The sequence below is a fragment of the Salvelinus namaycush genome, chromosome 14 (assembly GCF_016432855.1).
Source record: "Salvelinus namaycush isolate Seneca chromosome 14, SaNama_1.0, whole genome shotgun sequence".
NCBI lineage: Eukaryota > Metazoa > Chordata > Actinopteri > Salmoniformes > Salmonidae > Salvelinus > Salvelinus namaycush.
The window spans coordinates 10,317,694-10,376,453 of record NC_052320.1 but is presented as its reverse complement, the minus strand read 5'-3'; the positions used below and the strand labels follow the sequence as shown (position 1 = coordinate 10,376,453).

General features: G+C 46.3%; 2 protein-coding genes across 5 annotated transcripts; both read right to left on the bottom strand.

The window, feature by feature from the left end:
- Positions 1–5,326: 5,326 nt before the first annotated feature.
- On the bottom strand, positions 5,327–10,678 carry LOC120058824 (indian hedgehog protein-like). Its single transcript, XM_039007556.1, has 3 exons — positions 10,367–10,678; positions 6,802–7,063; positions 5,327–6,587 (listed from the first exon to the last, which is right to left on the bottom strand). Exons 1-3 carry the CDS (start codon positions 10,676–10,678, stop codon positions 5,743–5,745), a joined length of 1,419 nt encoding a protein of 472 aa, XP_038863484.1. The 3' UTR covers positions 5,327–5,742.
- Positions 10,679–20,675: 9,997 nt separating this feature from the next.
- LOC120059117 (limb region 1 homolog-like protein) lies at positions 20,676–50,680 on the bottom strand. 4 transcript variants are annotated; one of them, XM_039007927.1, is made up of 13 exons: positions 50,403–50,680; positions 39,857–39,944; positions 36,347–36,380; positions 35,556–36,010; positions 34,571–34,795; positions 34,324–34,392; positions 34,006–34,070; positions 33,835–33,907; positions 33,632–33,718; positions 33,228–33,382; positions 31,554–31,785; positions 31,096–31,257; positions 20,676–23,061 (listed from the first exon to the last, which is right to left on the bottom strand). In XM_039007927.1, the coding sequence occupies exons 1-13, from the start codon at positions 50,463–50,465 to the stop codon at positions 22,976–22,978; spliced, it is 1,794 nt and encodes a 597-aa protein (XP_038863855.1). In that variant the 5' UTR covers positions 50,466–50,680; the 3' UTR covers positions 20,676–22,975. The 4 variants fall into 4 exon arrangements, with proteins under 4 accessions (XP_038863855.1, XP_038863856.1, XP_038863857.1 ...); XM_039007928.1 differs by having other exon boundaries at positions 35,556–35,957; XM_039007929.1 differs by having other exon boundaries at positions 35,556–35,695.
- Between the last annotated feature and the right edge of the window lie 8,080 nt (positions 50,681–58,760).

Genomic DNA, 58,760 nt, shown 5'->3' with positions numbered 1-58,760 from the left:
ATAGTTAGCTAGTTAGGTCGCCTGCCAACTATGGCACTCACAAAGTTGGCTAGCTACGCAGTTTAAATAATAAGGGTGTTCAGTTTAGCTAAACATGTAGCTTACATTTAAGTTAGCTAATGTAATTTGAGTGAATTCTTATATGAATTCGTTAGCTAAATCCATAGCCAGTCGGAGTAGCTAGTTAACTTAGTGTCGTTAGCTAGCTAGACGTTAGCCATCCAGATCAACTAACTTAACGTTAGCTAGCTACAACCTAGCTAGCCTTAAAGGTCAGAGAAATTGATTCGTCAAATAAGTTCGTTAGTGATGTTATTCAACCAAACGACTCACCTTACAATGAGATGGTTGTGTCCTCATACATCCAAACAATCCATATTTGTAGCAGTCTACACAGTTAAATGGTTGATGCTTGCCTCATTTTACTTAGCGGGCTTGCCGGCTGGAGAATGAGGTGAGTGGGGGAAGTGCACGGAGTGTGGCAGGCTGGATAACTAGCGTAGCTAGCTAGCCAGCCACGGAGCTCGAAAGACAAGAGTTGATGGCCAGTTGCTAACACGCCGTGAAAATTGTTAAACAAAAAGCAATGGTCGACGAGTATAAAATTATAGCCAATCTTCCATAAAAATGCACGATCGATAGCCCAATGTTCCGAAACATAGGGGAATGTTTAGTAGTTGATGGTAACTAAATTAGATAGATAACGTTAGCTAACTAACGGCACAAGTTAACTAGCTTCTCTGCATTTTACTGGTTCGGAGTTGTATTAAGTTGGCATCCGATATTCGACCCAAAATTGGGTAATATCTCAATTTATTAACATTAAACTTTCAGGCATTATCTGAAACAATGTTTTCGACACCTAACGTCTTAACTTTAGCGAGCTATTCCTGTCCGGATCACCACCACGAGTGTGTCGGTGTGTATGTTCCGTCAAGTCGCTAAAACAACAACATTTCTCATGTCTGCAAGGGAGCATTTTGTACGCGCCTCTCCAAGTTGTTAGCTAACTAGTTCAGCTCAAAGCCAATAAGCTATCTTAACTTTTTCAGGGTTATAATATTTTAGTGGATAGCATATTCTGATTTTGAACTTTACACCATATGTCAGATCATCAGACTGAGCCCAATGCAAATTCATAAACAAGGCAAAACTGTGACTCGTCAATGTCCATGCACGTTGTGTATAGAAGAGCGCATGAAACAATAATGGAATATGATTGGATTTGGATGCCTCTATTGTATGTTAGATTTTAGGAGGATACATTGGCTATCGTGTGACATTCGAGAGGTTATGGTATTCATTGCTATAATTGCCTCTTTCTCTCACACATGCCCAGATTCAGTCCTACTCCTGTTGAACCGGTAGGCTTCTTGCCTTGAATGACCCCTTCACCCTTCCCAGAGTCCTAGTATGTTACTTTCTTATTCTATAGCACTGGCCCATAATGGCCTGCAGCTCCATGGTGACTCCTGTCTCCTGGCTATGCACTACCATGCCCTTATCTGAGAACATGGCAGCATGTCCCGCTGATCTTGCATGTTTTTCAGAGGAATCAATCAACCTCATTCTGCCCACATCCTCCTAGTTACTAGTACAGTTGAGTTCCTAGTAGGATCAGGTGCTCTCTCACTTTGGTCTACACCACTGCAACTCCCTTTTGACTATCATTTACATGCTTGGACCAATAATGTATTTTCCCTATCCAGAATGCTTCTTCTGGCAATTTAGTTATTGTTGTACTTAGGCCTAATTCTAGGTAGGATATTAGGCATCTCTGATTCCTCTTTTCTGGATGTGTGCATTAATGCTTGGATCAAATTCAAGGCCCTGATGCTATATTTTGATTGAGACACACTCATACGGGACACTTCATACGCTGGATACGTACCTATGCTGGATATCTGTGGGTAAGAGTATCCATTGGTTGAGCAAAAATTATGCATATTCAACAATGCAATGTTGCACAATGTTTTGCAACATTGTACACAATAAACATGTCTCAACATTCACTCCTGAGTCCTGACTTTGTCACATCCAGGACCAAAACATGTACGTGTCTCACAACCGTTCACCATACTGAATTTGACCCCAATTTTTAATTGATGAAAACATGTCTGTCCATCTGTCTGTCCACATTGAATCAAGATTTATGAGGCCTACACCGGTACAGACTGTTCAACTTTCTATTCAAAGATCTGCTCTCAGAGATCTCTCCCAGATCAGAAGAAGAGTTTTTCTGGCTATGAACTAACTAACCATAAATGGTTGGTTGTGCTGGTTTGGTTTTCATAACGAAATAGGCGATTAAGATACTGGTTGCCCTGACAGGATTACCCAACTCCCACTCAATTTTAGCAGGATTGAATTGGATTTTTGAGGGCAGGGAATGGTCGGGATTCTCTGACAATCTGACACTGCTGTGATTGGTCAAAGATGGTAAAAGGTGGGTGGTATTATGTTGTTGGGCTTCTCCCATTGGTCTGACTTGATGAGTGTGTGCATTCCAATCTGCCCCTTCTATCTCAAGGATAATCTCCTGGATGGAATACCTCCACAGCTGTGAGCTGTCTACTACACAATGCTAACTGGAACAATGACATTCAGTTTGTTTCCTTTTTATTTTAATGTTTTATGTATTTGATTTTGTACGCATTTCAAGTCCCCCACCCACTGCTATTATTCTGCTCTTCTCCAATGTGCCTGATGATCCTATTCTGCACACAACACTGGTCAGGTTCAATGTAATCTTTGAATGATTTCCAAAATATGGAGCTGATAGAATATAGTATCGTCTCCCTCTCTCAACAATCAGGCTATTCCTTCTTCTACGACCTATTGAGTATCCAGAATGAAGGTACTATGGGAAGATGGAACACTTACCTGGACTGGATAACTCATTACTATGCATTCAATTACTACATTTGTATATACATTTCTATGTTAATAATAGCATCAATAAAGTGTTGTTAGTTACTATTGTTTACTGCAATAATTACTGCATTATTACACAGGAGCAATAGCTGCAAAGACCCAAACGTAGATATAATCCACAAGTATGATGTCAGGTACTCCACAAGGGGGTGTATAACCTTGTATTACACGTCACAGGATGTACACACTGGGTAAATCTGAGGATAAAGGAGCTGAGAGGAGAACGTTTCAAGATAAATAAATGTGACAAAACAGAGACAACAAGGCATTGTTCGTTTAGGTTAATAACAGAAAGGAAGTGTCAATGACAGTACAGGTCACCATTAACAAGCTATGTTGCAAATACACTTGTGAAATACTTGGAGAATCAGAGCATAGACATTCCATTACTCAGGAGCCGGGATGGAGAACATGATTAAGATAAACACAGAGAGATAGGGCAGCAAGGGAGAATATTAAGTCTGGGTATCTTATTAACTACTGTAGACTGGGCCACCAGTTCTGCTGGATGTCTGAGTTTTAACCTTTTCTGCTACAGTACACATGCACCAAGAAGACAGCTCCCACTGTAATTCGGAGGCTCCAGATATGACTATAGGCCGTGGTCAGATTTCTCAAGTTTTTCATGTAGTCTTTTTGGTATTTTATTAGGATCCCCATTAGCTGTTGTGAAAGCAGCTGCTACTCTTCTTGGGGTCCACATGAAACATGACATAATACAGGACATTAATAGACAAGAACAGTTCAAGGACAGAACTACATCCATTAAACATCTTCTGTTCTGTAAATGTCATTTGCAAACCCAAACCCTAGGAGAGACAGAACGATTTAACAGCGAGAATCTACATGTAAAACAGGAACACAAGCAGGGTTTACCTTACACAATAATGCATTATTATTTGTTTAATTACACTTTTAAAAGACAACATAACAAATGAGGCCATAGTTATAATAATTACAATAAATTGCTACATTTATATATTATGATTCAGAAGGTACAAAAATAAAGCTTTTATTTGTTCTGGCACATACTCATATTTCCTCATTGTTTTAGAATAATAAAGCATATAGGAAACCCACATTTTATGTTGGCTTATACTGTAGATGTTATCTAAATAAGATACATATACAATGGATTCTTGACAATACACATGTACAATGGATTCTTGACAATACACATACAATAGAGTCTTGACAATACACATGTACAATGGATTCTTGACAATACACATGTACAATGGATTCTTGACAATACACATATACAATGGATTCTTGACAATACACATATACAATGGATTCTTGACAATACACATGTACAATGGATTCTTGACAATACACATGTACAATGGATTCTTGACAATACACATGTACAATGGATTCTTGACAATACACATGTACAATGGATTCTTGACAATACACATGTACAATGGATTCTTGACAATACACATGCAATAGATTCTTGACAATACACATGATGATTCCGTTATTATGGCGTCCATTTCTCTCAGGAATGAACTTGTATAAAAGCCTTCTAGAACGCATTATCTTTGAAGACATAGTCCGATTCTACATGCACCCAAACCAACCATCAACACATTTACTGAAAGTAAAAGAGGAAATACAATATTAATACATAAATACATTACAATGCAATTACCGGTGAGTAAAATGCAAATATACTCTTTCGGGGTGCATAAGGTTGAACATTTTAGTAAAAGACAGGGCAGTAGAAAAAATAGGAGCATAAGTGGAAATGTAACAGTACAATAGCAATTATCTGTAGGACACTGTGGAAATGTAACAGTACAATAACAATTATCTGTAGGACACTGTGGAAATGTAACAGTACAATAGCAATTATCTGTAGGACACTGTGGAAATGTAACAGTACAATAGCAATTATCTATAGGACACTGGAAATGTAACAGTACAATAGCAATTATCTGTAGGACACTGTGGAAATGTAACAGTACAATAGAAATGATCTATAGGACACTGTGGAAATGTAACAGTACAATAGCAATTATCTATAGGACACTGTGGAAATGTAACAGTACAATAGCAATTATCTGTAGTACACTGTGGAATTGGTACAGTACAATAGCAATTATCTATAGGACACTGTGGAAATGTAACAGTACAATAGCAATTATCTGTAGGACACTGTGGAAATGTTACAGTACAGTAGCAATTATCTGTAGGACACCGTGGAAGTGTAACAGAAGCAATTTTTTTATTTTTTTATTTAACCTTAATTTAACTAGGCAAGTCAGTAAAGAACAAATTCTTATTTACAATTACGGCCTAGAAACAGTGGGTTAACTGCCTTGTTCAGTGGCAGAACGGCAGATTCTTGTCAGCTCGGGGATACAATCTAGCAACTTTTCGGTTACTGGCCCAACTCCCTAACCACTAGGCTACCTGCCGCCCCCTATCTATAGGACACTGTGGAAATGTAACAGTACAGTAGCAATTATCTGTAGGACACTGTGGAAATGTTACAGTAGCAATTATCTGTAGGACACTGTGGAAATGTTACAGTACAGTAGCAATTATCAGTAGGACACTGTGGAAATGTAACAGTACAGTAGCAATTATCTGTAGGACACTGTGGAAATGTTACATTACAGTAGCAATTATCAGTAGGACACTGTGGAAATGTAACAGTACAGTAGCAATTATCTATAGGACACTGTGGAAATGTAACAGTACAGTAGCAATTATCAGTAGGACACTGGAAATGTAACAGTACAGTAGCAATTATCAGTAGTATACAGGCACCAGAGTTGAACCTATAGTGCCTTTAACCTAATGATGAAATGTCTTTGGGTCTAGAAAGAACTGTCCAAGCCTGTGTAGCAGCCTAGCATACCAGTGCACACTCAAAACCTTTTCTCGCACAGAGTCACAGTGTCCCCCCTCAATGTCTCTGTTTATGGGTACAGCAGCCCAACTGCTTTGTCTGTCTGAAGTGTTTGTATTCACATACACGCCTGGGCTGCTGAGTGTCTGATTCACACAAATGTGTTGAGTGTTGCAGTGAGTGGGCTTCTTCGTGTGCTCTCTCTCTGCCTCTGTGACCTGCGCTCCCAGTGTGCCCTCCCCCCTAACCAGCTGGGTGAATGACAGCAGCAGTCTCAGAGGCCCAAACGCCCAGTGTGCCAGTCTATGGTCCTCTATAAGTGCATAGCTGGATGCCAGCACCCCATCCACAAACAGAGTGCCGTGTTCTGTCAAGGGTGCGTATACACCCATCCCTTCCTCCTGCGATACAGATGTGATCCTGGATGGTTGTACTCGGCCGTCCGCTCCATGGACGAGTACATAGTCCCCCGGTTTGGCTCTACTGGCAAACTGAGCCTTGTACTCACTGTAGTGGAGTTTGTGATGGGGTGCGAGGAAGACCAGGTGGTGGGGAGTGAGGGCTAGGCGGCGGCCATCTTTTGTGGCCAGGACCAGGAAAGTGGACCTGCTCTCATGGTCTTGGTGTAGGAATAGAAGGACGCGGCTGAGGACGATGTGTCCTGACCCAGACAGGGCCAACACTCTGTCTCCAGGCCCCAGGGAGGCCAGGGTCTTCTGTCCCCCTCCGGCCAAGGTCACCCGGGCCCAGCCTGGGAAACAGCCCCCCTTCTCCACCGCCACAGAGTGATCTGAGGGGGGAATCAATAGAGAAGGACCTACTGTAAGATGACTAAAACACTATATTTTGTTAATAACATTGATATGGTATAATATGACATAAGATATGCATGAATGTATGAAAATAATGACAGGAATAAATGTAAAATACATCCAAAGGCAAATCACTGGAAATAATGTATTTGTCATGTATTAAATATACCAGTTAATATCCACTTGACTTACCAGCTTTGACAGAGCAGTGCACATGGTACTTGGACTCATAGTACACAAAGTCAAAGCCAGCCTCCACAGCCAGCTGGGCAAGCATGCCGTACTTGTCTGGGATGCGGTCTGACGTGGTGATGTCCACAGCCCGTCCCTCATAATGAAGAGAGTCAGGGGGGTGATGGCCGTCCTCATCCCAGGCCTCTGTCACCCTCAGCTTCGTCCCAGGCCAGTGGTTCATCACCGCTATGGCTAGTTTGTTGAGGCAGTCTTTACAGCGCTGAGGGACATGGAGAGGGGTGGAGAGATTTCATTCATACAATATGATATGATACCATTCAATTGAACTATGCTGTCATAATGTATCTACTATGCCAATAGAGTCATTCATTTGCTCTCAATTAAATTAGCCCTCATATTCTCGTGAGAATTATTAGGCAATTGGCAAGTATTGTCACCATTATAGGCGGGTCTGTCGATAGCAACTCCAGGACTATTGACGTGTATGAACCCCCTTAGAGAGAGGGGAGGTACCAGAGACTGTTTTAATCATTAATTAACGAGGGAAAAGGAACCGCTTGAGACAGAGAGTATATATGAGCCTGTTGTCTACCTCACCCACAATGACCATATATTCATTCACTCACAGTCTCATTCAACCCCTTGTAACTCAATACCTAAAACCACAACACTACTGCAACTAACTGTATTCCTCCTATTATCCCCGCTAGGTTATTTGTCTCTAGCCTGGTCCCCCAACATTTTTTGCTATCTTGCCACCTTGCAACAAAAACTGATCTGGAACCAGGCTAATTTGTCTCTTCATTGACATCATCAGATTTAAATTGTCTGTATTCAGAGCTACTAAAGGCCATTGCCACCCTCTCCAACCTTTCTCAAACAATCAGAACATAAGAACACAAAGCTACTGTAGCCATTCTAGAACATTCCTTGGCCTTTTCTGCTGGGTGAGGGAATAATTAAGGCCATTCAGTGAGTCAGTGGCACCTCTGAGACATTTGATCAGAAATGTGAACACCAGATATACACCCACTACTGGGCTGCAATGATACATACTGTATTATGTTTGAATGTCACAGGTAGGTAGGTAGGTAGCGGCAGGTAGCCTAGCAGATAAGAGCGTTGGGCCAGTAACTGAAAGGTCGCTGAAAGGTCACTGTGCCGACTAGGTGAAAAATCTGTCTGCCCTTGAGCAAGGCACTTAACCATAATTTTTCCTGTAAGTCGCCATGGATAAGAGTGTCTGCTAAATGACTAAAATGTAAATGTAAAATGTAATATCACACAATAGCAGTTTACAATATGTCGTGTCAGAGCCTAAATCTCTGTACTCTGGTTAATACAACATAACACTCTCACAGGTAGTAGGTTAACTGTACAGACCATCAAACTGAGGCAAACTTTTAAGAGGCTCTTAAGCATTGCCTCCTGAAAGTCCCAATTCCCAAGGAATTGGAACCATAGAGATGTATAGAGATCATTGAAAGACTCCAGCACTGCACGGGGCGGTAAGTCACCAATATTAGCTTGACACTTTTTTTAAACATCAAAAGAAGAAGAAAATTGTACTACGTTAAAATGGATGATGTCACAGATGCCACAATGGCACAGATACAACGTTGCAATCTCTATACATCTCTGTGGTTGGAACAGAGTTTGTTAACCATATTTCAGAGAGAGAGAGACTTGGCAAGAGAGACGCAGAGCAGCTAAGAGGCCAGGTCCAGGCTAAGTGAGAGGGCAGAGATACAGATGGGAGGAATGCATGGGCATGCACTCAGCCAGAGTGAGAAAAGAACTAGGGATACAAAACAAACTGCCTACATTTTTCTCGCCATGCCATTGAAGAGAGGCGTTTCATTGTCATTGAACTACAATAGTCGGTTTTTCCGACGGTGCCATTACTTCAGCAGGCGAGAATTTTGTATAGGCGACCCCTTGGAGTGTCCAAACCCTACACAAAGAACGTCTTTCACATCTGGCCAGAGAGAGGGGCACATGCACACATACTGTACACACACACACACACTGGTACATGCACGCATATACACACTGGTCCTCAGACTGGGAATCAAAAGGGCATACACACACTCAACCACAGATTTCCATCACATACTGTACACTCCTTCAAAAAAAAGAAAGAACACAGACTGAACTCCAAGCATCACCACATGAGTAGCCTGCATTTACAGAAGAAATGTTGTTATGCTCAATTGTGAAGGATAGTCTTGATGTTACTAATGATGGTGAATTTTAAGAATCTGACAATTAGTTTGAAGATTACAGTAGGCCTACTGTATGTCTTAAATATCCCATGTCCAAGATGACATGCCTCTTGTATATGGATCGATTCTCCCTTGACATCAGAAGTTGAGAATACCAGCCATTTGAGAGAAATAACAATACGTTTATTGTTCCACGGCCTCAACTCAAAATGCTAACATCACACTGTGGCTTCCTTGATATTCTAAAGAGGTCAGATGTGACATATGAGAGAGGTCTGTGTTCCTGTGCTGCTGTGCCTGTGTCGTAACTCCTCAATTCCTGATCATATTTGAATGGTCATATGTAGGGTTTAAAAATCCTGGGAACTTTCAATCAATTCCCTGATTTTCCCTAAATCCGTTTGGAGGATTCCCGGAATCAGGAGGGAATAAGCAGGAAATCTGGAATCCTCCAACCAGGATTTCTGAATGACCAGGGAATTTATTGAAAGTTCCTGGAACTTTGCAATCCTAGTCATGTGGCAAACCTGACTCTAATGCAAGTTTACCTGCCTGGCCTCACCTACGAATCCCTCTTAGTATGCACACACAGAGCAGTAGAACCAGAGGAATCGTTTTATTACCAAGCAACAAAGACTTTGGTTAAAGATTGAGAGGACATGATCCCCACAAGTTGGAACACATTCTCCCAGAGTCATATTAAATTACATCCTGAATTACATCCGGAAAATTAGACACCTGGGACAGAATTATTTGATTTTAAACAAGAAGTTCACACCAAAATAGTTCAACCAGAGACTGTAAACTGTCCATTACTGAAGTTTCTATGGTTTAGCACCTTGTGAGTAACTATCCAGCCCACTATTTATTTGATTGCCTTTTATCAAGTAACAAAATAGGAAATGCAGGGAAAGTGATTCATGAATTAACATCAGTTTATCAAGTTGAAGTTGTGGATTGGAGAAAATGAATCCTGAAAATGTCACAATAGTGATTTAAAAAATCTATGTATACCACTACATGCTGCAGTTCATCAATCATCCAGCAGAGCGATTCCCCTTATGAGCTAGCACAGAGAACCCGTTTCCCTGCACTGAAAGAGTATCCTCCTATGGTATTATACTAGGGACCTACTGGCCTGTCTAATAGTAACTATATTACTGTCATGAGTGACCAGTGACTTAAACAGGTCAATGGAAAGGGCACCAAGTGGGTCGATGGGATCTTGACGTTGTCACACAGTAAATGTCCTACAAAATCAAACTGAAACCTGGAGATAATTGTACTTGATTAGCCATTACAAACACTGTCTGACCCAGTCTGTCAACCAGTCTTACCTTGGTCATGAAGCGGTCAGCAAGGGTTTTCTCCTCATCTTTGAAGATAATATCGGTGTTGTAGTTACACACCAGTTCATTAAAGCGTTCTGAGTTACGTGTGATCTTGCCCTCCACCCTCCCGCTGGCACCTAGGTTGTTCTCTGAAAGTTTGGGGAAGGAGGTCTTGTAAGGCATGGGGGTGAGTTTCCTGGGCCTAGGGCGGTTGCCGTACCCAGGGCCTGGCCCGCACCCCTGGACCAGGGAGCTCCACGTGAAGATAGCGAGCAGGCCAAGCCGTGCCAGGCTTTCCCACCAGGAGGACACCTTCATTGGGGACACCTTCAATGATCCACTGTGCCCACTAAGCAAGCCCTGTCTCGGGCACTTAAATGCATTTGAATGATGGGGGTCAAATCTTGGTGGTGGTCCATTCCAGATCATGAGTTGTAAAGGAGTTTTAATGTTTCTATAGAGCAAGGTTGGCCATTATGGATCAAAATCCACACTGGAAGTACAGGGACGGCGTTCTTCTGTAAAAATCCATGTTGACCCTTTAAAATGAACTTTAATCTCTACTGTATTGTTATATCCTCTTGCTTATGTATTTTAATGTTTTGATTACTCCCTTAATAATTTATGACACTTGAAAACTATTTTCCTTTCCAGAATGTTTAAGATTTATCATCTTTTATGCTGTTCACAATAAATGAAAAATAAATAGTTCTCATCCTTATCAGTCTTTGCAGGTGTTTCTCGAGCTTCCAGTCGCCTACCTACCTACCGCCTCTCTCTCCAGTCACCGGGCAGTTCAGCAATAGCAAACCTGACGCGCACCTACCTCACTGTTGCGTCTCTGTGAAATATCTCCTCTACGAATTCTCCTGATCGCATTCTCAGAATCTCATCCCATTCCTGCCTCCAGCAATGCGTCTCGAGATGTTTTGTCCGTCCACTTGTGTCTCGTGTCGTGTTGACGCGCTCCTGCCCGCCGTGCGCTAGCCATTGGGTTCTTATTAGAGTCTGGACAAGATTGCCCTCCTTCCTATACACGCTCCCACCGCGACAGCGCACGCCTCCACTTACGTTATTGCCGGACTTTATGTTGTTATACAGTAGGACGTGACCGGTCTTTTTCCCTCCCAAGAGGCAGAGGTGAAGATAACCGGATTACGCATTATGGTGATGTTGGTAAGTCTTATTACACACACACATTTGGAGAGGTCGACCAGGGGAACTATTAACCTACTTGACAACTCATTTAACAGAGAATCATGGGATACGAACGATTTACAGCGGCAATAAAAAGTATGTGAACCTTTTGTAATTACCTGGATTTCTGCATAAATTGGTCATAAAATGTGATCTGATCTTCATCTAAGTCACAACAATAGACAAACATATTGTGCTTAAACTAATAACACACAAGCTATTGTATTTTTCTTGTCTATATTGAGTACATAATTTAAACATTCACAGTCTAGGTTTGAAAAAGTATGTGAACCCCTAGGCTAAGGACTTCTCCAAAAGCTAATTGGATGATACGAGATTGAAGATGGTTAGAGCTGCCCAGCCCTATTAAAAACACTCACAAAATTTGAGTTTGCTATTAAGATTGCCCTCCTTCCTCCTATTAAAAACACTCACAAAATTTGAGTTTGCTATTCACAAGAAGCATTGCCTGATGTGAACCATGCCTCGAACAAAAGAGATCTCAGAGGACCTAAGATTAAGAATTGTTGAATTGCATAAAGCTGGAAAGGGTTACAAAAGTATCTCTAAAAGCCTTGATGTTCATCAGTCCACTCTAAGACAAATTGGCTATAAATGGAGAAAGTTCAGCACTGTTACTACTCTCCCTAGGAGTGGCCGTCCTGCAAAGATGACTGCAAGAGCCCAGCGCAGAATGCTCAATGAGGTTAAGAAGAATCTAGAGTGTCAGCTAAAGACTTACAGAAATCTCTGGAACATGCTAACATCTCTGTTGACGAGTCTACAATCCGTAAAACACTGAACAAGAATGGTGTTCATGGGAGGACAACACGGAAGAAGCCACTGCTGTCCAAAAGAAACATTGCTGCACGTCTGAAGTTCGCAAAATATCACCTGGATGTTTCACAGCGCTACTGGCAAAATATTCTGTGGACAGATGAAAAAAAAGTTGAGTTTTTTTGGAAGGAACACACAACCCTATGTGGAGAAAAAAAAGGCACACCAACATCAAAACCTCATCCCAACTGTAAAGTATGGTGGAGGGAGCATCATGGTTTGGGGCTGCTTTGCGGCCTGGACAGCTTGCTATCATTCCTCCTGACCATTGTGCAGGTCTGATCCACAACTACAGAAAACGTTTGGTTGAAGTTATTGCTGCAAAAGGAGGGTCAAGCAGTTATTAAATCCAAGGGTTCACATACTTTTTCCACCCTGCACTGTGAATGTTTACACAGTGTGTTCAAAAAACACATGAAAACGAATCATTGTTTGTGTGTTATTAGTTTAAGCAGACTGTGTTTGTCTATTGTTGTGATACGATGAAGATCAGATGACATTTTATTACCAATCTATGCAGAAATCCAGGTAATTCCAAAGGGTTCACATACTTTTTCTTGCCACAGTATAAAAAGAGGCAAATGGTTGGAGTTTATTGTCTAACCTAATAAAATATACTTTGTTACACATTTAACAGGTTGGTTAGAAATGAATTGAGTTCCTACACCAATAAACATCCTGATATCCCTCTGAACTTTGTATGCCCTTGTCCACAGATCATTCCTACTTGGAGGGATTCCCCACTACTGTTATTCATTTATTAATAGATAAAAGGTGAAGAGGGTCCATGACAGAAAGGCTGTGTAAGAGCTTCCTGCTCAGTAAAGAGCTACTCCAGCCCTATCTCTCTCTCTCTCTCTCACACAAACACACACACACACACACACACACACACACACACACACACACACTACTGTCTCGCTCTGACTTCCAGCTTTGCGTTCCTTTGTTTTCTGGAGACCCAGGTTGACACCTTGGCCCTTAACCCCCCCCCCCCCCCCCCCCCCCCCCTGATCCTCATCAACCCAGCGCACCCAATACCTCTTAGCTGGAAACACCCCGCCAGCCACTTCTGGCTCTATCAACATATTATGTGTATTCGTCTCAGAACAATAGCTGAGATTTGAGAGAGTCATAAAAAGGGGAAATATTATGTCACAATGAAAGGGGTAATTAAGAATCTGTGTCTCCAGGAGTCTGATGTTTCTTATCATTTATAGAGGCTTAAATAAACAGAGAGGTCAGAGGTAAACGTTTGTCATCCGATTCTTCTAGCTTCCTGGATATCTCCTGAACACTGTCTGTTTGCCAGTGGATACAATATACTGGCCGTACAATACTACTGTACTACAAAGTCTTGTGCTGCCTCTAAAAACAATTCACACTTTTAGGGGAACTCTTTAGCCCTTCAGCCTATGATACATTGTGACCCCATAGATGTTGATACATCACTCTCACATCTCCCTCATTCTTTCTCGGTATTCCAATGTTGTTTCAACCATATACAGTGGGGCAAAAAAGTATTTAGTCAGCCACCAATTGTGCAAGTTCTCCCACTTAAAAAGATGAGAGAGGCCTGTAATTTTCATCATAGGTACACTTCAACTATGACAGACAAAATGAGAAAAAAAATCCAGAAAATCACATTGTAGGAATTGTAATGAATTTATTTGCAAATTATGGTGGAAAATAAGTATTTGGTCACCTACAAACAAGCAAGATTTCTGGCTCTCACAGACCTGTAACTTCTTCTTTAAGAGGCTCCTCTGTCCTCCACTCGTTACCTGTATTAATGGCACCTGTTTGAACTTGTTATCAGTATAAAAGACACCTGTCCACAACCTCAAACAGTCACACTCCAAACTCCACTATGGCCAAGACCAAAGAGCTGTCAACGGACACCAGAAACAAAATTGTAGACCTGCACCAGGCTGGGAAGACTGAATCTGCAATAGGTAAGCAGCTTGGTTTGAAGAAATCAACTGTGGGAGCAATTATTAGGAAATGGAAGACATACAAGACCACTGATAATCTCCCTCGATCTGGGGCTCCACGCAAGATCTCACCCCGTGGGGTCAAAATGATCACAAGAACGGTGAGCAAAAATCCCAGAACCACACGGGGGGACCTAGTGAATGACCTGCAGAGAGCTGGGACCAAAGTAACAAAGCCTACCATCAGTAACACACTACGCCGCCAGGGACTCAAATCCTGCAGTGCCAGACGTGTCCCCCTGCTTAAGCCAGTACATGTCCAGGCCCGTCTGAAGTTTGCTAGAGAGCATTTGGATGATCCAGAAGAAGATTGGGAGAATGTCATATGGTCAGATGAAACCAAAATATAACTTTTTGGTAAAAACTCAACTCATCGTGTTTGGAGGACAAACAATGCTGAGTTGCATCCAAAGAACACCATACCTACTGTGAAGCATGGGGGTGGAAACATCATGCTTTGGGGCTGTTTTTCTGCAAAGGGACCAGGACGACTGATCCGTGTAAAGGACAGAATGAATGGGGCCATGTATCGTGAGATTTTGAGTGAAAACCTCCTTCCATCAGCAAGGGCATTGAAGATGAAACGTGGCTGGGTCTTTCAGCATGACAATGATCCCAAACACACCGCCCGGGCAACGAAGGAGTGGCTTCGTAAGAAGCATTTCAAGGTCCTGGAGTGGCCTAGCCAGTCTCCAGATCTCAACCCCATAGAAAATCTTTGGAGGGAGTTGAAAGTCCGTGTTGCCCAGCAACAGCCCCAATACATCACTGCTCTAGAGGAGATCTGCATGGAGGAATGGGCCAAAATACCAGCAACAGTGTGTGAAAACCTTGTGAAGACTTACAGAAAACGTTTGACCTCTGTCATTGCCAACATAGGGTATATAACAAAGTATTGAGATAAACTTTTGTTATTGACCAAATACTTATTTTCCACCATAATATGCTAATAAATTCATAAAAAATCCTACAATGTGATTTTCTGGATTTTTTTTTCTCATTTTGTGTGTCATAGTTGAAGTGTACCTAGGATGAAAATACAGGCCTCTCTCATCTTTTTAAGTGGGAGAACTTGCACAATTGGTGGCTGACTAAATACTTTTTTGCCCCACTGTATATATCTATATCAGTCTGAGAAGACACCAGGAATAACACTATTCATAGCCAGAGGTCAAACAGTCATAGCATAATAGTGAACATAGTCAAATTGTTATTTCTCTGAATAATCAAAATGGACATGAGAGAATACTGAGATGATACAGGCCAAAGAGGAAAAGCGAGGGGGGGTTGTGGGAAGGTAGGAGAAAATTTTGAAGGGAGGGAAGGGTGTCAGGGCCGTGAGGGCAGAGACTCAGATGAGATATATCATAGTACATAATGACAAATGTAGGGAACGCCATGGTCCAGCTCAATCAAAATAAGAAACTCCTTTCACATGAATCGAAACAATCAGTGATATTGATATTGTTATTTTTGAAATGGATGTGACAGGCAACAAAGAAGAAAAGAGAGATTTCATCTCATCAGACATTAAAGAGAGAAGAAGGAATCTAACGTCTATGTGTTTAAGATGGAAATAAAGTAATTCTTATTATTTGGGGGATGGTGATGCAGCCTCTACCCCTCCCTCCCTCCTCCTGACTCTTAACAGGATCGATCACTCCCCCAGCACCCAGTCCAGGATGGGAGCATATGGCTGGGTGAATGGCTGAGTTTCCTGCACAGCCACAGCACAGAAAACGAGATCTTTCCTGCCTGGGAAGGCTGGGTCTGCATCCCAAAACAGAACCCTGTTCCCTATCTAGTGCCCTAATTTTGACCAGAGCCCTATAGGCCCAGGTCAAAAATAGTGCACTATATAGGGAATAGAATGCCAATTGTAGGGGCGGCAGGTAGCCTAGTGGTTGGGCCAGTAACCGAAAAGTTGCTTATTCGAATCCCCGAGCTGACAAGGTAAACATCTGTCGTTCTGCCCCTGAACAAGGCAGTTAACCCACCTTTCCTAGGCCGTCATTGTAAATAATAATTTGTTCTTAACTGACTTGCCTAGTTAAATAAAGGTTGGCTCACGGTCAAAGTAAACTACAATCATGTCACTTTTCTGTTTTACTACAATCATGTCACGCTGTCACTTTTCTGGTTTGTCTAAAGCTGTTAGTGACACTGGCAGGAAAATATTGCTCTCACATGTCCACAATTGGCAGATTTTGGCACTTAATGGAGTCGTAACTGTACTGTGATGTTAAGAGTTCTTTCTGTAATATAACTTTCAGGGTTTGTAATGTAGTTAGTGTAAAGCAGCAGTAGTTCTGTTTTATGAACAATGCTTGGTTTGACATCTTTAAAAAGCCTTTGTCTTTTAGAGCTGAATAGACAATCTGCAGGATCCACTTCCTTAGACAGAGGCCGTTGGGAGTGGTGTGTCTGTCTCTCACCCTGGCCTGTTATCAGTGTCAGGAAGAGGCATGCTGGTGCGTCTAGGAGAGAGAGAAGAGAGAGAGATTCAAATCTAAGAGGATATAAGAACTCAACAGTTACCAAAATACATACAAAACAAAATTCAATTTAATCACAAACTTCAATGTTACCAAATTCTAAATAGAGATATCAAATTAACACATCTTGTCAAAATCAAAAAATTAAAACAAAGGAAGACATTAACAATGCACGGACTCAGTGACCATAGCCTGGCAATAGAGACAGGACGCCATAGAAAACCTGGAAGGTCAGAGAGGAGAGACTTTGAAAGTACTGTGGGTCAGGTGAAGTTTAAAGAAAGAATTGCAGGATTTCTTAAACTGCCTGTTGAGGGAAAATCTGCATTTTGTTCGGATAAAACGTAGACAGTAGATCTTGCTACAGATGATGTCCTGGTCTGTCATAATATGAAAGAGACAGTAGATCTCAACATGTCATACACATGAGCCCTCGTAGATTTCATTTCTCAAATGTTTTTCTTTTTTGTGTAATTATTTTCAATGTATGATTGTTTTTGTTGCTCAAACATATTGTTCATTTATGTAATACTTCATATATAGGCTTTGGCAACAGCTGCAACCACCCATTCATGTCAATAAAGCATGTATTGGAGAGAGCAAGAGAGATGCTACAGTACAGGGAGGCTGAATGGTTTCTGGCTCCAGATCTCTGAATCACCCTGATAAAGAGGCCTGTGCGGTGAAGCTGTATGTGTCCTAGCTGTATATGTAAAGCAACATAGCCATGTTACGTGTCATAACGTCATGTGTACATCAACATGTTAAGTCCAGATTTCAGTACAGTCCCTTCACTCACCCTATAATAGTATGTACTCACCAATAGGGGATCACACACACACAGTATCTTTAAAAAATATATATAACTTGTTGGGAGTTGATGCGTCAGTCAAATGGACAATAGTGGACCAGGGTGGAACTTCCTGGTCTGAAACAAACGCGTCAGAGGTCAACCATAGCACTACTGTACCTCTGATACTGAATCTGCTACTGTACTAGATTTATATATCCTCCACAACATGCATATCCCATTTACAGATGTATGACAACACCCCACACTGCTTCATCATTTAGATATGGCTGATGTCAGAGGGCCGTCATATTAACAGAGTGTGTGTGTTGCTTCCCACTTCAAGTGTTCTTATACTCGTTTCTAACACTTTCAACAATACTGGGCTGGCTTTGATATTTTCTTTTCACATTGTCTTTCCAGGACGGTTCCAACAACTATGGTTCCAGACCATCACAGTACAGCTGGGCTCAGTAGTGTGAAAAGGGTATCGGAGTTCTTCATTTTCTGTGTGAGGCCCTGTCTGATGGGTCCATTTCTATTGGATTCTCATGTGTGTAATGCCTGTTTTATGGGTGTATAGAGAGATCAGAGGACTGCCCTGCGAGTCTGCCTGCTGAGCCTAGTCCACCCAGTGTGTGAAGCAAGTGTGCCGTGAGTGTGTAGGCAGGGTGGGGGTCCGCCTGCCCTGCCGTCCCCGGGGCAAACGGACAGTGTGACCGCCTTTCTAAGTTGATTAGTTAGAAAGTCTCGCCTTTTCCTGTGAGCAGCTCTGTCTGTTGCCAGTCAGCTAACAGCGGGAAGAATAGAACCCTAATGCACTTTGGCACACACTTCAAATGGCCAGCTGTCAGGAAAGCTAGTCTGTGTCTTTTTTCCCCTTGATTCTTGTGTTTTGACAATAAAGATAACCTATCTCATCCCGCTACAATACATGCTGGCTGTCTCCCAACTCCTGCCTCGTTTCTGATATGGACACTGAACTACCAGTCAGATGGTGGCCTTGCGTGTGTTAGTTACCCTACTGGACTTCTTGTCTGTGACACCACAAAAAAACAGAATAAAAAATGACCGGCGCACACTCGTCTCTCTTGCAGGTATCTTTTAGGACCAGCGTTGTAACCACCAATCTTTAACTCGTAGCCTTCATCCAAATAAAACACCAACTCCCAGGGTTCATCTTCCCCCAGTGTTTCAGTAAACAGAAGATAGTATTTGAAAAATAATTTATATAGACCTAGACCTCATGATGTAGTTCTAGCTGTGTTTATTTACATATAAAGGTGAGGTTTAAGTTCAGGGAATAGTGAATGGGGACATGTTCATTGGAGCGCATAAAAGCAAAAATAGTTTTTTAGAAATGTTTGCAAATTGATTAAAAATAAAACTGAAATATCACATTTACATAAGTATTCAGACCCTTATTTCAGTACTTTGTTTAAGCACCTTTGGCAGCGATTACAGCCTCGAGTCTTCTTGGGTATGACGCTACAAGCTTGGCACACCTGTATTTGGGTAGTTTCTTCATAAACCATGTGCCATGGAGTCGGCACATCAAATCTCTTCACAACTTGCATGGCACCGCTGTCAACATTTATCCTCAAATGAAACTACGATTTCTTAATTGTTACCCAGAAATGATTTGATATGGAAATAAAAACAGCTGCATTGGACCTTTAATAATGAATATAGACTAAATTGTCCAGTTTTTAAATGGATAAATTGAAAGGCATCACTATTGAATGTGATGGGTTATTTGCAGGATTACTTAGAGAGCATTGATCTATTGCTTTCCTTCCCTGCCAGTTATGACAAGTTATGACATTGTTGTAATACAAATGCCACCTCATTCTCAAGGCGCTTGTTAACTATCAAATCCTCTCATAAGAAGATTCATTCGAAGAAATTAACACAGGCACTCAAAAGCCTTATTGTGATAAACAGAACTAATTTCACTAGGCCAGTTTGCACATTCACTAAAATAATTAGGTTAAGTGGTGGGGGGGGGGTCACTGAAATGTCAATTGCTCTGAAAGTTTCAAACAGGTAGATGCACTTGTTTCTGACACACACACACACACCTGTATTCATTGAGTGCCATGTCTAGGCGGTGTGTGTGTGCCTACAGCCCACAGGGTGAACCAAACCTCTGATATGTACATTTGTATGTTTGGTATGGGTCCTCAGATCCTCAAAAAGTTCTACAGCTGCACCATCGAGAGCATCCTGACTGGTTGCGTCAATGTCTGGACCGGCACCTTCCCGGCCTCTGACCGCAAGGCACTACAGAGGGTAGTGCGTACGGCCCAGGACATCACTAGGGTCAAGCTTCCTGCCATCCAGGATCTCTATACCAGGCCATGTCAGAGGAAGGCCCTAAACATTTTCAAAGACTCCAAACATTTTCAAAGACTCCAGCCACCCTAGTCATAGACTTCTCTCTGCTACCACACGGCAAGCGGTACCGGATCGCCAAGTCTAGGTCCAAGAGGCTTCTTAACAGCTTCTACCCCCAAGCCATAAGACTCCTGAACCACTAATTAAATGGCTACCCAGACTATTTGCATTGCCCCCCCCCACTTTTACACTTCTGCTACTCTGTTTATAGTGAATAGTCACTTTAGTTACTCAACATGTTAGTCGAGGTAATATGTACCTGTGCCCCCGCACATTGACTCTGTACCGGTACCCCCTGTATATAGCCTCGCTATTGTTATTTTACTGCTGCTCTTTAATTATTTGTTACTTTTATTTTTTAAATAACACTTATTTTTCCATAAAACTGCATTGTTGGTTAAGGGCTTGTAAGTAAGCATATCACTGTAAGGTCTACTACACCTGTTGTATTCGGTGCATGTGACAAATAAAATTTGATTCACAGGAAGTAGCATTCCGCGAACATTTAGACACTCCCTTTTTGCAGAGGAAAAGGCACAAAACAAAAGACAAATCAAACATCCAACATCCAACAAAAGAAAACAAGAAAGAAACGCAAACAAAAATCAAGGAGAAACCGGGATTTATTTTTCTTCCTTCCAAGAGGAAATGAATAATATGAAAGGAAAACTGGTGGAGGAAAAGAGGATTAGGTGGGTGGCGGTGAAGGAGAGCGCGCACGAGTCTCCTCTCCTCTTGATTTGTGTGTGGGCTTGGGTTGTAGCGGCGTCAGGGACGGCCTCTGATGACAGACAGGACAAAATACAACAGCTTTGTTCTGGGCCTGATTAAAGCAAGGCTACTAAGGGTGGCGGGACAGAGGACAGACACGCACACGACACTCAGAAGACAGACACACTGGCACAGGATGGGCCGACACTCGCAATCACACAGCCCGGAACCGGGATGGGCTGGACAATGAGACCCGATGATTTATAGATGTATACTAGATCTAACTGCACTGTAAACAGTCTTATTACTCATACCAATCCAGATGACAGACCATGTATAGGAAAATGCAATACATTTGTCCTTTTTCCTCCCTAGTACATAAAAATATATTTAATTGCTTTCAACACCTACGGTCACATTCTCATTACGTTAGCGTTTTTAAACAATAGGAAATAAAATGTCCATCAGCTCCCAGGTTAGAGGTTCTGCAGTCTCACAGTAAAAAATGCCCTTGATTGACTAATAAAAAGAGTCCCACTTTAACATTATCACCCCTAAGTAACCAGCCCACTCAAACATTGTGCACCCCAAAGAATATATTGAATTGATGGGTGCCAGATCTGTTTCTGCTCGCTTGCCAATGGGCTGCTCTCCTAAAATTCTTATGGAATTTTAATGCTGTTTAGCATGACAATGAGTGGCAAAGGAGTTGGCAAGATGGCACAAACAGATCTGGGACCAGGCTAGTGAAATTAGTCAACTTTAATGATTGACCAGAAAACAGAACTTCAGGTAAACGTTCAGCAGGCTGCCAGGTGAGTTGAGTGAATTTGGAGACCCTGCCCCCTGCTGGTGATGAACGGAACAGAACTCTGACTATCAGCTAATAATAAAGAATACTACTACAATTTAACATGCTGATACAGCAAAGGAGAACCATGACACAAATAAAAACAAAGCCACAGATCATTTAGACTATTCCAATAACAAAATGAACAGAAAAAAACATCTGGAATTGGCAGTGGACAGTAACCAGTATTGCACTTAGGTTAATATTAACAAACGTTAAAAACATTCACAGTAAGACTGGTCCAAGGCAGGACACCCAAAACTAGTGAGCGTCACTTTGCATTTAGGAAGCTCCTCTTTAGGGGGTTAGAAACCCATGAGAATAAGTAAACAGCAATGCCATTATACGACCAACAACACAACCTCATTAAGAAATAAAATCATATGTGTTAAGGTATCTTTTCATGTATCATTCCGTTATTCCAAGTGATAATTTAAAAACAAGTCATGGGTTGTGTTCATTAGGCACCACATGAGAAAAGAAAAAAAAGACCGAAACGCAAACTTTTTTTCTGTTGGAAAAAGTTTTCAAACGTAACCTAATGAACACAACCCTGTCCTGTCCCGTTCTCTTCCTCCACGATATGAAGGTCAAGGTATGTAGAATAGAGTGAGTAATCCCTCAACCCTCAATTTTAAAACATCCTCCTCTCATTAACAAACACAACACCATTACAGACAGACGTCTTACAAAACATGGAAGTGGGATTCACAGGATGAGTGAGGCCCAAAAATAGTGGTTTAACATGATGGGGGAGGGGGAGGCGGCAGCGAGCGAGAGACAATTCAAACGCTGAACCCCAGAGCAGGAAAAGGAAATGTCAGTCAGTCACAACGTAATGTTCCAAAATAGCTTTGACACGTGTGTCCAAAGAGTAAAGTCAATCAGTCCCAGCTCAACCTCTCAAACCCACAGAGTTTCTCACAAGGCATTAGGGATGCTCTGTATGATGTCACAATGTCAACAAGAACCCTCATACAGATTAGAGCCCTTTTTCAGTTCCAGAATCTTTCATTGGTTCCAGAACATCTAGAATTTGGCTCAGATTACTGTGCACAATGATTCTAATATAACCCCAGTATTGTAGTCTGAGACTATTTAAATTGATTCCCCAGGTCAACTTGTATTGATTGGGGATTAGTCAGTGAGCAGCGCTCTACTGCACCATTGGCCAAACTGCACTTCTAATCCTCCACTTCTGTCTTTTCATTCTGGTGATCCAGACACCGATAGGCTGGAGGACTGAAGACAAGGTGCCTTTTGTTCCAATGGGAATGCTCTTCAGGAGGCTTAGGTCCCGGTCGGGTGTTAGAGATGACAGTTGATTGGTCAAGGGAATGTCAGTCACTGGATCTTTGACAGGCCATTGGCCAGGAGGAGCTTGAGGGGGATGGTGGTGCGGGACATGGTCAGAGGCAGTTTGTGGAGACCTGCGGAGACATAAAACACATACGGTTAAAAAGGTGTAACGACATAGCACGTTTACCGCCAACACACACAGAGATCACAAGCAAGAGAGAAAGACGGTGAGCAAAGGAAAGAGAGGGATAGAGTGTGTGTGCAAGAAAGTTTGGGTGCTAAGAAAGTCCATCAGTCACAAAACAGAACAAAAGCAGTTGGGGAGGAAGCGGGAAAGGAGAGATGCCATCTGTTGTGAGTAAGGGGTGTGTGTGTAATATATATATGGCTCTACACTCCGAACTGTTGTTTTTGTTGGGCTGGGGAGTGTGTATGTGTGCGCGCAAGGGGCTGGGGAGTGTGTGTGTGTGCGCGCGAGGGGCCGGGGAGTGTGTGTGTGTGCGTGCGCGCGAGGGGCCGGGGAGTGTGTGTGTGCGTGCGCGCGAGGGGCCGGGGAGTGTGTGTGTGCGTGCGCGCGCGCGAGGGGCCGGGGAGTGTGTGTGTGCGTGCGCTCGCGCGAGGGGCCGGGGAGTGTGTGTGTGCGTGCGCGCGAGGGGCCGGGGAGTGTGTGTGTGCGCCCGCGCGAGGAGCTGGGGAGTGTGTGTGTGCGCGCGCGCGCGAGGGGCCGGGGTGTGTGTGTGTGCGCGCGAGGGGCCGGGGAGTGTGTTTGTGTGCGCGCGAGGGGCCGGGGAGTGTGTTTGTGTGCGCACGAGGCGCCGGGGAGTGTGTGCGCGCGAGGCCCCGGGGAGTGTGTGCGCGCGAGGCGCCGGGGAGTGTGTGCACGCGAGGCGCTGGGGAGTGTGTGCGCTGGGGAGTGTGTGCGCGTGAGGCGCCGGGGAGTGTGTGCGCGCGAGGCGCCGGGGAGTGTGTGCGCGCGAGGCGCCGGGGAGTGTGTGTGTGTGTGTGTGAGGGGCTGGGGAGTGTGTGTGTGTGTGTGTGTGTGTGAGGGGCTGGGGAGTGTGTGTGTGTGTGTGTGTGTGTGTGTGTGTGTGTGTGTGTGTGAGGGGCTGGGGAGTGTGTGTGTGTGTGTGTGAGGGGCCGGGGAGTGTGTGTGTGCGCGCGCGAGGGGCCGGGGAGTGTGTGTGTGTGCGCGCGAGGGGCTGGGGAGTGTGTGTGTGTGTGCGCGCGAGGGGCTGGGGAGTGTGTTTGTGTGCGCGCGAGGCGCTGGGGAGTGTGTGCGCGCGAGGCGCTGGGGACTGTGTGCGCGCGAGGCGCTGGGGACTGTGTGCGCGCGAGGCGCTGGGGACTGTGTGCGCGCGAGGCGCTGGGGACTGTGTGCCGCTGGGGACTGTGTGCGCCCGAGGCGCTGGGGAGTGTGTGCGCGCAAGGCGCTGGGGAGTGTGTGCGCGTGAGGGGCTGGGGAGTGTGTGTGTGAGGGGCTGGGGAGTGTGTGTGTGTGTGTGAGGGGCTGGGGAGTGTGTGTGTGTGTGTGTGTGTGTGTGTGTGTGTGAGGGGCTGGGGAGTGTGTGTGTGTGTGTGTGTGTGTGTGAGGGGCTGGGGAGTGTGTGTGTGTGTGTGTGTGTGTGTGTGAGGGGCTGGGGAGTGTGTGTGTGTGTGTGTGAGGGGCCGGGGAGTGTGTGTGTGTGTGTGTGTGAGGGGCCGGGGAGTGTGTGTGTGTGCGCGCGCGAGGGGCCGGGGAGTGTGTGTGTGCGCGCGCGAGGGGCCGGGGAGTGTGTGTGTGCGCGCGCGAGGGGCCGGGGAGTGTGTGTGTGCGCGCGCGAGGGGCCGGGGAGTGTGTGTGTGCGCGCGCGAGGGGCCGGGGAGTGTGTGTGTGCGCGCGAGGCGCTGGGGAGTGTGTGTGTGCGCGCGAGGCGCTGGGGAGTGTGTTTGTGTGCGCGCGAGGCGCTGGGGAGTGTGTTTGTGTGCGCGCGAGGCGCTGGGGAGTGTGTGCGCGCGAGGCGCTGGGGAGTGTGTGCGCGCGAGGCGCTGGGGAGTGTGTGCGCGCGAGGCGCTGGGGAGTGTGTGCGCGCGAGGCGCTGGGGAGTGTGTGCGCGCGAGGCGCTGGGGAGTGTGTGCGCGAGGCGCTGGGGAGTGTGTGCGCGCGAGGCGCTGGGGAGTGTGTGCGCGTGAGGGGCTGGGGAGTGTGTGTGTGTGTGTGTGTGTGTGTGAGGGGCTGGGGAGTGTGTGTGTGTGTGTGTGAGGGGCTGGGGAGTGTGTGTGTGTGTGTGTGTGTGTGTGTGTGTGTGTGTGTGTGTGAGGGGCTGGGGAGTGTGTGTGTGTGTGTGTGTGTGAGGGGCTGGGGAGTGTGTGTGTGTGTGTGTGTGTGAGGGGCCGGGGAGTGTGTGTGTGCGCGCGCGAGGGGCCGGGGAGTGTGTGTGTGTGTGTGCGCGCGCGAGGGGCCGGGGGGAGTGTGTGTGTGTGTGCGCGCGCGAGGGGCCGGGGAGTGTGTTTGTGTGCGCGCGAGGCGCTAGGGAGTGTGTGTGTGTGCGCGCGCGCGAGGGGCCGGGGAGTGTGTGTGTGTGCGCGCGCGCGAGGGGCCGGGGAGTGTGTGTGTGTGCGCGCGCGCGCGAGGGGCCGGGGAGTGTGTGTGCGCGCGCGAGGGGCCGGGGAGTGTGTGTGTGCGCGCGCGAGGGGCCGGGGAGTGTGTGTGTGCGCGCGCGAGGGGCCGGGGAGTGTGTGTGTGCGCGCGCGAGGGGCCGGGGAGTGTGTGTGTGCGCGCGAGGCGCTGGGGAGTGTGTGTGTGCGCGCGAGGCGCTGGGGAGTGTGTTTGTGTGCGCGCGAGGCGCTGGGGAGTGTGTTTGTGTGCGCGCGAGGCGCTGGGGAGTGTGTGCGCGCGAGGCGCTGGGGAGTGTGTGCGCGCGAGGCGCTGGGGAGTGTGTGCGCGCGAGGCGCTGGGGAGTGTGTGCGCGCGAGGCGCTGGGGAGTGTGTGCGCGCGAGGCGCTGGGGAGTGTGTGCGCGAGGCGCTGGGGAGTGTGTGCGCGCGAGGCGCTGGGGAGTGTGTGCGCGTGAGGGGCTGGGGAGTGTGTGTGTGTGTGTGTGTGTGTGTGTGAGGGGCTGGGGAGTGTGTGTGTGTGTGTGTGAGGGGCTGGGGAGTGTGTGTGTGTGTGTGTGTGTGTGTGTGTGTGTGTGTGTGTGTGTGTGTGTGTGTGTGAGGGGCTGGGGAGTGTGTGTGTGTGTGTGTGTGTGAGGGGCTGGGGAGTGTGTGTGTGTGTGTGTGTGTGAGGGGCCGGGGAGTGTGTGTGTGCGCGCGCGAGGGGCCGGGGAGTGTGTGTGTGTGTGTGCGCGCGCGAGGGGCCGGGGGGAGTGTGTGTGTGTGTGCGCGCGCGAGGGGCCGGGGAGTGTGTTTGTGTGCGCGCGAGGCGCTAGGGAGTGTGTGTGTGTGCGCGCGCGCGAGGGGCCGGGGAGTGTGTGTGTGTGCGCGCGCGCGAGGGGCGGGGGAGTGTGTGTGTGTGCGCGCGCGCGCGAGGGGCCGGGGAGTGTGTGTGTGCGCGCGCGCGCGAGGGGCCGGGGAGTGTGTGTGTGCGCGCGCGCGCGAGGGGCCGGGGAGTGTGTGTGTGCGCGCGCGCGCGAGGGGCCGGGGAGTGTGTGTGTGCGCGCGCGCGCGAGGGGCCGGGGAGTGTGTGTGTGCGCGCGCGCGCGAGGGGCCGGGGAGTGTGTGTGTGCGCGCGAGGGGCCGGGGAGTGTGTGTGTGCGCGCGAGGGGCCGGGGAGTGTGTGTGTGCGCGCGAGGGGCCGGGGAGTGTGTGTGTGTGCGCGCGCGCGCGAGGGGCCGGGGAGTGTGTGCGCGCGCGCGAGGGGCCGGGGAGTGTGTGCGCGCGCGCGAGGGGCCGGGGAGTGTGTGCGCGCGCGCGGAGGGGCCGGGGAGTGTGTGCGCGCGCGCGGAGGGGCCGGGGAGTGTGTGCGCGCGCGCGCGAGGGGCCGGGGAGTGTGTGCGCGCGCGCGCGAGGGGCCGGGGAGTGTGTGCGCGCGCGCGAGGGGCCGGGGAGTGTGTGCGCGCGAGGCGCTGGGGAGTGTGTGCGCACGAGGCGCTGGGGAGTGTGTGCGCGCGAGGCGCTGGGGAGTGTGTGCGCGTGAGGCGCTGGGGAGTGTGTGTGCGTGAGGGGCTGGGGAGTGTGTGTGCGTGAGGGGCGTGTGTGTGTGTGTGTGAGGGGCTGGGGAGTGTGTGTGTGTGTGTGAGGGGCTGGGGAGTGTGTGTGTGTGTGTGTGTGAGGGGCTGGGGAGTGTGTGTGTGTGTGAGGGGCTGGGGAGTGTGTGTGTGTGTGTGTGAGGGGCTGGGGAGTGTGTGCGCGCGAGGGGCTGGGGAGTGTGTGTGTGTGTGTGTGAGGGGCTGGGGAGTGTGTGCGCGCGAGGGGCTGGGGAGTGTGTGTGTGTGTGTGTGTGTGTGTGAGGGGCTGGGGAGTGTGTGTGTGTGTGTGTGTGTGTGTGTGTGTGAGGGGCTGGGGAGTGTGTGTGTGTGTGTGTGTGTGTGTGAGGGGCTGGGGAGTGTGTGTGTGTGTGTGTGTGAGGGGCTGGGGAGTGTGTGTGTGTGTGTGTGTGAGGGGCCGGGGAGTGTGTGTGTGTGCGCGCGCGCGCGAGGGGCCGGGGAGTGTGTGCGCGCGCGCGAGGGGCCGGGGAGTGTGTGCGCGCGCGCGAGGGGCCGGGGAGTGTGTGCGCGCGCGCGAGGGGCCGGGGAGTGTGTGCGCGCGCGCGGAGGGGCCGGGGAGTGTGTGCGCGCGCGCGGAGGGGCCGGGGAGTGTGTGCGCGCGCGCGCGAGGGGCCGGGGAGTGTGTGCGCGCGCGCGCGAGGGGCCGGGGAGTGTGTGCGCGCGCGCGAGGGGCCGGGGAGTGTGTGCGCGCGAGGCGCTGGGGAGTGTGTGCGCACGAGGCGCTGGGGAGTGTGTGCGCGCGAGGCGCTGGGGAGTGTGTGCGCGTGAGGCGCTGGGGAGTGTGTGTGCGTGAGGGGCTGGGGAGTGTGTGTGCGTGAGGGGCGTGTGTGTGTGTGTGTGAGGGGCTGGGGAGTGTGTGTGTGTGTGTGAGGGGCTGGGGAGTGTGTGTGTGTGTGTGTGTGAGGGGCTGGGGAGTGTGTGTGTGTGTGAGGGGCTGGGGAGTGTGTGTGTGTGTGCGCGAGGGGCTGGGGAGTGTGTGCGCGCGAGGGGCTGGGGAGTGTGTGTGTGTGTGTGTGAGGGGCTGGGGAGTGTGTGCGCGCGAGGGGCTGGGGAGTGTGTGTGTGTGTGTGTGTGTGTGTGTGTGTGTGTGTGTGTGAGGGGCTGGGGAGTGTGTGTGTGTGTGTGTGTGTGTGTGTGTGAGGGGCTGGGGAGTGTGTGTGTGTGTGTGTGTGTGTGTGGGGGGGGCGGGGGGGTGTGTGTGTGTGTGTGTGTGAGGGGCTGGGGAGTGTGTGTGTGTGTGTGTGTGAGGGGCTGGGGAGTGTGTGTGTGTGAGGGGCTGGGGAGTGTGTGTGTGTGAGGGGCTGGGGAGTGTGTGTGTGTGAGGGGCTGGGGAGTGTGTGTGTGTGAGGGGCTGGGGAGTGTGTGTGTGTGAGGGGCTGGGGAGTGTGTGTGTGTGAGGGGCTGGGGAGTGTGTGTGTGTGTGTGTGAGGGGCTGGGGAGTGTGTGTGTGTGTGTGTGGGGGGCTGGGGAGTGTGTGTGTGTGTGTGTGAGGGGCTGGGGAGTGTGTGTGTGTGTGTGTGAGGGGCTGGGGAGTGTGTGTGTGTGTGTGTGAGGGGCGGGGGAGTGTGTGTGTGTGTGTGTGAGGGGCTGGGGAGTGTGTGTGTGTGTGTGTGAGGGGCTGGGGAGTGTGTGTGTGTGTGTGTGAGGGGCTGGGGAGTGTGTGTGTGTGTGTGTGAGGGGCTGGGGAGTGTGTGTGTGTGTGTGTGAGGGGCTGGGGAGTGTGTGTGTGTGTGTGTGAGGGGCTGGGGAGTGTGTGTGTGTGTGTGTGTGAGGGGCTGGGGAGTGTGTGTGTGTGTGTGTGTGAGGGGCTGGGGAGTGTGTGTGTGTGTGTGTGTGGGGGGGGGGGGGGTGTGTGTGTGTGTGTGTGTGAGGGGCTGGGGAGTGTGTGTGTGTGTGTGTGAGGGGCTGGGGAGTGTGTGTGTGTGTGTGTGAGGGGCTGGGGAGTGTGTGTGTGTGTGTGTGAGGGGCTGGGGAGTGTGTGTGTGTGTGTGTGAGGGGCTGGGGAGTGTGTGTGTGTGTGTGAGGGGCTGGGGAGTGTGTGTTTGTGAGGGGCTGGGGAGTGTGCGTGTGTGTGTGTGAGGGGCTGGGGAGTGTGCGTGTGTGTGTGTGGGGGGCTGGGGAGTGTGTGTGTGTGTGTGTGTGGGGGGCTGGGGAGTGTGTGTGTGTGTGTGTGTGAGGGGCTGGGGAGTGTGTGTGTGTGTGTGTGTGAGGGGCTGGGGAGTGTGTGTGTGTGTGTGTGTGAGGGGCTGGGGAGTGTGTGTGTGTGTGTGTGAGGGGCTGGGGAGTGTGTGTGTGTGTGTGTGAGGGGCTGGGGAGTGTGTGTGTGTGTGTGTGTGAGGGGCTGGGGAGTGTGTGTGTGTGTGTGTGAGGGGCTGGGGAGTGTGTGTGTGTGTGTGTGAGGGGCTGGGGAGTGTGTGTGTGTGTGTGTGAGGGGCTGGGGAGTGTGTGTGTGTGTGTGAGGGGCTGGGGAGTGTGTGTGTGTGTGTGAGGGGCTGGGGAGTGTGTGTGTGTGTGTGTGAGGGGCTGGGGAGTGTGTGTGTGAGGGTCTGGGGGGGGTGTGTGTGTGTGTGAGGGGCTGGGGAGTGTGTGTGTGTGTGTGAGGGGCTGGGGAGTGTGTGTGTGTGTGTGAGGGGCGGGGGAGTGTGTGTGTGTGTGTGTGAGGGGCTGGGGAGTGTGTGTGTGTGTGTGTGAGGGGCTGGGGAGTGTGTGTGTGTGTGTGTGAGGGGCTGGGGAGTGTGTGTGTGTGTGTGTGAGGGGCTGGGGAGTGTGTGTGTGTGTGTGTGAGGGGCTGGGGAGTGTGTGTGTGTGTGTGTGTGTGAGGGGCTGGGGAGTGTGTGTGTGTGTGTGTGTGTGAGGGGCTGGGGAGTGTGTGTGTGTGTGTGTGTGTGAGGGGCTGGGGAGTGTGTGTGTGTGTGTGTGTGTGAGGGGCTGGGGAGTGTGTGTGTGTGTGTGTGTGTGAGGGGCTGGGGAGTGTGTGTGTGTGTGTGTGTGTGTGAGGGGCTGGGGAGTGTGTGTGTGTGTGTGTGTGTGAGGGGCTGGGGAGTGTGTGTGTGTGTGTGTGTGTGAGGGGCTGGGGAGTGTGTGTGTGTGTGTGTGTGAGGGGCGGGGGAGTGTGTGTGTGTGTGTGTGAGGGGCTGGGGAGTGTGTGTGTGTGTGTGTGAGGGGCTGGGGAGTGTGTGTGTGTGTGTGTGAGGGGCTGGGGAGTGTGTGTGTGTGTGTGTGAGGGGCTGGGGAGTGTGTATGTGTGTGAGGGGCTGGGGAGTGTGTATGTGTGTGAGGGGCTGGGGAGTGTGTATGTGTGTGAGGGGCTGGGGAGTGTGTATGTGTGTGAGGGGCTGGGGAGTGTGTATGTGTGTGAGGGGCTGGGGAGTGTGTATGTGTGTGAGGGGCTGGGGAGTGTGTATGTGTGTGAGGGGCTGGGGAGTGTGTATGTGTGTGAGGGGCTGGGGAGTGGGCCCAGCAGCCAGACCTACAGACCCCCAGGGGACTCCTACTCCCCTCTCACTTTCCTGAGAGAATTGTATAGGCCTTTAACTGATATTTCATTGTATCTGAGGAAAGGAGAGCAGCCCATTGGGAAACATGGCCAGGCCCAAAGCTGGGAAGGGAACACCTTGCTAGCTTGCTCACAGTTCAGTCACTCTGAAAACACACTGACCATTAGCAGCTAGCACAGCCCTTCTACTGCATAATGAAAGTAACACAATATGACTAATCAAATATATATTCAATAGCTGATTTGGGGATTCAGCTGCAGCCAAGGTAAGTGGACAAATCATGTAAGGTTGTATTTGGAGTGGAACATCCCTTTAAATTGAAAGATGTAAAGTTATATGAAAGCATTATTATTTTAAAAACGAAACATAAAGAGCCAACATATAGAAAAATCAGGTAACAGGTCCATAGACATATCTTCCTGTCAAGCACTGTTTAATGTATATAGAGGCTTTAGAAATACATTTGGATTGATTGATGTAAGTACCAAAGGCACGTATGAGTTCTCTCTGCACAGTCCAGGTGAGAGTGTTGATGAGGCAAGCAGAGGTGAGGCCAGCGAACAAAACGTTGTACAGGAACACTATGTGGAAGTTCCCCAGCCAGTTATACCTCCCAAAGTCTCCCAGCAGGTCAAAGCGTGTGATGCCTGAAGAACAGATAGAATGTGGTTAGGTTTGACGCTCTGTAACTGCTCATCATGGATGGATAAAGTTCAGATCCTCTGACTGGTGAGGGTGTATTTGTGAAGCGCAGTACTTGAACATGGCCAAGGTCACACAGCGTTCATAGTGAATAGACTGCATAGACACGCCCTCTTCTGGTCAGAAATGATAATGCAACCAGAAGCTCTGTCTAATAACAGTAGGCAATGAGTCACTTTTTGTTCAACCATATGAGACAAGAATATAGAAACTCAACCAGGGGAAAGGGGAGAGCCCTTACCTAGAGTACGAGAGAAGACTGGCAGTGCTGAGCTGAGGACCAGAAGAGAGACACAGTTCCCAATGATCTGTGTGAGGTTGGTGTCCTGAGTGTGGGGCAGCAGGGAGGTAAAGAGAGGAGAGCTGTAGAAGCCCACCACAGACGACACCATCAGGTACATGATGAGGACCACCTGCACTGCTGCTCCCAGAGAACCAAACATGGAGAAGGAAGCCGTCCCCAGACGAGGGTCCTATCACGCAGAGGAAACACACGGTTAATGCCAATTGGTTGTAAAATGTTCCCACCCTCCCTCCTCCGCATGTTCCTTGTATTTGTGTAGTCTTAAATCAATATAACATATAAATGGTCCTCAGTCACTTCATATAGGATAGAACAGGCTATTCAAGAGCAACAGTGGCAATACACAGTTAGAATTCAACATACACTACATGACCAAAAGTATGTGGACAACTGCTTGTTGAACATCTCTTTCCAAAATCATGGGCATTAATATGGAATTGGTCCTCCCTATAACAGTCTCCACTCTTCTGGGAAGGTTTTCCACTAGATGTTGGAACATTGGAAGCAAGTCCCTGCAGCATTCAGCCACAATAGCATTAGTGAGGTTGGGCACTGATGTTGGGCGATTAGACCTGGTTCGCAGTCGGCGTTCCAATTCATCCCAAATATGTTCGATGGGGTTGAGGTCAGGGCTCTGCGCAGGCCAGTCAAGTTCTTCCACACCGATCTCAACAAACCATTTCTGTTGCCACAAAGTTGGAAGCACAGAATCATCTAGAATGTCCTTGTATGCTGTAGCGTTAAGATTTCCCTTCACTGGAACTAAGGGGCCTAGCCCGAACCATGAAAAACATCCCCAGAACATTATTCCTCCTCCACCAAACATTACAGTTGGCACTAGCGTTCTTCTGGCATCCGACAAACCCAGATTCACCCCTCGGACTGCCAGATGTTGAAGCGTGATTCATCAATCCAGAGAATGAGTTTCCACTGCTCCAGAGTCCAATGGCAGCGAGCTTTACACCACTCCAGCTGATGCTTGGCATTTTGCATGGTGATCTTAGGCTTGTATGCGGCTGCTCACCCTTGGAAACCCATTTCATGAAGCTCTCAATGAAGTTATTGTGCCAACGTTGCTTCCAGAGGCAGTTTGGAACTTGGTAGTGAGTGTTGCAACCGAGGACAGAATTTTTACGCACTTCAGCACTTGCCGGTACGTTCTGTGCGCTTGTGTAGCCTACCACTCCGTGGCTGAGCCGTTGTTGCTACTAGATGTTTCCACTTCACAATAACAGCACTTACAGTTGACCAGGGCAGCTCTAGCAGGGGAGAAATTTCCCGAACTGATTTGTTGGAAAGGTGGCATCCTATGACGGTGCAACGTTGAAAGTCACTGAGCTCTTCAGTAAGGCCATTCTACTGCCATTGTTTGTCTATGGAGGTTGCATGGCTGTGTGCTTGATTTTATACAGCAGTCAGAAACTAATTTGAAGGACTCACTCATACGTATGAAGAAAAACAACATTAAAATTGAGATTTTCGGCCATATCGCCCAGCCCTAAAAGAAGACTAACAGCACGTGGTCTAGCATTGATGCTATAAAAGCCAATAATCCATACAAAGCCCCTACCAGCTCACACATCCCCTTATTCCCCTTGGTAGAGTCCTCACCCCCATTCCTCTGGGCATGGCCGTCTCGTCGAAGAGGAGCTCCAGAACGTGAAAACACACCATCAACACACACACCACCGTTAGAGCTAGGAGCAGCAGCATGGCCAGAGGGTAGAACAGGTTCCGCTGCCATGGTGACGCTCTCCTCCGCATCTCTGGGGAGGGAGAGAGATGAGAACCATTGTAAACAATGCGGTCTGTCTCCCGGTATAGTGTAGCTATTCCTGGACTTTTTATAATGTCTGAATGAAATCAAACAATGTTGTACTTTTATAATAATAATCTTGAATACTATCCAACCCTAGTATCCCCACAGGGATCCCTGTATGCTGCAGCCCTAAATCAGTCAATACCTACAGAAGGTAATAAAACACAGTACTATTATATACACATCTTGGTCTTACGGAGGGCGATGCGTTTGGCCTGGACGCTGAGGAACTGCACCCTCAAAGGCTCCACGTTTACACTGATTCTGCATGACGTGCTACCGCCTACAAGGAACAGAGCAAGGTCAACACAAACACCACCTCCTCTAGGATGAGTCATAATAGCATGGTGTAGTGTGAGCATCCCGTCTGTGTACTCTAGCACACGGTAGTCAACTCACTGTTGAGTTTCCTGGAAAGCGAAGCCTCCTCGAACACAGCACAGTTCATCTCCACCTCCACATTCTCCAACAGCTGAAGAAACACAGGGGATGGATGTCTTAAAGTTATAACAATGGTATAGTGTTGTTATTGTCTGTATATGGGGGTATAGTATGTGGATTGTCACTCACCCCTGGTTTGACCAGTAGGCTCCCAGTGACACTGAACATGCGGGACAGCCCGAAGGGAGTGCACACTGCAGGGAGACAGGAAGTGGTAGGGTGGCAGATAGTCTAGCGGTTAAGAGCGTTGGGCCAGTAACTGAACGGTCGCTGGTTCGTATCCCAGAGCCAACTAAGTAAAATAAATCTATCGATGTGCCCTTGAGCAAGGCACTTAACCCTAATCGCTCCTGTAAGTCGCTATGGATGTGTCTGCTAAATTACTAAAATATAATACAAAAAATATCTGACCATGACCAACTGATCACAAGTTAGTCAGCTACTTACACAAGAGCAGGAGCACTCCAAACAGAGAGATGGCAGAGTAGAGGTATGGCAGGTAGCACTCCCACACGTCTGAGATGGGATATCAAAAGGTCACCAGAGAAAGGATTTTTTATATATGGTTCTCAAAAATAAAGGACTCCAATTCAATTCTTCAAATACCCATCTTCAAAATACCCATCTTCAAAATAGCCATTGCGAACAGTAGCAAAATGGCTTATATGAATAACAAAGTCAAAGATCAACTGACCGTAAAGGCTCTCCCTGGCTGTGTTGTTCAGCAGGGCAACACCCACCCACACCATGCCCAGCACCAGCAGAGTGAGCAGCAGCAGCACCACCGCCGTCTCATACACCCGCGCCATCACCCCCTTCTTACAGCCCACGAAGCCCTCCGACTCAGTGAAGAAGTAGGCGAAGGGCATGAGGAAGACCAGGGACAGGTTGGAGAAGAGGAACACCAGGTTCCACAAACCTGATGGAGATATGGTCCAAACATTACAGATTAGAACGTTATGAAACACCAGCAAATAGATAGAACAATCTATTAGCAGATATTAGGAACAGGTCCAAAGGTGAACTACATTTGACTGTTAACAGTACAACAGTCAGCCACAATGAGGCGCAGCCTGGCTGTCCAGGGTAACACTTTTGGGGGGCATACAGTCCAGTCCACTAACATCTGTAGGGATCTATGGCAATAAGCTACAGGGTTCAGTGAGGTAGAGTTGACAGTGCTCCTTGTTATTCACACCAAGAGCTAACATATGGGGCCCACTTCCGCTTGTTGTTTAATTACTGTGAAAGGATAACATGACTCACCTTTTCCAAACACCACACTATATTTGCCATAAAACCAAAGGCAACAGTTGTGGCTGCTTTGTGTGATGTATTGTTGTCTCCTCCTTCTTGCCCTTTGTGCTGTTGACTGTGCCCAATAATGTTTGTACCATGTTTTGTGCTGCTACTATGTTGCTACCATGATGTGTTGTCATGTGTTACCGCCTTAGGTCTCCCTTTATGTAGTGTTGTCTCTTGTCGTGATGTGTGTTTTGTCCTATATAACAATTTCCAATGTCAAACACGGTTCATATTGATTTCAAGCTCATTGACTATCGATACTTAGGATTTAAATATGGTTTAAAACAGAAGGATATAGAAGTACAGAGTGAGTGCGTTGTTATGGTGTAGACATGAAATGCTGTGTTGGTTGTAGTATAGACAAGGTACAGTACCGTGGATGAGTGATCCATTGAGCCACTGCATGTAGTAGCTGTGAGGGAAGGTGAGCAGCACCTCATTGGACAGGATGGAGATGGGGAGGAGCAGCACAGCGCACACAGCCACAGAGAGGGTGAATGTACACAGCCACAGCCTGGAGGGGGAATGTACACAGCCACAGAGAGGGTGAATGTACACAGCCACAGCCTGGAGGGGGAATGTACACAGCCACAGAGAGGGTGAATGTACACAGCCACAGCCTGGAGGGGGAATGTACACAGCCACAGAGAGGGTGAATGTACACAGCCACAGAGAGGGTGAATGTACACAGCCACAGAGAGGGTGAATGTACACAGCCACAGCCTGGAGGGGGAATGCACACAGCCACAGAGAGGGTGAATGTACACAGCCACAGCCTGGAGGGGGAATGTACACAGCCACAGAGAGGGTGAATGTACACAGCCACAGCCTGGAGGGGGAGAGCATTTCTGTGACAGTGTAGAAATGAATTTTTATGGAAATGGACAATAAAGCATTTTGGAGTGTGTGTTTCCTGTAGCTTCTCTGTGAGAAGGGAAGGGGACAGTATAGTGCCAACTGGTATGACAAAGGGTAGGAAGGACATTAACAGTTACACCGGGCAGACTGATAAAACTACAGCCAAGTGGTGGTGTCATTTCATTTGGTCACATTGACTCAGATACTAGCTCAAACACTCTGCCCACACTGACACAGTGAGTGACTGAGTCAACGTGCTGCAGACTGCTACCAAGTCAGTTTATTCAGCCTTACGCTCTTTACTTACGCAATCTTGTTGACGGTCGCATCTTCAATGTCATCTGAAAAATGGCGAAAAACATATGAGTGAATGATTCACATTTATACCAACATGCTAGTAAGGCAACCTAGTACTGACTAAAGGAACATGAGCATCTTGGCAACTGAAGGAAACCTTGAGAACAGACGGCTCCAAACCAGACAGATAAGAGAAGTGAAATGGTAGGAATGTTGATGGAGCCTGGAGGTAGAGGAGAGGAAGGCGGTAAAGAGTTAGAGGCGAGGAAGATAAGTAGAGGCGTGGAAGAGGTAAAGAGAGGTAGAGGCGTGGAAGAGGTAGAGAGGTAGAGGCGTGGAAGAGGTAAAGAGCGGTAGAGGCGTGGAAGAGGTAAAGAGAGGTAGAGGCGTGGAAGAGGTAAAGAGAGGTAGAGGCGTGGAAGAGGTAGAGGCGATGAAGAGGTACAGAGAGGTAGAGGCGATGAAGAGGTAAAGAGAGGTAGAGGCGATGAAGAGGTAAAGAGAGGTAGAGGCGATGAAGAGGTAAAGAGAGGTAGAGGCGATGAAGAGGTAAAGAGAGGTAGAGGCGATGAAGAGGTAAAGAGAGGTAGAGGCGATGAAGAGGTAAAGAGAGGTAGAGGCGATGAAGAGGTAAAGAGGTAGAGGCGAGGAAGAGGTAAAGAGAGGTAGAGGCGAGGAAGAGGTAAAGAGAGGTAGAGGCGTGGAAGAGGTAAAGAGAGGTAGAGGCGTGGAAGAGGTAAAGAGAGGTAGAGGCGTGGAAGAGGTAAAGAGAGGTAGAGGCGATGAAGAGGTACAGAGAGGTAGAGGCGTGGAAGAGGTAGAGGCGATGAAGAGGTACAGAGAGGTAGAGGCGATGAAGAGGTACAGAGAGGTAGAGGCGATGAAGAGGTACAGAGAGGTAGAGGCGATGAAGAGGTAAAGAGAGGTAGAGGCGATGAAGAGGTAAAGAGAGGTAGAGGCGATGAAGAGGTAAAGAGAGGTAGAGGCGATGAAGAGGTAAAGAGAGGTAGAGGCGATGAAGAGGTAAAGAGAGGTAGAGGCGATGAAGAGGTAAAGAGAGGTAGAGGCGATGAAGAGGTAAAGAGAGGTAGAGGCGATGAAGAGGTAAAGAGAGGTAGAGGCGATGAAGAGGTAAAGAGAGGTAGAGGCGATGAAGAGGTAAAGAGAGGTAGAGGCGATGAAGAGGTAAAGAGAGGTAGAGGCGATGAAGAGGTAAAGAGAGGTAGAGGCGATGAAGAGGTAAAGAGAGGTAGAGGCGATGAAGAGGTAAAGAGAGGTAGAGGCGTGGAAGAGGTAAAGAGAGGTAGAGGCGATGAAGAGGTAAAGAGGTAGAGGCGATGAAGAGGTAAAGAGAGGTAGAGGCGTGGAAGAGGTAAAGAGAGGTAGAGGCGTGGAAGAGGTAAAGAGAGGTAGAGGCGTGGAAGAGGTAAAGAGGTAGAGGCGATGAAGAGGTAAAGGAGAGGAAGATTCTAAAAACAGAGCGATAAATCGGTAAGACACTACGATAGCACCGATCAAAACGGATGGCGGGGAAATAAGGAGTTGGCCTCAACAACGGAGATATACAGAGTACACCATGTTCAAAAGGTCCAAAGAACAAACATCTCTGGTATGCCTGTATGAGTCAAGAAGAGGAACAGAAGAGTTTGGAAAAACACGGTCTGAGTGCAAGACAAACCAGTTAGCAGCATACCAATTGATTCACAGACCATCTTCAACACCCCACTATTCAATTAAAGCTGTGAGGCACAAACGTCCTGCTGGTGGTGTTGACTGACTGCTGAGGACATTCATTGCATTCAAAAACACTGTATTGCTAATGCAGAGCAGGTTTAGCTGTCCACCTTTCCAAAACCCAATAGACACACTGGTTGGGTAGGCTGTGGGCTGGCCCACTACCAAATCTCTGCCAGAAGGATACGTAGGATACATTATGTTACGTAGGAGGTGCTACAGCTATAACCTATAACCACACCTTATTGGAGTGATTACATAAAGCCACATAACCAATTGCATTTGCACATCCACATTTTGTGTTCACTTGAGAGCAACATACCGTACATTCAATTATAAAATGGTCATACTTGGAAAGGACAGGGTACGTGTTATCTTAAAAGGAACATTCCTCCCACCCAGCTGACCCACAAGCCTGAGGTGTTTCCATAACAACCTCCTGCAGCAGTATAGGGCCCTGTGTGTTCTGGCCAAGGTCCACAGCTATAGGCCCAGATAGATAGCTGCTACACCTCCACATGTACAGGTTGGTAGGGAAACGTGCAAAACACACATTAAAGTAGTGATGGGGGGTCTATACAGTTAAATGTTGAGATATTATTACTTTTTTTTACTCCAATTTCATGATATCCAATTGGTAGTTACAGTCTTGTCCCATCGCTGCAACTCCGTGCGAACTCAGGAGAGGCGAAGGTCAAGAGCCATGCGCCCTCCGAAACACGTCCCCGCCAAGCCACACTGCTTCTTGACACACTGCTCACTTAACCCAGAAGTCAGCCTCACCAATGTGTCGGAGGAAACACCGTACACCTGGCGACCGTGTCAGCGTGCAGTGCTAGAGTAACACCTCCATCACTGCATGCAATGCAGTGCCTTAGACCACGGCACCACTCGGGAGGCCCAGAGATATTATTTTTGACAATGTATCGTATTGTTTTGACAATATCACAATATTATTTTTTAGCTAGTTGGCTGTACCAAAACGTCAGTATTTTTTGTTCATAGCTTGTTCTCCATCTTCTTTTTAATATAGGGAGACCATTTGTTTTGTCAAAAACATATTTACTGGAACATTGATCTGGCCTTACTGCCATTAGCCCATAGAAATGCATTGAATAACAGACATTTTGGGGGGACTAAAGGAAGATTGTTTTGAAGTGTCTGTCCTATATCTGAGAGATATAAGAAAGATCAGGAAACTATTTATAAAATACATTTTACACATATTCAACCCCCCTTTGGGGGGGGGGATAAACAACTTCCATACATACTTCCATAATTTTTTTAAACTGGTACTGCCTTCAGGCGAGTCTTGAGGCTTGTGGACGTCCTACAGCAAAACAATGTACAGTATTCTAGCAGACTAACACTTACAATAGACTAACTCAAAGAAACCAATGAACTGATTTCACTAAATCTACATCCAAGGCTGTTTACACAGGCAGCCCAATTCTAATATTTTTTTCCATCTAATTTGTCTTTTGACCAATTACATCAGATATTTTTCAGAGCTAGTCTGATTGGTCAGAAGACCAATTCCATAAATCAGAATTTGTCTGCTTGTGTAAACACAGTCAGAGGTCTGAACAATAGGTTTCTGCTGCGCACACAAGGGAAGGTGTGGTCTCCATAAACATAACACTACAACAACATTCCAAAAGTCATCTAGAGGTTTTTCAACAGCTTCCATTTCCTCTAATGGACTGTTAGTTTAGTTTGATGGATGGATGTGTTTAACATAATCCCTCAAGTCATTTCAGCCAGGCAAGCAGACTTCCATACTCACCAGTGGTGATATAGTCTGCATTCTTCTTGAAGTGGGTGAGGATGAGGTAGGACAGTATATAGAGGCAGGTGAAGAGGAGGACACAGATCTTGACAGAGGAAATAAACAAAAGACCAAAAGATTAGGCTAATACAGATCATTGCATATTACTAGGATTTTACTTGAAAGACATCTTTTGTTTTCTTGGAAAATATGCAGCTCAGTTCAATAATCCCAACCTCAGTCTAGGAGCCATTCTAAAAAGAGTCTAAATAAATATCAGGTAAATGTTGAGATAATATCTTCAGATCAGCACATACAACAGATCAAGTCACCTAGGTCGTTTGGTTTAAACTCAGACTCTCTCTGACAGTTGATTATCATCTTTATTTACATTTGAGTCATTTCGCAGGTCTACGCTCTTATCCAAAGCGACTTACAGTAGTGAGTGTATACTTTTCTGTACTGGTCCCCAGTGGGAATCGAACCCACAACCCTGGCATTACAAGCGCCATGCTCTACCAACTGATTCACACAGGACCATGTTATGTTGGTCATCATCACTAGGAGCTGTACTCATTATGGCTGACATGAATTGCTGTGTAAGTGATTATCGAAGAAGCTTGACATGGTTGGGGGTCCTTGAGTGTGCAGAGATACTTTGACTGTACCAAGGTTATTATAGTAAACCGAAAAATAAAATGAACTAACTAAACTAAATGAAAAAACTATTTAGTAAACTGAAATACAAACTATTATCTTTGACTCCAAAACGAACTAAAATCCATCATGAATTATGTTAAGTTTCTTTATTCTAAATTTAGGACAAAAATCAAATGGGGTTTTCAAGCTTTTTTTCTAATGGGATTTTCATGCTTCTGACAGGTCACATGGAGATTACCGTTAAATGATCAAGTCAGACTCGGCAAGATGACATTTCCACCAGCAGCACAGCAGATATTGACATGAGCGCCATGCAATACCTCTCTCACACAGTCATCGCGCTGTGCTACAAGTGGTAGCTGTAGCTACAGGACCAAAACAGCAGAGAAGTTTAGCCTCACGCATCAACGCTCCTGGTTGCGGCGGAAATCGACCCACTACTACTGTTTACTTGGTGCATCTACATCACCTCGCTGAGTCTACCTTCAAACCTAATCTATAACCTGACCCATCACTATGCAATACTGCTCCACAATGGCAAGAAGTGACATCCCAGAACGTATACAAACACATACATGGCTCCTAGCCTCCCAAGCATAGGCTACTTCGTCCCCTAAAAATAAATAGAAAAACAGAAGTAGTATTTTTTTTTATAGCAAACTTAAAACAAATGTAAAAAAATACTCAATCTGATCTAAAAAACTGAAACTGAATTTCAAATAGAAATCTTAACTAACATTAAAAAAACTAAAGAAAATCACAACAGTAATAACAGTGGAATGTAGAGAACAGAGGAGGATAGACAGGATACAGCTGGCTGGACAGGATAACAGGAGGATAGACAGGATACAGCTGGCTGGACAGGATAACAGGAGGATAGACAGGATACAGCTGGCTGGACAGGATAACAGGAGGATAGACAGGATACAGCTGGCTGGACAGGATAACAGGAGGATAGACAGGATACAGCTGGCTGGACAGGATAACAGGAGGATAGACAGGATACAGCTGGCTGGACAGGATAACAGGAGGATAGACAGGATACAGCTGGCTGGACAGGATAACAGGAGGATAGACAGGATACAGCTGGCTGGACAGGATAACAGGAGGATAGACAGGATACAGCTGGCTGGACAGGATAACAGGAGGATAGACAGGATACAGCTGGCTGGACAGGATAACAGGAGGATAGACAGGATACAGCTGGCTGGACAGGATAACAGGAGGATAGACAGGATACAGCTGGCTGGACAGGATAACAGGAGGATAGACAGGATACAGCTGGCTGGACAGGATAACAGGAGGATAGACAGGATACAGCTGGCTGGACAGGATAACAGGAGGATAGACAGGATACAGCTGGCTGGACAAGATAACAGGAGGATAGACAGGATACAGCTGGCTGGACAGGATAACAGGAGGATAGACAGGATACAGCTGGCTGGACAGGATAACAGGAGGATAGACAGGATACAGCTGGCTGGACAGGATAACAGGAGGATAGACAGGATACAGCTGGCTGGACAGGATAACAGGAGGATAGACAGGATACAGCTGGCTGGACAAGATAACAGAGGGCTGGACAGGATACAGCTGGCTGGACAGGATAACAGGAGGATAGACAGGATACAGCTGGCTGGACAGGATAACAGGAGGATAGACAGGATACAGCTGGCTGGACAAGATAACAGAGGGCTGGACAGGATAACAGAGGGCTGGACAGGATAACAGGAGGATAGACAGGATACAGCTGGCTGGACAGGATAACAGGGGGCTAGACAGGATAGCAGGGGGCTAGATAACAGAGGATAGACAGGATAACAGGGGGCTAGAAGGGATACAGCTGGCTGGACAGGATAACAGGGGGCTAGATAACAGAGGAGGATAGAGATGATACAGCTGGCTGGACAGGATAGCAGGGGGCTAGATAACAGAGGAGGATAGAGAGGATACAGCTGGCTGGACAGGATAACAGGGGGCTAGATAACAGAGGAGGATAGAGAGGATACAGCTGGCTGGATAGGATAACAGGGGGCTAGATAACAGAGGAGGATAGAGAGGATACAGCTGGCTGGACAGGATAACAGGGGGCTAGATAACAGAGGAGGATAGAGAGGATACAGCTGGCTGGACAGGATAGCAGGGGGCTAGATAACAGACGAGGATAGAGATGATACAGCTGGCTGGACAGGATAACAGGGGGCTAGATAACAGAGGAGAATAGAGAGGATACAGCTGGCTGGACAGGATAGCAGGGGGCTAGATAGGATAACAGGGGGCTAGATAACAGAGGAGGATAGAGAGGATACAGCTGGCTGGACAGGATAACAGGGGGCTAGATAACAGAGGAGAATAGAGAGGATACAGCTGGCTGGACAGGATAGCAGGGGGCTAGACAGGATAGCAGGGGGCTAGAAGGGATACAGCTGGCTGGACAGGCTGACTGGGAGCTAGAAAGGATACAGCTGGCTGGACAGGATAACAGGGGGCTAGATAACAGACGAGGATAGAGAGGATACAGCTGGCTGGACAGGATAACAGGGGGCTAGAAGGGATACAGCTGGCTGGACAGGCTGACTGGGGGCTAGAAAGGATACAGCTGGCTGGACAGGATAACAGGGGGCTAGATAACAGAGGAGGATAGAGATGATACAGCTGGCTGGACAGGATAGCAGGGGGCTAGATAACAGAGGAGGATAGAGAGGATACAGCTGGCTGGACAGGATAACAGGGGGCTAGATAACAGAGGAGGATAGAGAGGATACAGCTGGCTGGACAGGATAGCAGGGGGCTAGATAACAGAGGAGGATAGAGAGGATACAGCTGGCTGGACAGGATAGCAGGGGGCTAGATAACAGACGAGGATAGAGATGATACAGCTGGCTGGACAGGATAACAGGGGGCTAGATAACAGAGGAGGATAGAGAGGATACAGCTGGCTGGACAGGATAACAGGGGGCTAGATAACAGAGGAGGATAGAGAGGATACAGCTGGCTGGACAGGATAGCAGGGGGCTAGATAACAGAGGAGGATAGATAGTCTGGTTGTTCTCCTTTCTGACTGGCACAGTTGTGTAACTAGCTATCTAGTCAAGATGTGTGGGTTGGACTCAGGAAGCTTCACCCAGTCAATGTTTTGAAGCAAACCTTTTCAGGTCACAATAAGCTAGGATTTCTTTCTTCCATCACAATGCATTACTATCCACTGTCAACGGTGCCGTGGGTTTTGAAATGACCCAGCCTGTATAGTGAGATGGTGACAGAGACATGCAAGACAAGGTCATTAGGCCAAGAGAAACAGATGGAGTCTGCAGATTAGATATACCAGTTTAGCCAGATGAAGAGAGCGGGAGAAACGGGGTGAGTGGGGTACTGGGATCAGGTTAGGACGGGAAGGAAAAGTGTGCAACTAGACAGACCTTAAACCCCTATTTGGGTCAACATACAGCCAGCTTCAATGAATCCAGGGATATTGTCTTCTGTAAGAGAATGGACTCCTTGACCAACTGAACATTGATTAATCCCATTTAATCGGATACAGTCTAATAGCTGTCTGCCAGCCTGGTCGTCTGGGGTAAAAATCTGAGAATGTGCCTCTTGAAACTAAATCAGTGGTCAACTGTTCACAACTATATTCACATAGCTTCAACTCTAAAATCACAGGATGTGGTGAGAGATGAATAAGTTTCACCATTGGTGTTGGAGGAAGTGCTGAGTTAACTGGAACTATTCAGAGAGACAACCAAGGACACACATAAAACACAACATTTAAGGCTAGGCCTAGACAAACATCCTCTCTCCAGCCCAGAGGAAGAGAGGCGATGGTAGCAGGATTCAGGAGTTCACCCTGAAGTGACATCAACTGCAGAAAACAATAGTTGAGAAAGAAAGTTACCTCATCCTGAGAGAGTGGCAGAAACGTGACAAAATGGCTACCACTGCCTGGCAAAAGACTGTTTCCTGTAGATTGAATAATGCTTACCCAAGCACATCTTGTCCTTGTGAACTAAATAAAATGGTACCTTTGACAATCAATCCACTGAAATATGATAGCATTCCTCTTATTCAATTGTAGGCCTATTTGTTCAATACATATGATCACGTTTCTAGGGCATTATTTCACTGCAGTAGAAGGTCAACAACTTCTTGTTCTATTCTTCACTGTAGAATAACATTTAAGGAGAGGAAAACACATCTGCACACCTTCATATCAATGCCTAGACACTACATTACTCTGACATACAAAGTACATTTAACAACAGAAGATGAGGACATATGGTACAGTGACAAAGTGGGGTTCCTCCTCCTCCAATCCATGGGTGGGACAGGCGATGTCCCTGACCCCCTTTATAGGATGGCAACAATGAGATTTGGGGAAAACCAGTGGTTGTATCACCCATATTTACAACTGGGCCCTAAACACAGTGAAGTTCCTAAAATCGCTGCCATTCCAGGATGGTTTCTCATTGAGGCAGTGAGAATAGATCCAACACTATAGCCTGGTTGGGCTGATGTCCACAACAGTGACAATTTAGCACTTGGAAAATAGATTCCAGCTAACGGGACAGGTATCTGAGACAGTCTACAATGTTTTGTTTTCCCAACATGAACTGAATGCGACACAAAACAATGCCTTCTCTACAGACATGACTGGTGACACAATCATTCCCATTCACTGTTCCTTACACAGGCTACTTGGCGTATGCGTTATGGTTTTGTAGGTTTGTTGAGAAATTCTTACCAATCGTGACGTATAGCTAGCCTGGTACCGCAAAATGTCAAATGCATGTCGCAACAAAACAATGACGCTACAAATGCTCAGCATCAAAATTAGCCAACAAACTGTGGAGGAAATCCTTCAATGTGCTGTGTTCGCAATAAGTCTGCTATATCCCACAAAGAGAAAGTACCGGTAGGTACGAGGGGGATCACAAGGGGGTGAAAGACCTAGCCAACAGACAGAGACAGGGACAGACCGAGAGACCAGTCAGCAGTTGTAGGTGAAAAACACATGTTGAGTTCTAACTGGAGGAAGGCAACTTTCTGTCCAGGCAGTTCTAAACAAGGAGCTGGGCTTAGAATGGGTTTAAACGGCCGGAGGCTGGGCTTCTGTGGAAGGTGGTGGTAGCAAACTTAAAATGAATAAACCCTTTCATGCATGGTGTTCTACTGCTCACTTCCTGCCCCAACATGAACCTGGTTGTTGAGAATAGGCCGAGGAGCTAGAGTTTAGAGTGTGTCTAACGGCCAGGGTCGCTGCCTGCCTGAGCTTGTGTTGAAGGCACTGCCCAGTTGGCCAGGCATTTGAGAACAAGGAGCTGGAGTTTCAAGAGGGTTTCATTTGGGTTTAACAGCCAAATGATGGGCTTTTGTATTGAAGGCGGTGCAGAAAGTGGGCGCAACGTTGTTTTTTTTAAAATGCACTGAAAAAACCCATTCTGTACAGATGGAGACGGCGGCAGAGTAAAAACCCATTCTGTACAGATGGAGACGGCGGCAGAGTAAAAACCCATTCTGTACAGATGGAGACGGCGGCAGAGTAAAAACCCATTCTGTACAGATGGAGACGGCGGCAGAGTAAAAACCCATTCTGTACAGATGGAGATAGCGGCAGAGTAAAAACCCATTCTGTACAGATGGAGACGGCGGCAGAGTAAAAACCCATTCTGTACAGATGGAGACGGCGGCAGAGTAAAAACCCATTCTGTACAGATGGAGACGGCGGCAGAGTAAAAACCCATTCTGTACAGATGGAGACGGCGGCAGAGTAAAAACCCATTCTGTACAGATGGAGACGGCGGCAGAGTAAAAACCCATTCTATACAGATGGAGACGGCGGCAGAGTAAAAACCCATTCTGTACAGATGGAGACGGCGGCAGAGTAAAAACCCATTCTGTACAGATGGAGACGGCGGCAGAGTAAAAACCCATTCTATACAGATGGAGACGGCGGCAGAGTAAAAACCCATTCTGTACAGATGGAGACGGCGGCAGAGTAAAAACCCATTCTGTACAGATGGAGACGGCGGCAGAGTAAAAAGCCATTCTGTACAGATGGAGACGGCGGCAGAGTAAAAAGCCATTCTGTACAGATGGAGACGGCGGCAGAGTAAAAAGCCATTCTGTACAGATGGAGACGGCGGCAGAGTAAAAAGCCATTCTGTACAGATGGAGACGGCGGCAGAGTAAAAAGCCATTCTGTACAGATGGAGACGGCGGCAGAGTAAAAACCCATGCTGTACAGATGGAGATGGCGGCAGAGTAAAAACCCATTCTGTACAGATGGAGACGGCGGCAGAGTAAATACCCATTCTGTACAGATGGAGATAGCGGCAGAGTAAAAACCCATTCTGTACAGATGGAGATAGCGGCAGAGTAAAAACCTATTCTGTACAGATGGAGATAGCGGCAGAGTAAAAACCCATTCTGTACAGATGGAGATAGCGGCAGAGTAAAAACCCATTCTGTACAGATGGAGACAGCGGCAGAGTAAAAACCCATTCTGTACAGATGGAGATAGCGGCAGAGTAAAAACCCATTCTGTACAGATGGAGATAGCGGCAGAGTAAAAAGAAAAGCTGCAGCTACCTCGCTTTCAAAGCAGCTTTCATGCCAACACATTGAGGAGTTTGTACAATGCTAGGTTTACAAGTGGAACAAGAGGATAGATCTAACTGATGGCCAACAGCCAAAAACAATCAACAAAATGGTATGGAACAGGAAAAGTCTGCATGTCCTTATAATAATAGTCCAAATATTTCACATTACCGAGAGGAAGTTGAATAACAGATCAATACTGATGTGGGACAAAACACCTTCTGGTCTCTGATAACACTTTGGAAAGATGACGTCACAAGATTACTGAAACGTTAACTACCAAGTCATTTAAGGTAGCAAGATGAGAGGGGCTTGTATCAGGGTCAATGATGATAAACCAAGGCTAAAGCCCCTTTAATGACCAGAGGTCAAATGATTACACCATGTGTGAGAGAGAACAAACAGTGAAGAAATAAGGACTGTATGTTAGCTAAAAGGTTAAGCAAGGGCTGGGGTACTTGAGAAACATTTGGCCTAGGTGAAAGGGGCAATGTCAGGATACGCGTCGGGAATTGAAGCATCTTTTTAGTATTAAGCCTATTGGGCGATTCCACACCAGCGTAGCCCGAAAGTATTTTTGGCATCTCAGATTGTTCTGGCAATTCTCACATATTAAAACTCTTTTTGGGGGGGGGTGTTTCACATGCTTTTACATTTGTATCAAACATATTTTTGTTATCATGATGACATTTTAAGGACCCATAAGACCATATGAGCCGTGAACCATACATGATACACACCTCATCTTTGTATATTTCTACCCATTATAGTCTGCTGTAACATATGGAGTATGTCTAGTTTAGAGGTCGACCGATTAATCTGAATGGCCGATTAATTAGGACCGATTTCAAGTTTTCATAACAATCGGTAATCGGCATTTTTGGACACCGATCATGGCCGATTACATTGCACTCCACGAGGAGACTGCGTGGCAGGCTGACTACCTGTTATGCGAGTGCAGCAAGGAGCCAAGGTAAGGTGCTAGCTAGCATTAAACTTATCTTATAAAAAACAATCAATCTTAACATAATCACTAGTTAACTACACATGGTTGATGATATTACTAGTTTATCTAGCTTGTCCTGCATTGCATATAATCGATGCGGTGCCTGTTAATTTATCATTGAATCACAGCCTACTTCGCCAAACGGGTGATTTAACAAGCGCATTCGCGAAAAAAGCACTGTCGTTGCACCAATGTACCTAACCATAAACATCAATGCCTTTCTTAAAATCAATACACAAGAATATATTTTTAAACCTGCATATTTAGTTAATATTGCCTGCTAACATGAATTTATTTTAACTAGGGAAATTGTGTCACTTCTCTTGCGTTCTGTGCAAGCAGAGTCTGGGTATATGCAGCAGTTTGGGCCGCCTGGCTCGTTGCGAACTGTGTGAAGACCATTTCTTCATAACAAAGACCGTAATTAATTTGCCAGAATTGTACATAATTATGACATAACATTGAAGGTTGTGCAATGTAACAGCAATATTTAGACTTAGGGATGCCACCGGTTAGATAAAATATGGAACGGTTCCGTATTTCACCGACAGAATAAACATTTTGTTTTCGAAATGATAGTTTCCGGATTTGACCATATTAATGACCTAAGGCTCATATTTCTGTGTGTTATTATAATTAAGTCTATGATTTGATAGAGCAGTCTGACTGAGAGATGGTAGGCAGCAGCAGGCTCGTAAGGATTCATTCAAACAGCACTTTCCTGCATTTGCCAGCAGCTCTTCGCTGTGCTTCAAGCATTGCGCTGTTTTTGACTTCAACCTATCAACTCCCGAGATTAGGCTGACAATACTAAAGTACCTATTAGATCATCCAATAGTCAAAGGTATATGAAATACAAATGGTAAGAGAGAAATAGTCCTATAATAACTACAACCTAAAACTTCTTACTTGGGAATATTGAAGACTCATGTTAAAAAGGAGCCACCAGCTTTCACATGTTCTGAGCAAGGAACTTAAACGTTAGCTTTTTTACATGGCACATATTGCACTTTTACTTTCTTCTCCAACACTTTGTTTTTCCATTATTTAAACCAAATTGAACATGTTTCATTATTTATTTGAGACTAAATTGAAGTTAAAAGTTAAAATAAGTGTTCATTCAGTATTGTTGTAATTGTCATTATTACAAATATATGTATATATACATAAATATATATATACATACATATGTATACATATATATACATATATATATATATACATTTTTTAATATCGGCCGATTAATCTGTATCGTTTTTTTTTTGGTCTTCCAATAATCGGTATTGGCGTTGAAAAATCATAATCGATCGACCTCTAGTCTGGATACTGAAATACAATTTCACCTCACGAGGGTCTTGCCGTTTTGCAATGTTGTCGTCATTTCTGACTCACAGAATAGGCCTACAAAATGCAAGATTAGATGTGGTCTTTAAAGTACAGTGCTGTTATCTTTTTGGCTCATGGAACAAGGCGTGCTCTGCTGTAGCTAGGTCTACATGAGAACTGCTGTGCGTTGCGGGGTTAAGGGTCATCTCGATGTGCCCTGTTGAAGCAATACTAATCAGGTCTGAAGTTCAACAGGAGCTGTTCTGTGCCATCAGTACAGTGTTGTATTCAGTAAGGACAAAACGTTTTAAAACTGAGTGAAAGAGGTACCACCAAAACTTGTCCAAATAGAATGCAGATATACATTTAATGTTGCGAAACGTTTTGCTACAGTGTGCCCTACTGAACACAACCCAGCGTAACATCCCATATAGAAGTCAATGTGGTGGAACCAGGTGGCAACAGTTCAGGTAAAATCATTACATATAGCCATTCATTAAAGTACATGTTTATATACTGAATGGAATCTATACAACTATAAGTTATGCATGGCTCTCATTACACACAACTATGATAGTCTACAGCCAAGGCTTTACAAGAAGAAACATAGGGACATACATAAATGCATATGGATGGAGGCCCAAGGTGGAAGAAAAGGTTCCTTGGGTCACCCTTCTGTGTCTCAGCCACATTAATGACCAGACACACACACACACACACACACACACACACACACACACACACACACACACACACACACACACACACACACACACACCTGTAAAGAGATTCCCTTGTAATAAGTTATAGGCTACAGTAATCACAGAACTTCAGTATAGGAATTAACGATAACATCACTATCAGTATGCAAACTTTTATGAACATAATACAACCACTTCCCGAAATGCACCACGGATTAATATCTCGCTGTTATGTACGTTGAGGTTTATAAACAAAGAGCATTAAAGTACTTACAAAAGTCTCTCGCACTTTGTTGTGGAAAAGTTGCTCTCTAACCGACACGTCGTCTACTTCCATCCTACGAAACCATGACGCAGGGGTTAAAATATGATAAAACGTGGCTAAAAGCGCTGGGACGGGATGGTAGTATAGTAAAACAACAAAACATCTCTCTCTGGTTAGAACAGTGTGGCAAGCGAACTACATTTGTCCTAAACTTCTCAAACTAACGACAAAGCTACGGTCGCGCACCCTGTTTCGTTTAAACTCCACTAGCAGGCAACCGTCCTCCGTGCGCGTTACACAAAGGGGGTGGAGACTGGGCGGGCGATCCGGGAGAATGGGTGGTGGTTAGATGTATCGCTACCTGGGCTACGTTCAGTACGTTTTTGTTCGTGGATGTATATAAAAAAAATTCTCGAACACAATCAGAATTGCTTCTATTTTACCAGGGCCCTGTTTCAGAAAGCAGGTTTAACAAACTCTGAGTTTAAACCTGAACTCTGAGTTGACTAACTCTAGGCTGTCAAACTCAAGAGTTTTCGGTTTCAGAACGGATGATAAATTTAAATCAATCAAATCAAATCAATGTTTATTTGTCGCGTGCGCCGAATACAACAGGTGTAGTAGACCTTACAGTGAAATGCTTACTTACAGGCTCTAACCAATAGTGCAAAAAAGGTATTAGGTGAACAATAGGTAGGTAAAGAAATAAAACAACAGTAAAAAGACAGGCTACATACAGACACCGCTTAGTCAGGCTGATTGAGGTAGTATGTGCATGTAAATATGGTTAAAGTGACTATGAATATATGATGAACAGAGAGTAGCAGTAGCGTAAAAGAGGGGTTGGCAGGTGGTGGGTGGGACACAATGCAGATAGCCCGGTTAGCCAATGTGCGGGAGCACTGGTTGGTTGGCCCAATTGAGGTAGTATGTACATGAATGTATAGTTAAAGTGACTATGCATATATGATAAACAGAGAGTAGCAGCAGCGTAAAAAGAGGGGTTGGGGGGGCACACAATGTAAATAGTCCGGGTAGCCATTTGATTACCTGTTCAGGAGTCTTATGGCTTGGGGGTAAAAACTGTTGAGAAGCCTCTTTGTCCTAGACTTGGCACTCCGGTACCGCTTGCCATGCAGTAGTAGAGAGAACAGTCTATGACTGGGGTGGCTGGAGTCTTTGACAATTTTTAGGGCCTTCCTCTGACACCGCCTGGTGTAGAGGTCCTGGACGGCAGGCAGCTTAGCCCCAGTGATGTACTGGGCCGTACGCACTACCCTCTGTAGTGCCTTGCGGTCAGAGGCCGAGCAATTGCCGTACCAGGCAGTGATGCAACCAGTCAGGATGCTCTCGATGTTGCAGCTGTAGAACCTTTTGAGGATCTCAGGACCCATGCCAAATCTTTTTAGTTTCCTGATGGGGAATAGGCTTTGTCGTGCCCTCTTCGCAACTGTCTTGGTGTGTTTGGACCATTCTAGTTTGTTGTTGATGTGAACACCAAGGAACTTGAAGCTCTCAACCTGCTCCACTACAGCCCCGTCGATGAGAATGGGGGCATGCTCGGTCCTCCTTTTCCTGTAGTCCACAATCATCTCCTTAGTCTTGGTTACGTTGAGGGATAGGTTGTTATTCTGGCACCACACGGCCAGGTCTCTGACTTCCTCTCTATAGGCTGTCTCGTCGTTGTCGGTGATCAGGCCTACCACTGTTGTGTCGTCTGCAAACTTAATGACGGTGTTGGACTCGTGCCTGGCCATGCAGTCATGGGTGAACAGGGAGTACAGGAGGGGACTGAGCACGTACCCCTGGGGAGCTCCAGTGTTGAGGATCAGTGTCGCAGATGTGTTACTACCTACCCTCACCGCCTGGGGGCGGCCCGTCATGAAGTCCAGGATCCAGTTGCAGAGGGAGGTGTTTAGTCCCAGGATCCTTAGCTTAGTGATGAGCTTTGAGGGTACTATGGTATTGAACGCTGAGCTGTAGTCAATGAATAGCATTCTCACATACTGTAAGTGTTCCTTTTGTCCAGGTGGGAAAGGGCAGTGTGGAGTGCAATAGAGATTGCATCATCTGTGGATCTGTTTGGTCGGTATGCAAATTGGAGTGGGTCTAGGGTTTCTGGGATAATGGTGTTGATGTGAGCCATTACCAACCTTTCAAAGCACTTCATGGCTACGGACGTGAGTGCTATGGCTCTGTAGTCATTTAGGCAGGTTGCCTTTGTGTTCTTGGGCATAGGGACTATGGTGGTACGATTGAAACATGTTGGTATTACAGACTCAATCAGGGCATGTTGAAAATGTCAGTGAAGACACCTGCAAGTTGGTCAGCACATGCCCGGAGCACACGTCTTGGTAATCCGTCTGGCCCCGCAGCCTTGTGTATGTTGACCTGTTTAAAGGTCTTACTCACGTCGGCTACGGAGAGCGTGATCACACAGTCGTCCGGAACAGCTGATGCTCTCATGCATGCCTCAGTGTTGCTTGCCTCGAAGCGAGCATAGAAGTGATTTAGCTCGTCTGGTAGGCTCGTGTCACTGGGCAGCTCGCGGCTGTGCTTCCCTTTGTTGTCTGTAATATTTTGCAAGCCCTGCCACATAAGACGAGCGTCGGAGACGGTGTAGTATGATTCAATCTTAGCCCTGTATTGACGCCTTTCCTGTTTGATGGTTTGTCGCAGGGCATAGCAGGATTTCTTGTAAGCTTCCGGGTTAGAGTCCCGCACCTTGAAAGGGGCAGCTCTAACCTTTAGCTCAGTGCGAATGTTGCCTGTAATCCATGGCTTCTGGCTGGGGTATGTACGTACAGTCACTGTGGAGACGACGTCCTCAATGCACTTATTGATAAAGCCAGTGACTGATGTGGTGTACTCCTCAATGTCATCGGAAGAATCCCGGAACATGTTCCAGTCTGTGATAGCAAAACAGTCCTGTAGTTTAGCATCTGCTTCATCTGACCACTTTTTTATAGACCGAGTCACTGGTGCTTCCTGCTTTAACTCTTGCTTGTAAGCAGGAATCAGGAGGATAGAGTTGTGGTCGGATTTACCAAATGGAGGGCGAGGGAGAGCTTTGTACGCGTCTCTGTGTGTGGAGTACAGGTGATCTAGAATTTTTTTCCCTCTGGTTGCACATTTAACATGTTGATGGACATTTTGTAGAACTTAGTTCAATCAACTCTGAGTTAAGTTAACCCTGAGTAAAGCACGTACATGAGGAGATAAAAAGCCCTCATCAATGGAACGCAGATAACATGATTCATCATGGCAACAGGAGAAAAAAGGGCTCGAACCTCCTACTTCTCCCGGTGGAGTTAGAAATATGAATGAATGCGTATGCAGAAAATGAGTATATATTGAAGAAAAAAAGCAATACAATAGCAGCAGCAAAACAACGTGAGCTGGCATGGCAGAAAATTGCTGACCGAGTCAATGCGTGAGTATTAATTGAAAAAAAGAAAAGTTTTATGTCGAGTGTTCCACTTATTCAACATTTATATAGTGTGTGTGTGTGTGTGTTAATATTTATGCAGTTGCAACCCAACAGGCACAAAACGTACTTGGCAGCAACTGAAGATGAAATATAAAAATACTTCAAACAGGTAAGGTATAATTTCATTACAAGCAATTGTGATGTTGTTTAGCCTACCCTTCCTAATTAAACAGCATTCAGTGGCTACATTCAACATGTGATATATTTAAGTATTTAGTGAAGAAAAAAAAGTCTAAGCAAAAAAAAGTAACTTTTTCAGCCATCCCAACACTGGCAGTATTTAATATTGTCTATTTGAAAGTAACATCTAAATGCCTTTATACATACATGTCTCTACATGTTGTGCTTACTGGACATGTTCATATTTGACCTCCATTATAGCCAATAGAAAAAAGTCTGAGGGCTGAAAAACAGGTGGGGGACCACCACCACCACTCAGAGGCTGAAGAGATGGCCCTCAGTCAAAACAGTGGATGACGTATTGTTGAAGGCATCTCTGGAGGAAGCTCATCTGACCCAACCACCCCCCAGGACACAAGGGCCTACATGAGAGGTTCGTTATTCTGACCCAACCACCCCCCAGGACACAAGGGCCTACATAAGAAGTTAGTTATTCTGACCCAACCACCCCCCAGGACACAAGGGCCTACATAAGAAGTTAGTTATTCTGACCCAACCACCCCCCAGAACACAAGGGCCTACATAAGAAGTTAGTTATTCTGACCCAACCACCCCCCAGAACACAAGGGCCTACATAAGAAGTTAGTTATTCTGACCTAACCACCCCCCAGGACACAAGGGCCTACATAAGAAGTTAGTTATTCTGACCCAACCACCCCCCAGAACACAAGGGCCTACATAAGAAGTTAGTTATTCTGACCCAACCACCCCCCAGGACACAAGGGCCTACATAAGAAGTTAGTTATTCTGACCTAACCACCCCCCAGGACACAAGGGCCTACATAAGAAGTTAGTTATTCTGACCTAACCACCCCCCAGGACACAAGGGCCTACATAAGAAGTTAGTTATTCTGACCTAACCACCCCCCAGGACACAAGGGCCTACATAAGAGGTTAGTTATTCTGACCCAACCACCCCCCAGAACACAAGGGCCTACATAAGAAGTTAGTTATTCTGACCTAACCACCCCCCAGGACACAAGGGCCTACATAAGAAGTTAGTTATTCTGACCCAACCACCCCCCAGGACACAAGGGCCTACATAAGAAGTTAGTTATTCTGACCTAACCACCCCCCAGGACACAAGGGCCTACATAAGAGGTTAGTTATTCAAATTCATGATATATGTACATTCATCCTTTAGCCAGTGTTACCTCAGTGACGCCCACACATCCATCTTAGACACAACTTTGCACACTGATTTTATTGTATCGGTACAATTCTTTGTAATTAACTGCTGTTATTTTTTCAGATTCTTAGTTGTCCTTCAGACATAATCTACTTTAAGGTGACTCAGAGTTATATATTTGGCCTGCACACTGTTGTAAAATTAAAATTAGGTGGGGCACTTTTCTGGGTAAAGTTATAATTTAACTGTCTAATCTTCTACCAGTTACTGATGGTGTAATCTGTCTGGTTGAGCCTTCTGCCATAACAGTGTGGCTATGGGTGTGGCTATGATCCATAAATTGAAAGCAGACCACTACCTGAAATCTACTTCACAAAATTTAAATAATCCATCCAAATTTTGGCAAGTAGTGAAAGGTTTGGAGTGCAGAAAAGATACACAGCTTCCTAAACAATTGTTGGTCGACACACAGATTGTAACTGAGAGAACCTCCATTCTGAAAGCCTTGAACCAGCAATTTTTAGATGCAGGCAGTTTATTTGAAAAGGTCAAAGGTATAATTGAGCCCCCTATAAATTTACCTGACACCCCTGTGCACTCCTTCACCAGGTTCTCCTTTTCATCCTTCTCTGTTTCAGAAGTGTGTAAAGCCCTGAAAGAAATTGATTTTAAAAAATCCCCTGGCCCTGATGATCTAGAACCCTGCCTCCTACACCTAGCCACAGACATCATTGCTCCCCCCTTAACATGTATTTTTAACCTTACGCTTGATGTTAAGGAAATCCCCAAGTTATGGAAATCTGCTTTTGTACTGCCTCTCCTGAAAGGTGGAGATCCCTCGCTACTTGACAACTATCGACCCATATCAAAATTGTCTGTACTGCCTAAGGTACTGGAGTCCTTAGTTAGTAGGCAGCTAAAGACCTACTTCCAAGAAAACAACATCTTAAATGGAATGCAATCAGGTTTTAGATCTGGCCACAGCACTGTTTCAGCAACATTGAAGGTTTTAAATGACATCCACTGTGCTCTTGATAAGAAGTTACATTGTGTGTCTGTTTTTATTGATTTGTCGAAGGCTTTTGACACCGTGGACCATGCTGTGTTAGTGCAAAGGTTAAAATGTTGTGGAATTACTGGTCATGCTCTAGATTGGTTTATAAATTACCTATCAAATCGTACACAATGTGTAATGGCAGATGGTTGTAAATCTGAGTCCATAGAGGTGTGCTCAGGTGTTCCGCAAGGTTCTAATTTGGGCCCACTGTTGTTCATTTTGTATATCAACAACATTGGGGATCTTATTGAGACAGCGGATGTTCATTTTTATGCAGATGATAGTGTTCTTTATTCAAGTGGTAGTAGTTTAGCTTTAGCTTTTGAAAATGCCCAAAGAGCATTTAACATCATACAACAGAATCTGTATGATTTAAAGCTGATTCTAAATTTGGGGAAAACAAAATGCATGGTATTTTCAAATGCCAGGCATGTTACAAATCATGTCATTGCTACATTGGCTGGACATACTATAGAGCAAGTTAAAGTGTACAAATATTTGGGTGTGGGTTGATGATAAGCTGAGCTTCACTGTGCATGTAGAGAACTTGATAAGCAAGCTCAAGCTGAAAATAGGATTTTATTACCGGCATAAGGCTTGTTTTTCTTTTGAGGCCAGGAAGGAGCTGGTACGATGTACATTACTGTCGGTTTTAGATTTTAGTGATGTTATACATATGCAGGCCTCAGCCACTACCCTGAGAGCACTTGATTCACTGTATCATGCAGCCCTCAGGTTTATTACAAATCAGAAACATCTAACACATCATTGTGATCTCTACAGCACTGTTGGCTGGTCGTCATTGACCTTGCGTAGGCTTAAATACTGGTATACACTGATTTATAAGGCCATATTGGGTGAAATGCCATTTATCTCTGTTCTTTTTTAGTCAGGTCGGTAAATAAATATAAATTACGGTCCCATTCTGATTTGCTTCTAACAGTACCAAAAATTAGAACAGGTCATGGTAGAAATAGTTTTAGTTACTTAGCACCGTGGTCCTGGAATTCTCTCCTGAACATTTTAAAATGTGATTATCTAGTTTCGTTGGTGGAGTTTAAACACTTGATCGATGTATATATCACAGAAGAGTGTCATTGTTTTTAGGCCAGCTGTTTTAAGTCAAGATTTTTGTGTTTTTTGTACTGTATGTGTGTTTATAGTTTTGTTTAATGTTGTGTTAGTGTATGTAAGTTGTTTTGTCTGAAACGTTGTTCCTCCAGGTCTCTCTTGGAAAAGAGATATTATCTCAATGAGAAAAAAAACGGTATAAATTAAGGTAAAATAAAAAAATAAAAAATTCAAGTTTATTCCATAGAACACCAAAATTGTTACTTTTCATTACAGGAGGATGAAGACACCTTGTCAGCTGCCGCAGAGAGGCCTATTGAGATTTACACCTTAAAAATAACATCTAACAGTTGATGATAGTGTTGTACCATAATAAAACTTCCACCTTCTTTTTCTCTAACAGAGCAATGAAATTACAATGAGGAAGGGAGTCCATCCACCTCCACAGCACAACTTGTTCAGCATTGTTTTTTTTGCCCTTTATTTAACCGGGCAATTCAGTTAAGAACAAATTCTTATTTACAATGACGGTCTAGAAACAGTGGGTTAACTGGCTTGTTCAGGGGCAGAACGACAGATTTTTGCCTTGTCAGCTCGGGGATTCAATCTAGCAACCTTTCGGTTACTGGCCCAATGCTCTAACCACTAGGCTACCTGCCACCCCAAAATATGAGGCTACAGCATTGGCCCATGACTTGCAATGAAACAAAGCACTGTGAAATTCAATGTCATTTTTTTGTGTCCCTATAGCTCCCTGTGAAACAGCTGTACAGGGTGTACTTAGAGAAACAAATTGAAAAATGTAATTTAGAAATTGACCACATAAGGCTGCAGATGCAAAAGATACAAATAGAAATACAACTGCTGGAACATCAGTTATTTGTGTGTGAGATGCCCACAGATGGATGTGAAGAAAAAGAAAAACTACTGTACTGCATTTGTACTTGCAGGAAATAAAGAAGACTTTGCAAAAAGAAAGGCATATTGTCTTTATTTGACACTGGGGAGGTGATGATGGTAGCATACTGCTCTTCCATCTGGTGTGTCAGCGGGGTGGTCAGGATCGTTCACTGGTTGACATTGTTCTCTAATTGTGGCAATGTTGTGGAGAATCACACAAGCCACAATAATGTCACATGTCCTTTCTGGGGTGACCCTGACCCTACGAAGGCACTGGAACCGGGCCCTGAGCATCCCGATGGTCATCTCTACCCTGGCTCGTGTCCTGCAGTGAGCCAAGTTATAATGTTGCTGCAGGCCGGACTCAGGATAAGCAAATAGGGCTGGTAGGGGTACCCTCTGTCACCGAGCAGGTAACCATCGAACTCTCCTATGATAATACGAGGATTCAGTTGCAGTAAGAGGAAACAAAATATTGATTATAATAGGATATAGCTATATACAGTGGGGAGAACAAGTATTTAATACACTGCCGATTTT

Excerpts from the sequence above, each read along its gene's own strand:
- LOC120058824 (XM_039007556.1), bottom strand. The coding sequence starts at position 10,678 with ATGAAGGTGTCCTCCTGGTGGGAAAGCCTGGCACGGCTTGGCCTGCTC. Across the intron at positions 7,064-10,366 it reads CTGACCGCTTCATGACCAAG|CGCTGTAAAGACTGCCTCAA; the intron begins GTAAGACTGGTT and ends CATGTCCCTCAG. Across the intron at positions 6,588-6,801 it reads GCACTGCTCTGTCAAAGCTG|ATCACTCTGTGGCGGTGGAG; the intron begins GTAAGTCAAGTG and ends TTCCCCCCTCAG.
- LOC120059117 (XM_039007927.1), bottom strand. The coding sequence starts at position 50,465 with ATGGAAGTAGACGACGTGTCGGTTAGAGAGCAACTTTTCCACAACAAA. Across the intron at positions 33,908-34,005 it reads GCCTACTGGTCAAACCAGGG|CTGTTGGAGAATGTGGAGGT; the intron begins GTGAGTGACAAT and ends GTGTTTCTTCAG. Across the intron at positions 31,258-31,553 it reads AGTCTTCTCTCGTACTCTAG|GCATCACACGCTTTGACCTG; the intron begins GTAAGGGCTCTC and ends TCTGTTCTTCAG.